Genomic DNA, 72,089 nt, shown 5'->3' with positions numbered 1-72,089 from the left:
ATCGCCCGATTAGTTGACAAATCAGTGCGCGAAAGTCAAAGTTTGCATTAGAATCGCCGCGCGCACACATATAAAAGTGGTTCAATAATTATTTGTCCTCACACATTGAAACAATTAAGTTTAGTGGAAGGGCGTTCATTTTTAGATTAGACAATCTCTACAATAAACAGCACAACCACAGAGCACAACCAACATCCGAGTAGGAGGAGGAGCGAGGCAGAATGAGTTAAAATAAAGATGATAGACACTAATATTTTCGAAGATAGATATTTGAATTTAAGAACGCAATATATTTTTGTTTACTTCAGTTCAGCCAATTGCCGTATATTTTAATACGGTAATTAAAATAGCTGCCGTATAAATCGTATTTTTAATGCCTATAAATACTTAAATGTGTGTTTTCTAAATAAAAAAAGGTTTCTTTTAATAGAAAGGATTTTAGGTTAAAGCAAAGAATTTTTTTAAAGATTTAGCGCCATATAAGACTGAAAATACACAAACTAGTGCTTTTTTGCTGTTGGTATACTGCCTTTTCGAAAATTGAATTGGCAACACTGAACATTATCGTCCGATAGCTCACGGGCTTATCGGTGTCGGCTCCGATATCCGATATCGGATCGGACAATGTGAAAGACAGGCACATATTTCATACATTTTACTTCCCTCCGATATCGGATATCGGCTATCGGCTTCCGATATCCGATATCGGATCGGATAATGTGAAAACGCTCTTAGGTGTAATCGCCCTATATGTTTTGATTCTGTTAAATCATTGATCACAGTGGTCCACGAGGAACTTTTCAGTATAAAATATAATTAAATGAGTTGTAATATTTAAATAATTTATTGCACTCCGTATTTTTATTTTTTAAATCATAATTTTCGAATTAAATTTGACACGAACGCACTTAGCGAACGCACCAAAGATTGCACACTGTACGCGGTTTTGACGTATGTCAACCTATCACACATGACATAATACATACCTATTTTTTAGGTTAATTTAAATTTTAAATATTAATTATTAATTAATATTTAATAGGTACACTGCCTAAAACACTCATTAGTACGTATGTAGGAATTTATTAGGTTTATATCATGACTATAAGAAGGATGGAAATATATTCATTTAAAAATTAATTCATTACATTACGAGACACGCTTGGTCGCTACTCGCGTCTCGCTATAACTTGACCATTGATAGGAACAAGATAGAAATAACCAGTAAACTAAGCCAGTAAATAACAAGTTACTAGCTGTGAATTGTGATGAGTGTGATGACGCAGACGTGATACGGTGAAACTGCACATTACGTACACGTAGCGTATGCCGTATATTGAGAATATAGCTTTATTTATTGCTAGATTTACGATTTAAATATATGATATAGTTTGTCGACTTTATATTAAATATGTCGTCCAAAACTGTAAAGAAGCCAAAAAACACAGAATTATCAGCTGTTGGAAAACTGTATCTTATCGCCTATAACAGTGTGCAAACTTTAGGGTGAGTAATTTTTTTAAAGAACCTATAATAATTGAGGTATTTATTTTAACAATATTATATAGCGTGTACTCTAATTTGAGTAACTAAATGAAAAATTGAACGTAATGAATTTAATAAATTATCATAATTAAAACACTGAAATGATAAGATTATTCATCTATTGATATCATGAACATAACAAGTGATTAAATATAGTGGAAATAAGTAAATAAAAATTTCCCTATGATTTAAAACTTTGATATTATGTTCAATTGTAAACATGTTATATTTCTTTTTAATCCACTGGGCCCACTAGGGTGTATTTGGCCAACCGCATAGGGAATATTTATGTATTATGCTTTCCTTAAAATTCAAAATTGAGAAAAATTCATAATTTTTCTAAATTTTGTTCTAAGTATAACATTTTAATATTCTATTCAAATACCTATGTTCAGTGTTTACAAAAATGGTGTAAAATTTGTTTTTAATTATTTTTAATTAATAATAAAATATGCAACTTAAAAATAATAATAAATCAAAAAGAACTCTATAAATAAATATACATTTTACCTGTTAAATAAATTCTCAAAGTAAGATGTAATATGTGATATACTTGCTTGATTTATAAATAAAATAAATCGTATATTTATCTAATTAATATGCCGTTAACCGCTCCAACCTTTGTATGACCTTGTTATTAGTTATAATCATTACATATATACATGCTGTAAACCAAAAAGTCTTAAGTTTTTTTAACATTTTTTTGTACTATGGTCGTCAAAACATGTTTTTTTAGAATATAAAAAAGTAGATAATGTTGTTAACAAATTGCTTTTATTAATTAGTGCTTATACCATGTAATGTGTTTGATATATATGTATTTTGCTTTTAATTTTACAGAAAGCAATAAACAAGTATGACAATATACTTAATCTTTTTTTTTTAAAGATATTGAAGGAAAATTTACAAAGCTATCCATTTTATTTATTTTATTTATCACACTTTACTATGCTACTATGTGCCGATTATTCAATGCTTGGATAAATCTTATTTGTCGAATAATGTATAAAACTACCATATTATAAACATATTCTAATTGCTCATATTTGACATAGTTTACGTGACATTTTAATATTATCGTGTTATACTTTATTGGACGGATAAGTTTTATCTAAGCATTGAAACATCGGCCCTAAGTATACTAAATGTAAAATATGTATATTTATATTATTACTTAAAACTAAAACTTATACTTAGCTAGACTAGCACACATTTTATCTGTATCTAGTATCTACTATGGTTAATATTTTCTGTTGTTACAGATGGTCATACATGTTATGGCAAACACTTGTCCACTTCCTGAACCGTGGAACCTTGGACACTTTTTGGGAAGAAATTAAATGGACAGTGTACATATTTCAAAATGCTGCAGTATTAGAAGTACGGACTTTATTTAATAATCCTATTATGTTATTTAATAATTAGCCTATTTTTTGACTGCGGAGAAAATCAATAAGGGCCTAAGAATAAGTTTACCAGATTTATCCACTCAGTGGTGTAGCATGCCTTAAGGTGGTCCCATATAAACATTTTAGGGGGCTATAAGGTTTATAAGACATCTATTAAATATTCTCATTGACATTATTTCTGGACGTAGATTATGATATACCCATTTTAGAGCCTTAGAGGGCCTTATAATTGACGTGGCTGATCCACTTTGTTAGATTTATTTATCATACTTGACAGTATATGACATATTTTTTTCAAAAAAGTATACATTTCTTAATTGATATGTGAATATGAACAGATATTATAAAAAAAATGTATGTTAGTCTGCCACACAGAATGTAAATTGAAGCATAGCATGCCCAAGTCAGGACCATGTATCTGTATGTTTATAACAATTAGTGTGGGTCATAGCAAGGTTAATCAAATGCATGAATAAATTGCAATTCCTTCCAAAATATTTCCATTTTTTTGTGGAGTCATTATATATAGATAATTAAATTCTGTACTTAATATGTAGTAAGTAGTACGGATGCAAAGTTCATGTTTGATGATAACTATCTGAACTTCCTTATTGCTACGCTCTATAACTGCATTACCTATTTTATGATAGTATTTATTTTAGTGATTATTAATATATTTTCCTCTACTGTACCAAAGGTTGTCTGGAAGAAATCGCTCTAAAGCGATAAGACCGCCATTTGTACTTAGTTTAAGCTATATTTCAATGTCTGTATTTCTTATTTATTCTCTTTAAGTGCAATAAAGGATTGATAAATAATGGCACTTTTCATAACTCCTAATATATTCCATAACATACAAGAAGATGGGCCCTTCAAACTACTTCTATAAAGTTTCAAATTATATTTAAACCCAGACGATAATAAGGTATTTTTTTCAGATCCTGCATGCAGCCGTAGGGTTGGTACCGTCAGGGGTATTTTTAGTTCTCATGCAAGTGTTCTCAAGGGTTTTCCTGGTGTGTGGTGGATTTATGATAGCACATGGACCCACGGTTAGCCCTGGACTCCCAGTATGCGTCTTTGCTTGGTCCATCACCGAAATAATCAGATACTCATACTATGCATTGAATATTATGAAAGTGGTGCCTGAAAATCTACTGTTTTTAAGGTGAGCTGTGGAACTAAGTTTGGAATTTAATTACTCCACAATCACGACATAGTATATAACAAAGTCGCTTTAAAATACGCATCAGATTTTGATAGGTTTTTTAATAGATATAATGGTTAAAAGAGGAAGGTTTTAGAATATATAACTTATTAGGTTTTTGACAAAGCGGACGAAGCCAGGCACATCAAGCCAGGAAATCTAATATAATATATTTCATAGTTAAGGTTTTTGAGACAATGGATTAGTAAAAACTCATTATATACCTAATAGTAATTTATAAATATACTACATAATATTATGTACTACTAAAAATACGATACAAAATAAAATTTATTGGCTGAAATTACCTATAGCGTAATAATGAGATGTCTACGTCCGCAAAGATTAGAAAATAATATAATGCTCAAATTACTAAAATAGATAATATCTCGTTATCGGACGGAGCCGAGAACAAAAGGTATACAATTAAATAAAAATATCTTGCACAAAACAAAACGACATTTATTTTCGTTATCGATGTAATTAAGGCGTCAGCCAGTTACCAGTTACCACACCTGCATAGAAGGTCAGCTTGTGGTGTCGCAGTTCATTTACTTACATTTTATTTTCAGATTTATATAAATATATTAAATCAGTGCAAAACCTTCGATTATCATTAAGTAGGTCGTAACATTAAAAATTTTAAGCATAAAAACATTGAGGTATTATTACTACGTATAGAGAGAACACCACGAACAAAATCGGGGCGCGCGTGGGGCGGCTAGTCATACACTTTGTAGATATTCTGCCTCTTATTACTTATAAATTAAAACAAAAAAAAAATGTTGTGTGGTTTTATGAAACCACGGTAAAAGTGAAACTGTTCGAACGGTTCCGAATACTGCTTTGTGTAGCGCATGTCGCGTGACGGTCGGCTGCCGAGTAGGTATACCTACTCGGCAGCCGCGATACACGCGACATGCGCTACACAGACCAAAAAGTTTGAGACGATGTAATAAAAGTTTCACTTTAAAAAAAATTGGTTTGAGACAATTGACTCTAACTCGTGATACAAATAGTGTAGTAGCGAAGTCCTCTCTAGTACGTAGTACATAGTTAGTAACTCAATGTATAATTTTTTTTTTCCACAGGTACTCAACCTTCCTGTTTCTCTATCCCATTGGTATAACAGGAGAGTTGCTATGCTGGTATCACACGCTTGACGAAGTCGTAGAGAAGCAAATCTTTACCATCTCTATGCCTAACACATGGAACTTTATATTCAACTATTATTACTTCCTGGTTATTTACATGCTGTCCTATATTCCGTTATTCCCTGTTCTTTTCGGACACATGTTGAAACAAAGGAAAAAGATGCTGTCTGGTGAACCCAAAAAATCGAAATAGTACTGTTATATTCAGTGAATTAGAGTATAATTTAACGGGTAGTCGGGTTTTATTTATTCTTATTATGAATTTTCTATTTAAAAATGCTTAATACAATGCGAATCTCTAAAGTATAATTTTCTTTAGACGGGCTTACTATGCTTATCATATTGATAAGTAGGAATATGAAGTTAATTCACCTATTTTGAGTTTCGTATATATAAGAAATTTATAGAAGCAATGCTGTTATTAGTTTTATATTTTTCTAGAAGATAAGTGGGTAGTGTGTCTATTTAACTTTTGTTTTTGCACAATTTTGATATTAATTAATGTTGACTAAGATTCATTATGTTTAAAAATCGCAATGATATCTGTCCGTACATCGTATTAAATTTATATTCCCATTTTGTAAATAACAACTGTTATGATTATTATTTATTACTATATTATGCTGAGGACATTTGAATGGGCTATGGTGAAATAAATAATTATTTTTATGACATATCATGTGTGCATTTCATTTATAAGTATCCTGAATTTTTACCATTCCCTTTCTATTTTAATTTTTAATTAACAATAAATACATATTACTATGTAACATATTAAATGGTATAATTACTTATATATTATATATCTGTACGAATTAAAATGTATGTACTTACGATCATAATATTATGCGGAATCTTATAGCACCTTATGGTCAGCAATATACGTTACAATGTTACATACGAACTTTACGTGGGATAAGTACCTAATATCATAGAGCTAACACGTAAGAGTAGGTAATAAAGCTCTGGAAATATCGAATAAAGAACGAAGTAACAAAAAAATTACGTGCATTGAAAAAAAAAAATAGCTTTTGTGTTTTATCAAATCTGTTGTTTTTATTACTTATTTAATTACAAAACGACTCGAGGTATCATTATTAAGGTAATAGGTACCTATTTCACATAATTCTCTTATCAAACGATTGAAGGATATTTGACTATCTAGTTCATCAATTGTTTGTGTTTAAGATAAACGTTTTAATTAATGATAATTTTTATACCTATACAAATCAAATAATTACGATTTTTATCGTCAATTAATAATCAGCCCTGTTTTGAATTGGCACCAGTGGTAACTGATAAAGTGTAAGATTTATCATTAATCAAGGGCTCGTATAAAGCAATCTATTATTGAAAAATAAGTTAATTCATTATTCAAGTGTACGTTGAAAGCATGAAGGGTACGAAGACAACAGCGTTGGTTTTGGCGGTGCTGCTTATTGCCGCCGAAGGCAATGTTGCCAAATATAATCCTGTGTGAGTACAATGTTCGATAGCATTATGTATTGCACGCCTCATAAGCGAAGCGTTGAGGTGGGTACTACTGTCACTTCGCGCAAAACATCTGATTTTTCAAACTTAAAATGTCTTTATGTATCATACATTGCACTTGTAAGATAATACATACACACACATATTAAGAAAAAACACTATTTTTAACGTTCATGATATTTTTGATGTCATTTTTGTTATTTAAACTAGTTAAAAAACAGTTTAAAAAAGTTCTGTCTTGGACGTCCGTGTGTCTGTATGTGCGGATCCTTTTTCTTGTTAACACGATAGCGACCGAAATACTTTACTAATCGAGTCTTTTTTTTTCTCTTACGCTTGAGTATGCTCAGGAATAGAACCCTTTCATTTTTCAGGGTCTGATTCGATGTGGTTTAATTGTTATAAATAAACAAAAATAATAATTAATAAATATTTATTTAAAAAAAATTATGAGGCGTGCACTTTTGGATTTTCCAAATTATTCTAGATATACACTTTGTAATTTATAAAGAAGAGTAGAATTTAGAACAATATTGCCAAAAATATTGTTTAAACGTCATACTATGTAATTATATTGAAGCTAAACAAAATCATATTGTATTTAGATTTTTTGGAATAAATTAATTTAATTCATTATTTATTTTGCATTTTAGGTATTTAGGTAGTTAGATAGTAGCTAGATTTTTTTATTCTCGATTCGAATATTATTTTGTTTAATGCAAAATCAATAAGTACCTATTTTTATGCCTATTATAGAGCAAAATTGTATTTTGATGATATTTCACCATCTCTTGGAAAGGACATAAGTCCAAAATGGAATCTGGGACAAACGGCAACAGTCAATGATTATGTGGACAATACCATCTCTATGCTTGTACCTTTCATGCAAGAAAATGGCTTGGATCCCATGTTTCTACCCGATATTGTTGAAGGTTTTGAAGTGGTAAGTTATTATTTTAGTGTGAAAATAAGTTTTTAAGGAATATCTTAACTTTAAACAGTTTATTTTAACATTTTAGCGTCTCTTGCTCATCACATATAGCGCATGGTTGAAGCTTCAAAATGGAAGTATGACTGGTCTCGTTAATGTCTCTCGATTTGAAGATCAGCTTGTAAATTACTTTGCTAAGATGTTGCGTGTTAAAGTCCAGCTTCAATTCAGCGATCTTGAGGTACGTGCAACAGAAAGACTGAGTATCAGTTTGTACTTTGGTACTACTATATTATTTGCTCTTATTTAGAAGTGGCGCTCGCACGGGCTTTGTTTAAAGTAACCTCAGGACAAAAAAAAAATAGAGAGGGATAATAGAGTAGGTATTTTAGTTTTATAAAAACAACTATTAGCCATTGAAATTCCTGTTAAAATTGGTCCAGATGTTTCAAAGATAAGCTGGATTTGTTCCGGTACAGACAGAATAATTTTAATTAATGTAGGTAAATTTTTGTGTTCGTTAGAGCATTATGACGCATTTGCATATATTATATAATATGTACATTTTATATAAAGTTGTTATTATGAAGTTACAACAAATCACGGTAATTAATTTTGTTTGTGCACACGTCACCACTCGCTTTAGACACCTTTAGCTCTACCATGGCTCTACCTCATCTACCTAGTTACGGTAAGAAATCTATGCCTATAATTGATGCCTTTTTTTCAGTTCAATTATGATTACCTTGTGAAGGTCATGAACATTGGTCCCACGGGACGAATTGTTGGTTCATTGGATCGCTTCAGAATAGTTGCCGATATCTTAATAGATTTCAATAATGATGAAATTCATTTACAACAGTTCTCGCTAACGGATGTCGGGTAAGTCAATATTTTCAACGAGTTAGGTAAGGTCGAGGGCAGACTGCTGAATACATTTCCATACATATAGCACAAGTCCATTTAATTATGCTAAGTATACACGATGATGAAGCTAAAACCACTTGGTCAAAACGGGCTGGATTTTATGGAAAATATTTAATGTTCTTAACTAAAACGAACGATATACCTACCTATACTGTCTATGAATCGAATTAGTAATAACATCTCCATATAATGCCTTAGAGCATTAAGTTGGTTTAATTCTCTAAGTATAATGCAGTTAATTCCAACTTCATTATGAAAATGAAGCGATATTGTATTGATACGATTAAGAGATTTGAAACGGACCTAATAGATAATTATCAACCTCCTAATTTACTATAGATAAAATATAAATAATAATGAATAGGAATATAGTTAATCTATACTTAATATTATAAAGCTGAAGAATTTATTTGTGTTTGTTTGAACGCGCTAATCTCGGGAACTACTAGTCCGATTTGAAAAATTCTTTCGGTGTTAGATAGCTCATTTATCGAGGAAGGTTAGGCTATATATCATCACGCTACGACCAACAGGACTCAGGAGTGGAGCTACGGGGATGAAACCGCGTGGAGCATAGGTTCAGTCTACAGGGCGAAATCCTTATAATCTTTACAGATTTATAACTTATTTTTATAATTAATATTTAATACAATATATTAATATTACAGACGCCTACGAGTAGCGCTACGTGGAAATGTTCTCACTGATTGGCTTGTCAACCCAGTTATTAGAGTCTTCACGACTCTCTTCAATGGTATCATCATGTGGACCGTTGAGCTAACAATACGTAATGTGGCTCAATCTGCAATCACAGAAATCAATTCTGCTATTCGCGAAGTTATCAACCAGATCGAGTCTTACAATTAGATGTAAAATGTGTTAACCAATAACATTCTATTATTAAAACTAATATCAGTAATGTCGTTTACTTTTAATACCTACTTATATTTACCCATTTCGGTGAGTTTAAAAAAAGATGATCTATTACTACATTTTAAATTCGTTTTTTATTTATATGTACCCATATATGTACCTGACTAAGTACCTATACCTGCTATGCGATTCAACTGAATGAGATCGATTCAGCGCCATCTAATGTCGTAGCTGTTAATTCAACAAATTAATAATCCAAGTAATTAAAGAATACTAATATTAGGTATGCTTATTAGATGTAAGAGTCAGGAAAAACAAAAAAAAAAACGGTTACTGAAATGCAAAAAGAATTTCTAAGTAGTTAACTACTTACCTAAAAGGCCATTTACAAACTTATTTTCCTTTCTTAGTCAAATCGCATACCTAACCCAATCCCACAGCCTAAACCCATTTTATTTTAAAGGCTGGTATCTTCCTACTAATCCTACTAATATTGTATTATAAATGCGAAAGTTTGTGAGGATGTGTGTGTGTGTTTGTTACTCTTTCACGCAAATACTACTAAACCGATTACAATGGAATTTAGCACACATAATATACAGTGGACGTCTTAAAAGGCTGGAACGGAACGGAACGGAATATTAAATATAGAGGGTAACTTGGATTAACACATAGAATAGGTTTTATCTCGGAAGTCCTGCGGGAACGGGAACTATGCGGGTTTTCATTTGAAAACGCAGGCGGAAATCTAGTTATTTATATTATCACATACCTGTTATGGCACAAGTTATACTCAATGCTTTACGTTACTCAATAAGAGTATGTAAGCCTTACACTATTGCAAGACAAGACAAAGGCATAATCCTTACACAGCCTTACATCGTAAGGCGATTATGCGTTCCACGTTGCCTACTTTGTCTAAACTTATGAATCAAAGCAAAATTCTGTCCAGCAATGCTGTACTTCGTCCCTCAAAAAACTTTAAATAAAAAGTAAACATAGCATAAAACAAAAAAATAAAAATACACTGTCATATTATAATCTCGCCCGTCTTAATTCTGCAAGTACTTACATATTATTTAAAACAAAATAATGATTGTTCATTCAAAGGGGTTTGGGTACTTTTGTACGGGCTAGTGGGGCAGTGGCGTCCGTCGGCCTTTCGCGGCCAGTGATGATGCTTGTATATTTTAAAAGATTATTGCTCTTATATTACACTAGCGGTCCACCCCGGCTTCGCCCGTGGTACATATTTCGCAATAAAAGGTAGCCTATGTTCTTTCTCAGGGTCTAAAGAATATCTGTGCCAAATTTCATCAAAATCGGTCCAGTACCTAGTTTATGCGTGAAAACCATACATACATACACACAAACCTTTCCTCTTTATAATATTAGTATAGATATTGCGTATACATATAAGCATTCATAAATGTACATCATTTTGATTAGAATTCTTAAATAAACAAAGGAGAAACCTAAAAGAAAAATCTTATAATAAATCATCTAGATTCTAGGTAAGTAAATGAATAATACAAAACCAAACCAACCAAATATTTCTATTCCTAATACATATCGAAATTTATGTCCGTAATAACTTTTGATGACAATTTATTGTTCTTTTAAAATATCCTAGTTTCATCCATTGGTCGCGAAAGTTTATCACGACGCCAACTTTATCCAAACCCCTTTCCAACTATTAAAATTCCGCGTGGAATACCTGTGGGAATACCGCTTGCTTTACCCCATACTCCATAGAGGATTATTGTATAGCTGACTTTACGAAATTATTAACTCTAACTTAAAAAGAATCTCAAGAAGTGAGGAAGAAAAGACGAGTTTCACACTTGACTGTGATACCTACATTCTTACATTATGAAAAAGTAACAGAGTCGTTTCTTATGCCTTTTTTGTTCTTCATAATATTATAGCGATGGTTCAAGGACAAGCTTCAAGTTTCTCAATAGTGCCAATCTCATGGATCTACAACGACGCTATTTATTTGCGTCGTTGTAGGACTGAGCAATATGTGCGAATTTTATTTAGTGCTGACCACAGTGCTGACATACGGTCACACATACGGTCCGCAGTCCGTACTTTGTCCTGCAAGATATATTCGCGCAGAAAATATAGTCAGCAGTCAGCACCTATAGTAATCCTAATTTATAATTCTAATTTAATTATATTGATAAATAACACGGTGCATTTATTTCCATAATATGCCAACATAAAACTGCCCCTTTTCGAACTGCCATGTACATGATACAAATTAATATGTTATCTTTGAAATCATAGACAATCTGTCATTGGAATTGGTAATTTCCACAGAGTAAATTGTCAATTGTGAAAGGTCAATGTCATATTATATTCTGACAGCTGCCATCTAAATTTGTGGGCACTGGGCACACGTGTGGAATTCAATGTTTAATTGAGTGTTTAATTTAATCGGTAAACATGGGAAAAGCGAAAAAATTAAAACCCTCACAAGTAGGTCAAAACATAGCCCTTGCTGATCAAATAGAAGCGACAAATTCAGTGAAATCGAAGAACAGAATCAAAGAAAAAAATAGACACGATGAGGACGAAGAAGTAAGTAATAATTATTGCCAAAACACAGTAGATTCAGTATAAATTCTTAAGGGAAAGTTAATTGGAAACAGTTTTTACATTATTTTATTTTTAATTTGTAGTTCGTCAACGCAGACTTGTCGAAAAAGATTTTGAAAGCCGCTCGGCGGCAACAGGCTGAATTTGGAACTGGCATTGCTTCATCTTCTACTAAAAATACACTTCCTCTGTCTATAAATGGTAATATTGTTACTCGAACACAATATCATACATTATTGTTAGCATGAACAATTATTTGTACTTATTAAAAAAATGATTTCCTTTAGATTCCAATTCTGACAATGATGACCAATCAGATCAGGACGATCTTGAACCAGACACATATTACGATAATATTGAAATCAATGAAGAAGATGAGGAGGCAATTAGAATGTTTATGTCAGCGAATCCTGAAAGGACAAGAACATTGGCTGATATTATCAAGGATAAAATAACCGACAAACATACTGAACTCCAAACACAATTCTCAGATGTAGAAACACTCAAGTTACAGAACATAGATCCGAGGTAATAAACATTTTAGTTAATACATACAAATTAAATACTTCTTCAAAGAGAATGTTTGAAATATTTAAAAATGATATTCTTTAGGATAAAAGCTATGTATCAAGGAGTAAGAGATGTCTTACAGAAGTACAGATCAGGAAAATTGCCAAAAGCATTTAAAATGATCCCTCATTTGCAAAATTGGGAGCAAATTCTATATCTCACTGAACCAACAACTTGGTCTGCAGCTGCTATGTATCAGGTATATCTAAATTACTTTCAGAGAATATAGAAAAATCTGTTTATTTCAATAATTGTTGTATTTTTTTGTTTTATTGTTAGTTTAAATAAATGTTTGTAACTAGTTATCTTACATCATTGAACTAAATTTAATGAAATTAAAATAATATAATAACTATAAACTATCATACTATCATACACATTGTATAACATTTCCAGGCTACAAGAATATTTGCATCAAATCTAAAGGAAAAGATGGCCCAAAGGTTTTACAATCTAGTACTGTTGCCAAGAGTGAGAGACGATTTGGCTGAATACAAAAGATTAAATTTCCATTTATATCAGGCTCTTAGGAAATCCCTCTTCAAACCTGGAGCTTTTATGAAGGGTATTCTATTACCCTTATTGGAAGTAAGTATATATGCTTAAGGTTTTTATTAATTCATAACAATTTAAAGTTTTTCATTTGTAGTGGCTTTTTATGTGAATTTTGTCAGAAAAACACTAAGATAAATAATAATACTCAAATATTTTTTTAGGAGATTTACTTCATGTTATAAAATGTATATTTGTCTTTAAGTACAATTCATTTCTTCCAGGCAGGTGACTGTACTTTGCGAGAAGCAATAATTGTAGGCTCAGTATTGGCCCGAAATTCTGTTCCTGTATTACATTCAAGTGCGGCTATGTTGAAAATAGCTGAAATGGACTACACTGGTGCTAGTTCAATATTCCTAAGAATTCTATTCGATAAGAAGTATGCTTTACCTTATCGGGTGGTTGATTCTGTAGTATTCCACTTCTTAAGGTTAGTTACTTCACTACTTACAGTAGAAGTTCAAATGACCATGATTTTAAAGTACAGTAAAAGTTCCTTATTCGCGCTTCCTTCATTCGCGGTTTCACTATTCGCGGATGGAAAAAATGCGACCTAAATCCTGTATTCGCGGCCTAAAATTCGTTATTGGCGGATCGAATCGGTACATCGGTACATACATACATATATATTTACCTAAATAAAAACCATTCGTTATCCTTAGTAAACGCTTGAACTACAACTACGAATTTATAATGTCGACAAAAAAAAATGAAAAACGAGTAGAAAGTGACAAGCCATTGCCTAAACCTGAAGATAATACCTAATTAAATGGTAATTAATAAATATGTTTGGTCAAAAACTTAAATTAAACTGGTTTCTTTATGTATTAGCTTTTTTATTTCGTCACCTAAGAACGTATTCCCTATAACCCCATACAAATTACCATTCCTTATTCACGGTTTCTCTATTCGCGGCACATTTACGGAACCTATTACCCGCGAATAAGGAACTTTTACTGTATTTCTCTTATTTAATGTATATTTTTATTGTATTTTTTATCTTTCAGATTTAACAATGATCACAGAACATTGCCTGTACTATGGCATCAAGCGTTATTGACATTTGTACAAAGATACAAGGCAGATATATCAACTGAGCAGCGTGATGCTCTCTTGGAATTGTTGAGGAAACAAGCACATCCTTCTATTACACCTGAGGTATGTATTATTTGAAAAAAAGTTTTATTTGTGCATAGGTACTGTACTAATTACTTGTAAGATGAGATGATATTTTATATTTATATTAAGTTAATAATTTTACAATTGTTTAATGTTTTGTCAGATTGTTCAAAAATCTTGATATTACTTATTTTATTGTTGCAGATAAGACGAGAACTCCATGCTGCCAAATGTAGGGATATTGAAGTCAATGAAGCTGTACCAAGTTGTATGGTGGTTGAATAAATTTTATGTTAAATAAATGCAAAATATATATTGTTGTACAATTTAAACTGACTTTTATTTACCTATGCGTTGAAATTGATAAGAATTTTTATTTAATTTGGGGGGTTAGTTATTGCCTTGCAGCAGTGTTAACCCCCAAATTAGTATTGTAATTTTTCATTATTATTATACAGGGTGTCACACTATTGGTATACTAAGCGCGAAGGGACTTATAGGTTTGCATACACTAATCATGAAAAAAATACTTAAAAAACAAAATTACGTCAAAAATTTTTTGCTAAATTTTTCCTGAAAATCCATGTTTTCTTCTCTGGCTTCGCGCAGCCGGCATATAACGCTTCTCTAATGTGAGCATTTTGTCTATGAAAACATAATCTTAAACGATAGCCCACGTGCTGGTGGCAAAGCTGGGCGGGTTGCTTGTTAGGGGTGTACACATAGAGTTTTAAGATTTCATCTATTTGAAAAAAAAATGTGTCTGGAATTTTTTAAGTATTTTTTACGTACTCAGCGTATGCAAAACTATAACCTCCTTTGAGCTTAGTATACCAACAGTGGGACACCCTGTATACACAAGTACATTTAATTCATAGCCTCTCTATTATGATCTTAGTTTTTCGTGTTAAAGAGTGTGAAAAGAATAAGGCATACATTCTGTAAAAAGTAATTTATTTTTTATTTTAATATAGTACCAAGAGGAATATCAACTTGACTAGTTATAAAATGTACAGGTGGTAGTACAGAATTCCTACATTCACATTTTCTACCTGACACAAAATCGAATGAACCAACTTTACAACCACAGTTACTGCAATGTAATTTTCCCTTTGTCCATTGTTCTTCCTCAACTTTATTCTTTATCCACTCCGGCAGTTTGTCTTCTAAGAGGTATATGAAGCTTTTCACGTCATAACTGTTGCAATTTCCATCTAAAATACATTCGGGACTAGGCGATGAAGTTTGCAGATCATCAACTAGCACATTCCTACATTTATAGCACTTTACAATACATTTCTTCGTTTCCATATTTGTTTATAGATATGCACATTATTGTTTTTTAAGTTTTCATATTATGATACTCTTCGGAAAGTTTTATTTGGAGGTTATTACGGTATTCTTCACATATGATAAAAACCAGTTTAAAATGCTTGATCTTCTTCACTGATCCTTTAATTCTTGTGACAATATGATTCTATTATTTATGTTGAAATACAAATTGAACAAGAATAATTTAATTCAAAACATATCGTATAAAGTTTGGGTTAGTCCAAAAAGTGTAAACAATATCATGCGTTCTATTATTCTATGAAATCTCGACATTTGACAATGATAATCAAAATACAACTGTCAATGTCAGCTTCAATTTTCAAACTACAGTCACAGAATACATAATAGTAGCTAAACGCTAGTATAAGCGGGAAACATGCAGACAAATATAATATTATCATTATAATATTGAATTATTATCTATTCCATTTTATAAGTATTAAGTATAAATATTATATTGCTTTAAAATGTATGAATTGTTCAATTTATTATGATCCAAAAAATAACAATCTGTCATAAAAATGAGATAAATTTTTGAAAGTTCAGCTGTTAGATTTCTGTGGATTTTATGGTAGGACCACAGAATACATAATAGTAGCTAAACGCTATGGTAGGACTTGACTCTTGATGCCTCCCTGAACTAGAGCTAGCTAGGGCACTGCTCCGCACCTAGCCCCTGGGTTGGTATGCCATTGGATCAACTATCGATGGAATTGAAAATGAAAATATCTAGTTTCATACATAATGAGATAGATATATCTTTAAATTTGACCGTAGCGATCAATGCAATTTAATTACAGTTTCCAAGTTCTGTTTCTGTTCTGTCAAGTTCAATTTTAGTCGGTTCGAATCACATAAGTATGCGGCAAGTGAATTTTCGTTTCGTTCGAGATTCATTTTGAATGCAGTGTAATTTTTTTAACAAAAATAAAGGAACATCACCTTTTTTTAATTTTCTACCGTCAGTATTCTACATTAGGAGCACTTTGTCTCGATGAGGCTTTCCTTATAGGTATTGCACCCTATTACATAATTTGAAAAAAGGACCTTGGCGGATTTGTATTAAAATCAACTTTGAAAAAGGAAAAAAAGAGTGTGTGTTCCGAACACCCTTATCAGAAGTGAAACTTCTTTGGTAAGATTCAAAACCAAAATCGTCGCCTTACTGCATAACGTGACGGTATTGCCAAGTTTCACTTACAATAATAAAGGATTAAAATATAATACCTACCTATGTGGTATAGAACAAAGTGCCTTTTCAGTTTGTCTGTTCCTATGAATGCTTAGATAACGATGAAATAGCTTTAAAACTACATAACGCATTTTGATGTAGGTAATTCAATTGCCAAAAGGTCTACTCATAATCAAAAATATATATTTGGACAAAGTGGGAATGTAAATAAAAGAAAAATTCGCATGTGCGTGATATTTTATTTTCACTGAATTTATTTAGGTATTCAACGAGAGTTTGCGCTGCTCAAAATTTCATTAACTATATAAGTAGGGCTAATGTGCTTTGTTTAATTACAAATGACGCATATTTTACATCATTTACCGTTCGTTCACTTTGTTAACAATAACGAACAATTTCCTATTATTATTGTTGTATAAAAATTACTTATAAAGCCGTCAATTTATTGCTTATAAAGCTGAATGAGTAAAATAAAACGTTCAATTGAATGCAATCGTTGTAATTAGTTACGACCTAGGGAAACTTACAAACACTAAATCTAAAACTGATTGCGAAGCAAGCGTCGATTTAGAAATCGTTTTTAAATGCCTTTAATGTTCTATTAAATTTTTCACAAGCTATAATTATGTAGAGCTATTATAGCAACGCTTTGTTGGTAAATGGTAACGTCTATCTACGATTAAGCGTACACTGTTCACAGTACCTACGCAGGTAAGGTATAATATATTTTTGAATGAAATAAATTTGCCAATAAAATATTTATGTAACTCTGCCACAGATCACGTAGCTACAATTCAGCAACGCACTTCAAGATGATTATGTAGGTATTTTGTAAAATGTTATGTTTTCTACATTGCGTTACCATAACAATCTCTACATTATAAAGCAAGCTCTATAAATCTAATGTTTTAACTATCTGAATGAGTATTAACAAATTCTGTTAAGATTTTATATAGGGACTAACTAATTAACAATGTGGGACTAATCATAAGAATATTACGTCTACTTTTGCCTCATATAAAGTGGACTTGAATTAAGACACTGCAAAACACGCAACATGCTTTAGATTAACATTTTGTGTAACAAAACGTACATGGCGCGTGTAGATAGGTAGTCAAGAAGAGAAATAAATTAAATACTAAAATATAATAATATATACATAGCTTCCAAGAATTCATACATTCTGTAAAACAATTAATACGAACAATATTAAGTTCATAGGAGGAAAAAAAAAACAAAATCTAACATTATGATGGGTGGTAAAAAATTTAACAAAAAACAAAAATTGTTGTACTATTATACCTTGTATATTAAATTTTTTACCAATGAGGATGTATGTTTATTGTTTACATTCTGAGGATACTTTTTACATTATTCAGTTGAATTTCTCTTTTAATGTAGAGGAATTTAAAATTCACAAAGAAAAGGTCTTTGATATACCTACATCGACTTAATATAACATATTATTTGTTTCTGATATATTTTAACAATACTAGTTAGGTAGGTATTAGATATTGTAATTCATCAAAAATTCAACAAAATGTGTACCTACTAATCGTCAGAATGTATGAATTAAGGACATATTAAGTGCGCTTATTTTCAGCTTAACATTATAAAATTTCGATCACAGACAAAATTACTAATTTTATTATAATTATTATGCACACTTAACTTTGCGCAATGTTTAAAATATAAAACACTAAATTTATCAATATACATAATACTCTAGAACAATGTAATTGTGAGATTACTGAATATTCAAGGCTCAAAATGCGAAGAGTTTTAGGTGACTAAAAATTTTGCATTCGAATTGGTTTGTGAACGAAAAAAATAATTGTGACATAAAATAGATGAATCCAATCAATTATTTTGTACTTCATTATTATCTCAACCATGTCCAATTTATAAATTTAGCGTTCGCTTTTAAAACATAATTATGTAAAAGTATTTTATTCATAAAATACACAAAGTTTAATAAAACAGCTTACATTAAATGATATGTAAAAATAATTAAAAAATAACATCAGTAACAACATATTTCATAAAATTCTGAAAGACAATGTTAATTCATGTAATATGCTTGAAAATATTAAAAGTAGATTATATCTACGAAACAATGTAGTTAATTATTAGCGTATAATACTTATTACAAATTATTCACAAATATACATACAAACGGTCTGTATCGTTTTGTACGTTGAGATTCTTAAACAAGTAATACAATATTATCATATACATACATATTTAAATAATATGAATATAATAAGTACGAACATTGAAGAAAATCATCTTAGCAGATGGTCATAAATCTTAAAAAAATGTGCTTTTCAATAAATTATTAGATAGGCTTTATCTATTTAATCTTAAGTATTTTATTCAATGTAACAATTATTCTATAATTTAATAATATTATACTACTAAAACAATAAATTAAAACACCCTGTGCTCATAAGCGCGAACGCAAGAGTTTGCGCATGATGGCTGATTGATGATTATGATCAACACATTCAAAAAGGAGTTAGTTATAAGAGTTTTGTAAAGCAAATAAATAATAATTGTAAAACTGTGAAGCATATTTTTGAATAAATTTAGGACAAATACATTATCTACTATCTATACATGACAGTGAAATGGTTAACATTTGCTTTATATTAAGTTTATATCAAAAATGACTTTTTCAATGAAATTCCTTATGATTAAACGAAAGGAAGGATTTATAAATACATCCCATAATCAAGCTGGAGGAAAAACATTTTTTTTCGGTTCATAGTTTGGTATTGTTTGTTAACAGACTGTCGATCTTATCTTCAATGCATTTTTTACTTATTATTGTGTATTAAAGCTTCATAAATGTCAAAAGAAAACTTTTTCTTATTGGATACTAAAGTATTTACTAGGATTATCGGTAAAGCTTTGTGGTAAAGTAATAAAAAATGCTATGTTGTAAAGCTTCTTGTAAGAAATATTTAAAACTATCGAACTTATTCAATGAATAAAATATACCAAGTGTGATTCGATACGATGTCTTTGACTTAATATGTATAAGATTCTTAATCAATAATTGCTACTACTATCAAAGCAAAACATGTATGGAGGTAATATATTATATCTATGTGCTTGGCGAACAATAATTTTATAGATTTTTACAGCGAAGCAGCGAATTGTAATTATTTTATGTAGTTTTGAGTCAAAGTGTAATACTACCTACATCTCACAATTGACCAACTTACAAAACTATAGCTACTTATATTATCTACAAGTAACGATGCGAACGAAGTTTTTATTGTAAGTAAAGTTAAAAAGTGCGGTGATTTTAATTCTAACTAAATTTTTAACCACTGCAATAACAATAATTAATATCCTAATGATTTGTTTCTACGCAAACTATTACAAAAAAAAAGGCACGGATATCAAAGGAGATTACAATGCATTTATGAGATGGTTCATTAATATTAGATATCTTATTAACGGTATTATGTAATGAAATATTCATGTATTTTTATAAAATATCTCCTACGATCAGTCGTTGACCCCAGTGTTCCATCCGTACCATATTTAGGTTATAGGTACAATTAATTATGATGAACTCTACAAACCGTTTTGCACAAGGCCGTCGAAGGCATATTTAGGCAAATTGTGTGTCTCTTATGTCCCACTCCAACAATACATTTAAGTAAATGGTATTGTAGAATAATTATTACGACTTCATATAAAAATGTATTGATCGACGTAGAAATAAATATCGAAATACCCATATACTGAGAAGGTACATTAATGATAAGGAATAAATTAATGTAAATTCAAATAAATATATACTATTTTAACCATAGTAAATATTTATTAAAAAATAGAAAAGAAAAACATGAATGATTTTGAGGTACATACCTATTAACGTAACCTAGAATAGTGAATAGTGATACCAAGAAAGCTCATTAAAAGTACATACATACTTTTATAATAATGGGTATGTATGCAATATGTGTATTAACCAACAACATAAACACACACACACGTAAGCATTTAAATATAGTATTTAAATGATGATACTTGCACTACGATATGATATATAATATTAGAGTCATATTATATTATTTAATGTCGTAGTCGCGATCTTATTTTAATTGAATGGTTGCCTTAACATTGCTTATAATGATATACATATTATTATTGGCGAAATGTCTTCTTAACTAGGATTACGCATAACCTCATAAGGATAAACTTTTGAGCCACATCTTAGCTTTTAAACATCATGAAACCATTTTTTCGCTTATATACATAACATTTAGTACAAATTTAAGTGGCCACCATCGTAACTTTCAATTTAAGTATTTAATCATTATTTATGCCTGATTATAAAATAATATCAATAAGTAAATGTTTCTCAGTCAAAGTTTGGGTACATAAAGTCGAAAATATTACAATTAAACGCCTATAATTTTATGCGATATTGAATTCAGCATGATATTTATATCTAATTATGTCAAGTTTCATAAACGCACTTCCACAAGGAGCATTTCAAATTTGACCAAAGTAGTGTTCGTTATTACCTAGCTACAATGTAAAGGCAAGGAGCAAGGACGGGTAGAAAGCGTTTATCGTTTACTCTCTTCTGGAAATACAGTTCACGGATTTACGTAGTGCCTCAGTCTTATACACTTATTTATTTCTGCACGGCTGAGATCTAAACTTAATAATAGACACTTAAATAAATTATTGTTATGATTAAAATTGTTTCAAAATAACGTAAAGATCAACTTAAACCGATTCGATTATTACTATTGCCTCGTATAAATAAATTTTAAGTGTATCAAATAACGTTATTGACACTCAAATTTATGTTAATTAATAAAAAAAAACACCCAATACGTTCACCGATGATTATTGCATTTCGAAACACTGTAATTTCACAGTAGTCTATGTTCTGTATTGTATTTAATTTATATTTTCGAGTCGAATATAACATTTAATTATAGCGCGGTTTTTTTCAGCGCACGTTATAGACCGTTCAATACGTCCGACTGTACACTCTCGACGACCGAATAAGGTACAAAATTGGTCCATGTCGCGTCATAGGAAGGTTCTCGCGTCGTCGCGGCGGACGTGTGTGATGCGTCGGCAGAAGTGGAAGCGCGCGCGGGCGGCCGCGGCGGGTCGCGTGCCGGGCGGAGGGGGGGGCGCGGGCGGCTCGGGAGCGGCCGGCGAGCCGCCCGCCAGCGAGCCGCACGAGGCGGACTCTGCGAGCGAGCGCGTCGATGGCCGGGAGCGAGGAGCGCTCGTCTCGCCTGCCTCACACTACCTGCACCGCAAACAGAACTGTCAGATATCGTACCAAATGGGTATAGTACGATTCAAACTTAATGGCGGCTCGGAATCGGCATCGTACGATCCGATGCGCAGGGACGTTAAGGGGGCGCATAAAGCAAAATAACCAATCTTCTATTAGATGATACGTGTAATATGCAAGACCAAATCTAAAAAATAAAATATATATCAAACTAGATGATATGTTCAACGATTCTGTTTAATCAAAAACATAAAATATTAAAATTTAAAATTTAAAATTTAAAAAAAAAAACCGGCCAAGTGCGAGTCGGACTCGTGCACCGAGGGTTCCGTACAAACCTGCAAGGTTTTTTATGGTTTTCGTAATTTTTCCTTTATCTATGCTATAAGACGTTGCTTCGTACCAAATTTCAAGATTCTGAGTTCACGGGAAGCACCCTGTAGGTTTTGATTCCCTTGCAAGTGTCACAACCACCATCAACCACTTTTATCGTCACAAAATCAAATGTTTATCTCGAGAAAAAAAGAGCGCCAAAAGTGGTTTATCGCAGATAAAACCAAAACTAAAAGTAATTACACAAAATGCTCTGACAAATATCTTGCAAATGTTTTAATATAATTGTTTATGAAAAAAAAATCATAATAAGTATTACCATGTCAAGTAGAAAATGTAAAAGTGTGAAAATTAGAGCTAACTTGGTGATTTTTTTTATCGAGTAAATTTTAATATTTTATGTTTTTGATTAAACGGAATCGTTGAACATATCATCTAGTTTGATATATATTTTATTTTTTAGATTTGGTCTTGCATATTACACGTATCATCTAATAGAAGATTGGTTATTTTGCTTTATGCGCCCCCTTAAGGGACCTGTAAGCACCCGCACTCGCACCTGCACCTAACTTTCGAGCCACCATTAAGTTTGAATCGTACTATACATGATGTTAAAGAGCGTGTGTGTCTAGCACACGTGTCAGAAGTGAAACTTCTTTAGCAAGATTGAAAGATACGAATATCGTCACCTTTCGCCATGACGTGACGGTATTGCCATGACGCTACCTTGAAATTTACTCTCAACCGCACCTTTAAAAGTTCCACTTCAAAAAGCCAGAGATATGATTGAGGGATAAACAAGGAGCTTTTGAAAGAGCTTTTTGGTGTTTGATTTCTCTTATTTATTTATTATCGCTTCATTCATACTTTTTGTATAACTAATTAATTTATTATTATTTACCTGTAGAAGGAATGCGAGTGCGGTGGAGGCGGCAGAACCGGCGGCACAGGTGCGTGCGGCTCTGAGGCGGACCTTTGTACTCCCGGCGTGCGGTCGGCGCGCTCGCCTCTCGGTCGTGCGCCACGCTCACGGTCTCCGTTCCAGTTCCACTCCCATTGGTTCTACAGACAGTATCAATTGCATATGTTAATGTGTCATGTGGAAATATTTTTAATAAGTGTAGGAACTTGTATATTTTTTATAAAAGTATCTATAAATGTTTATTAGACTTTTTGTTGAAAAATAAATTATTCATTGTACACTGTACACATATTATAAAATATATAAGTTATCCTTTTTTTAATTTATTAACGAATTAAAAAAGAGAGACAGAGAGACATAGGATTACGCACATCATTATTCTGAGGTACCGACAGAGATGCTTTAGGTAACGGTTGCGATGGAGTATGAGCTGGAGCTGCGTTATGGTGGGGCATCTCACGGGCTTGCAACAACTGCAAGATTCTTCGCACATCCGCAGTTAATCCATTTTCTAATACAGCTACTCGGCGGCTTAATTCTTCTAGCCTTGTTAATATTGTCGTCACAGAAGCTGCAGTTGCAGCTGCTCCCACGTTTTGGTACTGTGGTGAAACAGTATCCTGTAAATTTATGATATTGATTAAAATATTTATTTAATTATGAAAATAATAGTAGCATTACGAAAAGTACGACATACCTGCACTCCTGAATTTTGAGTTCTTTCACCGTTCAGTACAAGAGCAGTTGGACGTCCAGTCATATGTAAATTGACAGCCGAATGGGGTGCAGATCTAGATGATGGAGTTCTTCCAACAGATTGAGTCGCAGAAGGCGCGAGGATATCATCGCAGGAGACGTGGACGGGAGCTGGCGCTGGAGGACTCGGCGATGCGTTCGTATAGTACGAACTAGGATTTGTGCTGAGGCTTGACACGGGAAGAGTTGTGCTGTGTGCGGGCGTGCTAACTGCGGGCTCGCCGGCAGCAGCTGAAGTTAGCGGGGAAGTATCATTTAAGGGACCCACAGATGACTGCCGCCGGACTGCTGCTCGACCTCTATACGTTTGTGGCGTAGATTGCGCTGGAATTGAGTACATTGAGTGAGTTGATTGTGTTTATATAAAAGCCATTGCAAGTTTTCAAAGCTGCAATATTTATAACAATTACATAGTCGTCGGGACCATTGCATTTGAATCTCTTGTTTTGTGGTAACTTTTTTAAACTGATGGTTTGTTTATGTTTAAAACATGCACTATAAAGTTGATTAAATACTTACAGTATTTGTTGTGTAGCGGCTGGTGCGTTTTATGATGATAGAGGTCTGGGAAGCTCCGTTTAAAGTGCGCAAGCATGCCTGCACACAAGGGCCGCGCTCAGAGCAGGGCGGTGAGGAAAATACGGATACTTATTTATTTCGAATCAAAGTTAACTGAACTCAGACAATGACTACCATATTATCCTCATCGCCAGTAATCATTCAGGAAAATTGGGAATAAGCATTCCACATGCTGCGTTAAGTAAATAAGATTGTAGATCTTTAATATAACCCTACATTAAATCACTGATGTGAAGCTTTTATTTCCTGCTTATGATTCATTTTAAACTAAGTATTTTTCATCAGCCCATTATTTTTCTTTTGCTTTCTCAAGCAAAATTATTAATGCAGGTATTAATGAATATCTGTATCACTTTAACGTAGAAAATATTTCTTAACTCTACATTATTAAATAGAATTAAAACAAAACGAAAAATAAAAAATAACATAAAACGAAAGAATCAAAGGAGTATTAAGGGAATTTTGCACATTGTTCCATCCAGACTCTATGTGCATCTACTCTAATGAGAAATAAAAAGAATGCTTATCACTAACCACGCTTAAATTGTTTGTTCCATGCGTGACTGAATATTGTATGGTATATTTTTGGTAATCTTAAGCGTAGTTAATATTTGGATTAGAATAAAGATAGGAATCAAAACTGTTTATTTATACATTCCCAAGTATTTGTCTAAGAAAGACGTTCTTACCTGTTATAGAGTTGAGCGTGGTGGAGCGTTGCTTACTAAAATTAAAGTTAAGAGGAGTGACATCTTGTCCAGCCTTATCAGTAGAAAATTCTAAGATACCTCGACTTGGTGTAGATTCTGTATCCTCATCGCTGCATTGTGAATCCTAATGATAAAAAAAAAATTAAAGATTGTAAAGGATATTATGTCAAGGGAATGGTCGAAATAGTTTTATTTATATAACGAGTACATAGGGTGAATATTTATATTATGAGGCATTTCCTCGCAGTTTTAAGAATAGAAAAATTCTTCGACAAAAACTTTCATCCTCTATTACAACCCTTTAGAGGTCGAGTTTTGAAGAAAACCCATTCTGAAAAAGATTTTTTATAGTCTGGGTTCTCTAATTAAATATTACCTTATCAGCAAATGTTTCAGCTTGAGGCCTGCGATTAGTTCGCGCGTAGGCTTCTCTTAACAATCGAGCTTCATTAGCATTTTCATAACGCATCCGACGCCTTGGCTCTAATCCACCAAGTTCTTCCTAAAAGTCAATATGTACATGAATATGTATGTTCATCGGTTACTACTTAACGTGTTCTTTTTATCTTTGATTAAATTCCCAAGCTTAGATGTGACATAAAATAATTACTTGATAAAAAAATCCTTATCTTGTGATTAATGTGTGAAAATTTCATGAAACAAAATGAGATTTAGGAGAGTGCTTTTAGGAGTGTATTTCAGAAAGTGTTTACGAGTTAATTTTTAAATATCAGTTAAGGAAAAATTATTCGTGGAAAAATACTCTAAAGATAACAAAATATGTATTATTAGATATTATGTAGAGGAAATTTTTTAAAATTCAAAATTATTATTCTTACATCACGCATGTTGTATGTGATTTCCAGGTTATTCATGAAGGTGCTCCGGAACTCGGGATAATATTCGAGGACATCGAGTAGATCGTCTCTATGTACTCTATGCAGGTCGCAGTATGTTAGTGCTCTCACTCGACAGTTGCTTCTGCCGACTGTGTTATGGGTACAGGGGTTTTCGCCAAATATATCGTCCTTACCTGTAGGAGTTAACAATAAATGTAATTTTTATATTGATCCTCTGGCATTTTGTAACTTTCTAAATGTTATGCAATAAGGATAAAATATTTATCGTAAATTTCAAATAAAAAAGATAAGAACAAATCTTAGCAACATCCTTACAAATCGTTTCGGAATAATACAATTATTATTGGAATAATACAGTAAATGATAAATCTTATAATTATGGGAGATTTTAACAAATAAAAAGGAATCAATTTAAATACTAAGTGATTAAGAACGTACCTAAGATAGCCATAACAATATCATCTTTTAAAATTTCTATCGAACCACGAGAGATGAAATATAGCGAGGAAAGCACATCACCGCGGTGGACAAGGGTCTCCCCGGGAGGGGCATGCGTAGTCATAAACCTTAAAGATAGAGCCCTGAAACAATTCATTGTTTTATTAGGAAACAGAAAATTTTTAAAATAGTCATTAGTAAATGTTTAAAGGAATAATTAATGCTATCAATGTTTTTGCATATCGCATGTAAAAAGATACCGTTTATTTCTGGTAGAATTGTAGCATACATAAAAAATACGTTAATTCTGAGTTTTCATTCAATTGTTCGAGCATTTTAAGAAAATACTATGTGATGAAATAAAATAAAACAAGTAAGAAAATATTACCTTAAGCATCCCGGACTAGCACCTTCAAAAGCAGCACAGCTAGCTAATAAATTGCGATTTAAATGTAAGCAGATATCCGCTTGTAAACATTCAGGAAATCTCCTTAAAACTCTAGAAGTATCGATGCCATTTGTGTAGCTCCACGCGTGTTGGAAATATTCTTCTAATCTTTGGCGGAGAGGGTTGGTTATCTAAAATGATAATACATGTTTAAACAGGTCAATCCTTGTCGTTATTAATAAGGATTTGATAGGTAGGTACTTCTTTAACCTATTCTAAGACCGAAGTACTATTAAGACAACTTAACCTATTTGCTCGTAAAATCGATTATGTAGAGTGGATGGAATCGTCTATGGAACAAATTTGCCTACCTCTAGATAGAAATAATCAATTTTGAATTAAACTGCTTATGACTATACGAATAATTAAAATGTTATTGTATTTGCATAACTTTACTGTAAAAAATGGTATGTACCTACTAAGTATAGGAAAAGTATAATACCTGATGAAAACGAATGAATTCCCGAACTCTCAATATTTGTGTATGGTATCTCGCCGTTCCCGAATACAGTCTTTGTATAATCGCCGATACATTTCCGAAAATACTAGCGTACATTAGTGCTGTTGGAAAAATTCGTGTTTTTATATAGAGTTCAAATGAGAAGAATGAAAGAGTGCGTGCAAATATTAAACTTCTATCAAGACTGTTTTAAAATCGTCAAAAATAATCTAATTCATATAAACGTACAACATTCCTTTCCTTTTTGTTTAACTTAGGGATTTTATGTTTGGGAAAAATTATTTATTTCTTGACTGAAATTTGAAAATTGAGAAACAGTTTTAGTTCACTTACATCCAACAAGCATGACGAATATCGTAAATCCTTTTTCCATATCTGTATTCGGTGCCACATTGCCAAAACCAACACTCGTCAGGGAAGTGCACGTAAAATATAAAGCTGTTATGTACCGGGATCTACAAAAGAGATGATTATTATTTCAATAGTCGTCGCAAATTTGAATTGAAAATTTGATATAAAATATTTCATTGCCTGATGACTTAAAGACACAAAATGTTCATTACACGCACGCACGTTGCATTGTTATTCTTGTTCATCATGGTTTTTTCAGCTAGTTTAATGAAGAAGGACGAAGTCATTGAAAGAATTTTATTATAAATATCTATTATAATAAAAAATGTTTCTTACCTCATAGAGGGGCCAGTCGAGTTATCATAGGAAGCCTGTACATCATTCGCAAGGGCGTCTAGCCAGCCGATGGGAGCTTGAAGTTGAGGTCTCTCCCAGTTTCCGATAGCGTACCTTAAATGAAAGCCGTCATTACATACCAAATAAAATTTATTTACAAACAACATATCAAGAAAGCACTCACCAGAGACATGCCAACCAGTGGGCGATAAGAACAAACGTGGCCATAAGGAGGAGGAGGACGGCTGTGCCATATTCGGAATATCTATCTATTTTCCTTGCGACTCGCACTAAGCGCAACAGTCGCGCTGTTTTTAGTAAACCAATGAGCGTAGTTGTCTGCAAAATTAAAAAGCATATTGAAGAAGCCACTCGAAACAAGCAATATCATTATAGCTGCAAAACGAACTCAAGCATTGTTCGCAGAAAACTAGTGAGCGTCAATGGGCCTAGCAGCGAGCCCCTTTAATCAAGCAGTAAAACTCTATTATCATCGAGCATTATATTATCTTTACTCAGCCATACGGGGGATTGCAGTTTATAAGGTAAGCGAATACTCCAAACTGATATAATCTGGCATCATTTAATGCAGTGCAAGTAATTGCATAAATTCTAATGTTATACCAGTATAATTACGGGGTTATATTTTGTCTATGTTTCGTTACAATCTAATCTAAATATGTTACTCAATGTAGGTCGAATCTATAGCACTTATCACCAAACTTATATCTAATTTTATATATAGTTACGTTTGTGCACATTTCATTTATACGTCTGTATACTTCTTATGAATAGGATGTGTAAATGCGACATAACTAGTTATGATAGTACGTGAGATATTAGTTTCTTCGACTATCGTATACGTAGAGAATTTTACGTTACTTCTCTATAGATACATGGGACCAATTCTAGCTAGACGATTTTACTTTTGGGGGTCTATTATGGACAAACAAATAAAAAATATATTGAGAGTATACTTACTGCAATTCGGAAATATCTGCCAATGGTATTTACATTTATTTAAAAATATGTTTATTAAAATGTAAAAATTAAAAATAATGCATAAGATTTTAAAATGATTCTTCTTTTAATAGAACAATAATTATAAACTTAAATATTTGTATTTTAAAATTTATAATAATTATAGACTATGGCAGATTAAGTTATTCATTATACATTCTTTTTTATGTAAAGTATGTAGTTTATTTGTGTTTTTGGATTTATTATTGAACTTTTAAATAGACCAAGGTTAGGGTCAATAAAATGTTAATTTATAAAAGTATTTTTATTTCAAAGAGCAAGTTTTAAATAAGTATACTCTTAGAAACAAAGAATGAAAAAAAAAAATAATTTCACACAAAATTATTAAAAAAATAATTAATTTGATACAAAAATATCCAATACAAAAAAATTGAATGTGAAAAAATATATAATGAATGAATAATTAAATTATTTTTAGATGTAAGGTGGGTGCTATAATGTTTTTGAAATATCTCGTGCTTTGTTATGTCGTGAAAGGCAACTTTTGATTTGTACAAAATATTATAGTCTGGGAAGTGTGAGCGTATCGGCTACCAAGCTTTGTGCATTCCGTGATTTGCACTTTTACTATGAAATGCTTAAGCTATTTAATATATTTGCTGTAACTACCAAAATCTCGTTGCATACCAAAGCATTATTTTTCTATCGTAATCATTATTCTCAAAACAATGTCCTTTAGTTATCTATACAATTGTAACAGCATGTAAACTTATCATTCTGTTAATATTTACTTTATATACAAGTAAAAAATATTCATGCTAAAATGAAGATGTAATGTGAAGGACCTAAAGGTCACCTTGGCATTAGTTGCGATTGTTAGATCGACAGTCCTGAAAAACACACGACTATCGGTATTTTTATTTGAGAATTTTATCGCTCTATAACTGTTATTGTCGGTACAATCGATATGGAATCGATATTTGTAAAGCAACTACGCTATTTCATACAGTCATAACATTCCTTTATGTTACTGTCAGTATAGGACTCCTCAGTGGCTAAGCTCGTGAATTGCGAGTGAGCGTTCAGAATATTCAGCGCAGTGTAAAATTTAAAACAACCATACGCTTTGCTTAAAGGAAGCGTCCTTATCTTCCATTAACGCATTCATTGGTGGATTTAGAACGGCTATTGGAAAGTAATTCAAATACAATAACTAAAATGTAATAAAAATAGTGGCAGCAACATAAAAATACTTCACAAAGATGGTATACCTCATCACTTTCCAGCCCCTGCTGTAACAAGAAATGGTAATACAAATTCAGTACGCACCCACCTTGGGTCCTCATTATACCGACTTTATTACAAAAATAACAAAGAAAAACAAAATCATTTAAATATATCAAAAGAGTATGTAATCGGTTTATGATAAGATGGAAGCACTTTAATAGGTACATTTTTATTGAGGTAATAGAGACTGATAATAATGGGACCGAGCTATATTTAAAGTAAAATTTTTATTAGATTTCATATTGCTTAAGGCTAAAAATATTGGGCTTTTTTGTGATCGGCATAAATGATGATTAAATTGAATAGTGTTCGAATATTATTCAAGAGTGTCAGATGCAATAAATGCATTCCACTACAGCACGTGTGGGGCTAGATCATCCAAAGCTTCATTTGTCCGAAAGAAAACTGTTTCTACAGATATAACCTAAGGTTTCGATTTTTGTAGAAATGGAACATGACCCTTAATTCTGAATTCTATCCTACGAATATTAAAATAAAAGGGGTTTGTAAATAAATATATAAATAAAACTAAACGAAAGCTAGAAATAAATATAAAATGTCGTTTCATCATATTTTAGAAATGAATTTGGACTAGCATTTGTATTAATGTTTTCGGACAATTGATAACCTTGAAGCTATTTTCGTCTAAAAATCAGGCATTTATTTAACTGACTAGAACTAGTATAAGTTGTGTGTAATCTTGTGAAATGAGAAAGATGAGTGAGTGGTATGCGAGGTAAAAGCGTCTCACTTCATCGGTATCGGTGCCGAAGAGAAGTAGGTCGAAGGGGATAGCGGCTACCAGGTCAATGATAAACCATCCGCGTAAGTAATGCATAGCGATCTTGGCAGGATCCGACTCCACTTCGTCGGCGGCATTTACGTATGTAGTCCGAAAGTTTATTAGAATGTCGATAATAAACGTCACATCCACTGAAATTGTACAAAGTGACATAAGTAATAAAGTTAAGCTATAAAAAAGCAATAAATTATTCAAAAACTTTACCTATCATATCAATAATAACAATGGGGTCCTGGCCGAACGCGCGGGATCTCTTGTCGAAGTCGGGCTCATTTAGTTGAAATGCAGCTACGTAAGGTGTAAATATTGCGGTATAAATCACTAATATTAGGATCAACCAATCCCAAGCGGCCTGCAACAATTTTCCGTTTTCATTCATGGCGATATGAAATGGTTCAAATTTTCAGTAGAAAGAAATTTAAAATTCTGCTGAATAGTTAATGTTACATAGCTAATGAGGTCTTTTGGAATTCATAATTGCTATGAAAATAATGGCGTGTTAACCGTTAATACGGCTTGCGCTTTTGCGTGTGGAATATGAGAGAGGCCATTGCGACAAACATTTTTTATATCCACAAATTATAAACTTTCGTGAGTAGGACACACAAAAATATCATGTCCAAGTTATCATAAGAGGGCGAATATTTTCGTTCTATGCAAATTTTTATAGAAAAAGTAATTAATTACATGAAATATCCTTAAAACGACAAGCCTATTATTTTATCACAGATTAGAAAAAAAAAATACAACCCAATTATATCATTCCACAAGAATTCACTTGTTGTTGGAAATATACACAAAGACGCAGTGTATTGTCGCAATGTCAATGAATCAAGATAATCCAAGCTATTGATGTTTCGAGAATGCTCAGGAATATCAATAGTTTCTGGATAGGGCGCTTTATAAATATTTATTTCGATACGACGTGTTTTTAGCGCTAAAACCGGATTTATATTTTTATATATTAAAAGCGAAAAATATAGACCAGTAGAGTCCACTTCTAGGCACTCAAACTTGGCACATGTAGGTTATTTATGTTATTTTTATCTATTCAAGTAAAATACGTATATGGATACAATATAAGTATTTTATTTTAATGATACATATATATATACTATTAATGATTTAACGTTAAAGAAATTCAATACGCTATATAATAATTTAGGTCATGATAAAACTGTATGTACTGAGTTGATAAACAACCGTGCCTGCTGTGAAATGTTTAATGATCATTCCTATTTATATTTATGATATAATTCGTAACAACGTGACGTACCTTATAAGGAGAATGGTGGAGGATAGTGCAAGGGTGGGAAGGCTGGGTGGTTCCCTTGTGGCCGCCCGTCGCGCCCAGAGACAGGACCTGCAGACAAAGAGTACATACTTCCATAATACATATAATATTTATAGTAACATTAAGCGGTTCTAAAGGTTTCGTGCCATTCAAGTGTTCTTCAAGCTATTGGATCTTTATCCACTTTTTATTTTTGTCTTCAATTAGTCGTAGTGTTTCTATACAGGTATGTGGAACACACCCTTGATTCGGTCAAATAAAAATTAATATGAGTAAAATTAATAATCTCAATTAATTAATTTACACACACATTTCGTATGTGACACAAAAAAATATGTATATTTCTTCCAATAACATTTATCAAATATACAAGATTTCTTAATACAAGACTAGAAAGTTAAATTTCTACGAGATTCAATAAAATTATTTGTTCAATACAACTTTAGGGAAATTTTACTATATTACCTAAATATTTCACTAACAATTCTTAAAATATAAAAATAAATTTATTTTTGGTGGATAACTACTAATCTTAACTGTTAAACCTTCTTACATGCTTACATTTTGGTATAACAAACATGCTATTGCATAGTCAGGAATACTACAAAATTGAGACTGGTCCCCTCAATTCTATGGAAAGATTTTTGTCTACCTGATTGATACCTACAGAGATTTCTTGATGTAAGGCGTGTATATGTGTGTCATTGGATAACTTATAATCTTGTTTTGTTTTTATAAACCACTACACATTCAGGTCTGTCTAAGTTTGATACCAAAATTCAACAATGGTCCATTTATTGGTCGGTAGGCGCTGCAAGCTAGCTGATAGCTATATATACGCAATATACTCGTGTAAATGTATATCGATGTTTTGACACAAAAATAAAATAAAATGAATCATGATGTAACAACAAAACAATAAGGACAATCATGCGTTTCCACAAACATATTTTCGTGTTAACTTGCAGGTTGTGAAATAAATAACGCACCTTCATAGAAATCTTTTTGTAATGAGTGGCAGCTTGATCGAATTGATGGTGTCATGCTCTGGTAAAATATTATTCATTACCTCATTTCAACATACAGTTTAAACTCCTGTAATTGCAAAGTATAAAAACGTTAAACTTTTCTAAGAGTACCTAAGTAAAGAAAATGCATTAAATACACCCCATGGTACTTTGTACAAACAACTTTACTAAACATGCTGTTATGTAGGTCTGTGAACTGTCTAATAGTGAAAGCGACACAATGTCGCATCAACCACAAAGTACAACATTCGCACTATTTTGCTACAGTGGCAATGTGAGAATGTGATCGATCCATATCGTGAATGTCGTACGGCCTCGACAGCTCTAGGCTTACGTTGCAGCGGATATTTCAAATAAAATTCGCGTTTCTATAAATATCTTTTAAAATTTTTGGCGTTGCATGTTAACACGAATTATAATTATTTCTCTGTACTCGTTTCGTCAAGTCATTTCTCCCGGCAAGTGTGAATTGATGTGAAAACAATTTAAAACGATGTGGCCTAAAGTGAAGCCTGCCCTTTAAACTCGGCTAGGAGGGATGGGATCATCATAATTCTTCGCGGTTAGCAGCAAAATAAATAACATCGACACAAAACATAAAGCTGAAGCTTCTTTAAGAGGATATATCGTTCGATATCTGTTCGGTTCGTAACAAAATATAGACACGATTTAAAATAAACGGGTAATTCATAGATACGAGAATTACCTCCTTGCCGATGGCGGGCAACCCGTTGAGGCCATTACAGGGCGGTTCGAGGCGTACGACGCTCTTGCGGGAGCCGCGGAAACTGGTGTCGCGCACACGCACCGAGGAGCGCCAAGTGGAGGGCGGCGGGTCGTCGCGGGAGCTGCGCGCGGAGGCGGCGCGCCGCGAGGTGGTGAGCGCGGCGCCCGCGCCGGCGCCCGGCGGCGTCACGATCAGGGGCACGTCGGGCGGGCGCTCCTCCATGCCGCTGCCGCGCCAACGCTCTCACCGGGACCGGTGCTCACATGCCAGCGCCGCCCTCTCGTGCGCCGACGCCGTCTCCAGCAGCGCGATTGCCGGGTATTGCATAGAGGCGCGATTACCTCCACTGGTCCGTCTGATCCCGATACGGATTTTTTTTGATTTGTTCATATACTTTTGAATTTAATCAATTCTATGAGGTGATGTATCGATTTATGTACTATGGTATGGTTTTCGAAAGAAGCCTTAATCCTCTACTCTTTTCCGGTGGAAGTTCTAAAACGTGCGAATGGAAGTAAAATAATAATTCCTAATGAAAAACTATTTAACAATGAAATGGAATGTTAGTGTAGGTTTACTTTCGAATGCAACAGGTAATTTTCGAGATTGAATGATGGTTGCTGATTGGGGTCTATAGTGACTCTATACATCTATAACTGTAAGCATACTGTAGGAGCTGAAAGGGGGAAACGAGGCCGTGCCTTATTCAACACTGTGTCAACGGGTAGCTGCCCCCTATTCATCGTGCTTTACGCTTGTTTAACTTCAATACTTCAATGTAGTTAGATGTATATTTACTAGATTTCTGATAATATCCTATCATAAATACTAATGTACATAACAAGAATACTTAAACGTCAATTATTTAGAACACATAAATAACATTATTGTTGTATGTTCAAATTAAGTTTGTTTTGTAATTATCAATATCAATATAAGATCAATATCCAAAAAAAATTAGATATAAACGATGCGTCAAACTTCATTGTTTTCATTTAATTACGATAATTTATTCCATACAAGCTTTTAATAATATATAATCATAAAGTTATAAACACATGACGTGATAATTTAAGCAAATATCCACAAGGCTGATATAGATTATATTTAAGATTAACAAAAAAACACTTGTTCACATTATAGTGTAGAATAATATGAAATACACCGCATTAAACTCACTGTGTAGGTATGCAATAAAGGCTCGTTAACATCTGATGACTTGCGATTAATCAATAAACGAAGTTATTGATACATAATTTATATCACGTTAATAACAGTGGACGCTTTGTTAGTTCAAAAATTAATAAAGACGTGTATAGTATACTTAAATTTGGGCTGCAGTAATGAATAGCGTCTTTAGTGCGAAAGGAACGGAAATACATGAGTAGTTTGTACATAGAGCTACGCGCAATCTTACGTAATCTAAGCTGCGTCTGAAGACTTTATGTAATACAAAACTTTACGTCTCAAATCTTAATCCACATACCGCCCTCTCGCTATGTTTACTTGAAAGCGAATGGTGACAATAAAGTGAAACGATATAACAAATAGACTAATCGCTAACAATATTAACTAAATACACTTTAAACCTAGTACCAACTATAAAACTACGAGATTGATAACATTAAATTAATCTAGCATCTATTAAGTATTCTAAACTACTGAGATCTAGTGTGTGATGGCAGCGCGGATGGTGTACGTATTGTTCTAAGAAGTCTTTGTCTTGTAAACTCTTGTTGACATTGTTTTAGACAGTAAAGTAAGAGAGCGTCTTCAATCTCTCGTCCAAGTCTCTATTCCGTAATGAGACGTTTTTAAGATTATGGGTAACTCGGTTATTTCTCTTTCATTACAAAATTACACTAATAAATAAATATATTCATAATTATAGTTCCAAATGTTAAATTGGACTGGTTTGCCGAAACATTTAAGATTTAGCCATGAAAAATTCGTAAATAGTGTTGATAACAAATATTTAGAGATATGTATTTGATTTTCTGTTCCTATAAATCAGTATGCATAAAATGTATGAAAGCTCTTGGTGGCGCTTTAAATGATTATTTTTCTTAAAGTTGCTAGAAGCAGTTAGCCTACGAATGGATAGTAAGATATTAAAATTAAAACTACTTTTTTTACAAGATAGAATATAACGTAGACAAAGGAAACCATACCATGGTAGTCATAACTCCAAGCATGGATCGCGTTTTTTCACAAAAATAGCAAATAAACGCAAAATTAGATTAAGGAAATAAAATTTGCAAAAGCTCGCAAAAGAAATAACGTTAAAAAAACACCTCTAAAATATCGACGCACTCTTCACAGTATGAACTAAGCACAGGACGGCACCAATATTATTTTAATATTTACAATTTCACAAGCTGCAACCGACCGTTTTCGGTTTATAAAATCGTAAAGCTTTAACCGTACGAGGAGCTTTATCACAGCGCAACAAAATCTGAAAATATAACCATAGAACGATGATAACAGTTTTTACTTTTTAATGCGTCGATCGATTAAGCAAGCACTCGACTCGTTTATATTACTTTTGCACATTATATCGTAAATTTTTAGCTTAATTCGGTATTTCTGTCATGGAATAGACAAGGTATAAATCGCGTCGTCGTTCGCAAGAGGCGAGGCTCCAGGAACGGTATTTAAATAACAATTCGATGGCAGTGTAAGAGGCGGCAGGGTCCGCAGCGTGGTCGCCGGACATAAACTCGATCGGAATGCGCGGCGCACGCAAGAGGTCGCTGTGCGCGCGCTGCGCCGCCCTCCGGCGGGCGCCCCAGCCGCCCAGTCGCCGACGGCCGCCGACGGCACACGAACGCAGGCGTGACCTCGCACAACCCCCACCGACATCCAATATTTCAGCTGAAAAGCATTGTCACCATGCCACGCTCCTGAATACTACGTGGGTCACGTGCCTGTCTTTGTATTTTCCTAATGTACAATAGAACCGTTGTACAGTATACTAATATTGATTTAAATTTCGTTCGTTATGCATTTCAGGGACATAATAATATGTTCATATTCTATTTCTAACATATAAACAGACTCTTATCGAAGTGTTCGAAAGGTCGATGTTAAACCCGGTAGAATTTTTTCATGTAGTCATGTCATGAGTAATAAAATTTTATCTGAATATATTATAATTATGAAATAGTTATTAATTCACTATAGTCCTGCTGCCAATTCTCTATATACCCTATTAGTTAATATAATTGTCGTAATTATTTCAAGTATTCAATTAGACTTTTTAATACGTTTGGAAAGGCTCTGTTATTGTGTCGATTTTTATATTATTTTGTTCAGGATTTTAACAAAGGATTTATTTGTAAAACAAAATGCATCATTTCAAAATTAATAATTATAGATGCACCCAAAATACATACTAACTATAATATGATATCAAACACAATTAATTGCTAATTATTTAGGATACATGAATCATAAGCAATAATTCGATACATTCGTAAAAACGTATTGATTGACGAACATAAATTTCAAATATCAACAAGACACTCCGATTACATAAGTCCACATACGACTTTAAGTATGCTTTTAATGAGATCCGCACTGCCACTTCCAAGTAAGAGTTTAATGGAAGTTACATAAGCTGCAGTGCAATTATCTAGATTTCCATCGTTTGGGCGTGTAGAGCCCTTGACCTATCGCGTGTAACCGATTCAGCAGCCCTATGCGACTAGTTAACTATGCTGGCCGTTATGCTAAGACGTGCCTGTTGGTAGATATAACACTTTCACTTGTGAGAATCAATTGACGTTATTCAATGTTTTTAGCGGAGCCATAGTAGCATGTGTAACTTATATTACATGAATGGATGAATAACGCTCCAATATTTATTCATAATATGACTTAAATATACGATTAATATACATATAGACGTGTTTGGAATACCTTATTGTGGAAATTGTGATATTTTTACATACGAATTGATCAATAATGAAAAGAATTGTCAAAGAAACTTGTTCATGTTATTATTGATTTTGGATGTTATGTAAGGTTGTTTTGGTTTGATTTTTTGACTAATATTGGAGAATGGTTACTAGATTTAATGTAATTTCGTAAAGAGTATTTTATTCTATGCTCGTTGTTACCTATTAACGTATGCATAAATTGTATTTATTATCTTAAATTATATGTTAGTTATATACATATCGTTTGGTTAATCTATACTATATATTATGTACTATAATAATATTATAAAGAGGAAATGTTTGTATGTATGTATGGTTTTCACGCATAAACTTCTGGACCGATTTTGATGAAATTTGGCACAGATAATCTTTAGACCCTGAGATAGAACATAGGCTACCTTTTATTGCGAAGTACCACGGGCGAAGCCGGGGCGCTAGTACTACATAAATACGGAATAAATAAATGCGGTGAATAATATGGTATTTTTCTATCGAATACGTTTCGTTATATTATTTTAATATTTCGTAATAACAGATTAGTGATAGTAATTTACGAAATATTAAGATAGAAAAAGAATAGATGCTTACAGCGAAAAATGATAATACTATTTTTATCAGACGATAAATATTGACAAACAATTCATTTAATTAATGATAATTCCTATATCGAGGGATTTATTTCCGAAAGAAAATGTACATATATACATCTATACCAATAATAAAATTAAAGTGTCTGTTTGTAATATTGAAATAACCGCTTTTTATTAAATGTATAATCTGGATATATAACCCTGCACATATACGAAAAAAATGCTCAGGCATAGCACCATAAACCGTTTGTAATATAGGCCAACGACGACGACGACGACATATTATACGAAAATAGTAATTTTTACAATTTCTGTCTGTCTGTTTGTCCCGGCTAATCTTTGGAACGGCTCTACGGATTTTGACGTGACTTTCACTGACAAATAGGTGATATAATAAGGAGTAACTTAGGCTTCTTTTATTCTGATATTTCATAAAGATAAACATTCGAACATAAGGACGGATAGGAAAAACTAATTTACGCGGGTGAAACCGCGGGACGCAGCTAATAGATAGATAATATAAACTGCCGCAAAAAAAATAACAATTTGTTAAGTTTAGACTCATTAACCTTTGTTTTAAAAATGTAAATTACTTTCAAAAAGTAATGATTGCTTGTCGAAAACGGCAAGGCCAATTAATGTGAAATACTTGCAAATTATGCTGTTTTATAGAAATTACAATTTGTCATTTATAACTAACGTGTATAACGGATAAAAATATAGCTACCTGTGTCATTAAAAGTATCTGTTTTCATTGTTCTTTCATAGTATTTTTCTATACTTTGCTTGTCTAATGTACTTTAACAAAACCAAGAAACAAAACACGTATGTGACGTATACGAAAATCTGTTTCCTATAATATTAACTAAACAATTAAAGTTATTTATTATATAAACAAGAAAGATTTCAGCATTCGAATATATTAGATTTTAGACAAGTGATTGCTTTAAATAATCGTTATTTATTTGATATTTTTTTTTCGTATAGGTCAAAAAATACATTAATATATATTTTTTAATCATTCTGTACGGTACAAAGAAGTATTAATATATAAAATTTAATATTCTTGGCATAGAATTATCGAATAAAACTTTCCATTTTTCAATGAAGCAATAAACTAATGGATGTACGAGATTCGAGCGGAAAATGATATCACCAGTTTTGTGGGAGTCTTCAAGTTGGCGCAGTATTTACGTAGCATGGCCATTGATGTAGAGCTTATTCTCTTTGCCGTAGTCGCTACGCCCTATAATGAGATACGTTCCACGGACCAACAATGCTACGAGAAGGCTACGAGTTATTCAACTGTCAGGCTCTACGTATTTTGTCGCTAAGAAAGTGCTCGTGTTCATAATATATTCAAGACACAACATGTAAAGACGTTAATTTTTTTTTATACAAGGCAACCTTTTTACAATCGTTTTTATATCAACGATAACGGTGACTCGCTTAATAATAATTTACAACACAATCACCGTGACTGGCAAACTAGTTAAATATTACGAATTATAAAACTGATAAAATTATAATACCATTATACCTTTAGCGTTATCATAACTACTAATCAATACTTGATTATCCCTACAAATAAAATATCTATAATCTAGGGTCGTTTGTAACCTTGGCGGTGGTGATATTTAATTGGATCCAGTTATTATTTATTCACGTATCAATTATTATTAAATTCTAATTATAATGCATCACAAATTATATCGTCTACGTAACAAATAATATATGTGTGAACTTTTTAAAGGGGAGACACTTTTTTCTAAAACACAGGTAACCTGACAGACCAATATTGTGAAATAAACAATATGTTAAATGACAAATAAACATTATCTAATTTTTTTGCCTGAAATATGTAAATTTAGCTACAAAGTCAAATCAACACAGAAACTGAATAACAATAACAATTTCAGCAAAAAGCAAGTTTTATTGTAAAATTTGTATTACACTTATTACTGCACGTTTTATCTAAAATGAACTAACACGAGGGAACCCTGCTTCGCGGAGGCTAGAACGGAATGTTAATAAGTTCTTTTCTAATTAAAATTATAAAAGTTGTTGTTAGGATAAATAGGTTGTAATTTATATTTCGTCTTTTTAGCAATAAACGCCTGCTTTATCATTTCGGGTAATAGCCCTGACTTGCCCTTCATTAGTTAGCTTAGTAAAGAGGTAATTAAAAGGGAAAGAGAAGCAATTAGTGCCTTTTCCAGAGAGTTTTCCTTTATGCGGAAATCTTACTCCACAAAACTTTCAAAACTTCATTGTTTTTAATAAAATTATACTTTTGGATAAGTATTTATAAGTATACTAGCGGTCCACCCCGGCTTCTTCCGTGGTACCTACATGTTTAAAAACTATCCTATCTCTCAAGTTGGATCGAACTGCAGATGGTGTGCGAATTTTATTATAATCGATTTAGTGGTTTAGGAGTCCATTGAGGACAAACATTGTGACACGAGATTTATATATATTAAGATTTATAATTAGCAAACATAATTTATTAAGCTATACACCCCATCTAATATGGAATATATAATGTGAGTTTCCACGCATGTTTTTTCATGTTTTATAACTGATAAAATAATTAAAAACTCATATGTGCAATTAGACATGACTTTTAATTAATAGTTATCATTTGCTCATCACGATTACTAATGACGTTATTCATACAGTGGAATTTCACACCGATAGAGGCCTGACATATAATATCAATTTTATGCAATAATAAATTAACAAATTGGTGATTAGATAGATATTGACCCACCCTCTTTTTACATTATCTAAATCTTTTATGGAAAGTACTGTATAGTCTATAGGAACGTTAAACTCAAACTCAAAAACCTATTTATTCCATTAGACTTCTTCTAAAAGCACTTTTGAATCGTCAACAGTTTTAACATTTACTACCGTTTCGGAAAGCAGTATTGATATTGATATATAGAAAACCTTTTTTTATACTTACTTTTTTCTTAAAGCGTGGATATGCAAGAATACCTTACATGTATTGATTTCCATGGGATATTTTTATTTAAAAAAAACAGACGATTTTCACTTTTAAATTAGGTACTCTTGGGTCGTAATAAATTAAATATTGAAAACAATCTTGTATAAATTACTAATCAGTTTTCAGCTTTACATCAGAAGAAATAGAAGTCGCGTGAAGAATGTGTTAATCATATTAAATACAATGCAAATCAAAGTACAAACAGAACTTTTAATAAACGTAGCTTCACTACTTAGTTCAAATCTTCAAATCAACTGGATCAACTGATCCGAAAATATTTGTCTTTTGTTTTTGTAGCATGCAGCATATCTGATGGATGTCGGCATGGAATCTGACATTATACTTATACAGTAGCAATAATAAAACACAAACGGTCGAATGTTCATAAATCATACCTACAAAATACTTCGCATTTATGTTCACGTTTAAAATCCTTGTTAGCTACTAGGTATCTCGTCTCTATTTTACATCTTATGGAAAAAAACAATTATTTGACTGTAATTAAGGTAAGTATACTCTTTGTTGAACCTACGATACTCGACATCAATGCAATATAACATTGATATTTTTCTAAATAATTTATACTTGAAAATACTCCTATTAATGTATTTCCCACAAGAATAATTAGTCCCTACTGACGCAAAACTAATAACATAGTAAGAATAGAAGAATTATTATATAAAAAATAGTTAGCTTATGCTAAAATACATGATAAATTGTCGAACACTTACCACTTTCTCCTCAATGACGTCATTATTGTTGTTATTGCTCCCATATTTTAAGGCACCGTTTTCCATGACCAACACTAACAGCCAGGATATAATTACTTTTACTTTTTACACTGAGATATTCCGAATATAACTATATATTTATAATTAAATAACGATTATACAGTGATAAGTGATAATTTTCTATGTATATTTACTATTTTACTCTATCATTTTATTCACTCTAAGGTTTGTTCACTTTTTCTTCACACAAAGATTTAAAATGCATCGGTTTGAGATGTGAGAAAAGTTTCGCGAAACTTTCTTATCTAAACTTTTATCTGGATACATGCGCTTGAAGCTTATTTCGCGCGAAATCTCGATTCTTTCAAGTTTCAATTTTTAAGATGATATTTTTATTATTTAACAGTTTTGTTGTTTATTATAAGGACACATTAAATTACATTTAATCTTTTCAATAATTTCAAGGAGAGGTTATATATACAATTAAAAAATGAATGGTAAGCGGGAAATGGAAAGCTCATATATCCCAATACAATGTAGGCCAATTTTTACGAGAAATATTATTACGTGTTTACGGGCCGATAATATTGATACAATCAATCAATCACATATCGCCGGTTGCTAAGTAACTTTTTGACGTAAACACACCTCTTCGTCCTTTGATACGCACTTTTAATAATCCAATGTTCTGAACACAAACATACTTCGATAATAATTTAGGCTTACAATCTAGCCAACTTAAAACATTAATTAAAGTTGTATAAACATGAAATAACGTTTGGTTTGAAGGCACTGCATGGGTAATAACGCGTGATATAGGTTAATATGCATTGTTATAAGATTAATAAGTTATAATGAGTTTGTTAAGGTTTAGGCGCATTCCCGGGGCGGGCAGGCGGTTGGCGGGTCGCGTCATACTGCGGCGGCCGACTGGTACGCCGCCGCACTCCGCTATTCAGCACTGAACACCATCGTAGTACGCACCATCGCGTATATTGATAGGCCTTGGACTATATTTCCACCTTAAGACGGCACTACGTCAATAAGGTTTTGGATATTAAGGAAATAAGAGCGCTTATACAGCCTATACACTTATTTACTTCTTTGTTGATTTTATACGTTGCCTTAGAAATTACATTTGTATAATTTAGTTTAAATTGATTTAACCTATGTTAATGTTACTTCTAATAAACATCTTTACATATCTACAAATAATTTCTATAAGATGGCTCGATCTCGTGGATTCGAATATATACCGCATTTTGGAATTTAAAATTCGAATAATAGATTAGAATCCTATTTTTTTTTTAAATTCTCTCTCTTTTTTTAAACAAATGTTAGATCTGTCAGATTGCACCATACCTACTTTCGTCAAAAACAAATGACTCAATTTGTAATAAGGACAACCACAGGATTGAGGAAAATATTAATATTTAATTTCACTATTATCAAATAATATAATAAGTAATTCAAATAATATTTTTTTTACATTGTGCTGTTTTTTACTTGGTCATTCCAGTGCAAATTAATTTGATAATAAATGCATCATTTTATATTTAAATTGAATTTCTTTTTATTTAACATAATATATTTTGTCTCATTTTTCAAATTTTTTGAAACTGACAACACTTAAAAAAAAGATAAGGCATCTTACAAAAATAGTTTTCCGCCTTTTTTAAAAGATAAAGAGATAAATAAAGGATTGAAAAATAGAAAAAACGAAACAATGGGATAGGTGAGGAAAATAATTCGTACAGCAGTTCCTCTACGCATTCTACAAACGTGTTTTGTTTTTTCCACAGTAGCATTTTAGATACTACTATTTACGGCAACCATCCGAGAGGACGGCCCCGGTAAGAATTTTTTAGCTATACCTACGGCCATTTTCATTTTAATGAATGTAATAAACACGTAATTTTGAAAACTCAAAAGCCTTTTTAAGTTTCAGGTCTTATTCAAGGCAGATTAATCGTCAAACTTCAGAGAGATTTAGTTGATAAACAAAATTCGAAATGTAAATTTTCAATATTAACATATTATGAATAATGATTATTATGGTACGTATGAGTTTTTTTATAGTTCTATTGTTATAATGTTTTTTAAGATACGGTTCAAGTATCACATAATATTATATTGTTGAGTCCTTATGTTAGGTATAGAATATTGTGGTATTCTATACCTAACATAAGGAAAGGCTTGACCTCGCCTCACCAAAAATTAAAATTGAACTCTTATAGGAGGTAGGATGGATAAATGTTTTGGAAAATAATGATGTTTCTGAGTTAACAAACAAACAACAAAAAAACTAAATCTTGAGCTACACAAAACAATACTGCGCCACTGCGGCTTAAAAAAAGTTACAAAAAATATATTGTGAAACAGTGTTAAACATACTTAAACAGAGCCAGTGTAAATTCACAACAACCACAAACATGACATCTCTTTTATTTTTTAATCCTCGCTCGTGGGTTATTTCGACGTAAGGTTTTGTCCATTTGTGAATGAGTTTTAAGTAGAGGAAGTATCGTGATGTGTAAACTGAATTCATCAATTAATTTTTTAATCATATTGAGTTAATTATTATTTATGTTTGATAATAACTAATTCTTTACTCGAATTTCTCCCTTCCGATTCGTCTTAGCTTGATGACATGAATATAGGTAGCCTATAATATAGCCTTCCTCGATAAATTAGCTATACACTGAAATCATCAAACTCGTTCTCCTATAGTTTCTGAGATTAGTGCGTTCAACCAAACAAACTTTTCAGCTTTATAATATTGTATTATAGATTTAACTTTTTATTATTTGATCACTATCATTTAAATTCCGTAACTTGTGTAGGTACTTTGATTCACATACTACTTTAAAAAAATGAAAAATGATAAAGGTCACTTTACGAATTTACGATATAAAGTGTAATAAAATAATACGTTACCTTTTATCATATTGTATTATAAAATACCAGGGCTATAATTAAAGTCAAGCTACGATAATTATTAGTCTACCTCCTGAAGGTCTTATCTGTAAATTATATTTCTTTATGATAGCTCACATTGATGTCATTTCACAATTACATAAGACTACGTAACTATAAAGTATTTAAACATTATTATCTACAAGGACCACATCCACAGGCTTAAGCATACACCAAAATGTCTATATAAATTCAACCTGTCCTTGTAAATAATTTGGATTTCATATCCTATTGTAGGTACTTACCTACTGTTCAATTAAAATTATTATATTATATTTCTACAATTACACATTTTATTGAAGCATGTGTTTTATCTATGAACCATACATTTAAGAAACTCTCGCTACTATATCAATAACAATATGATTCACATTTATAAGCAATAAGAAAATTCCTCGTTAATCGCATCACCTGCTATGATAAACATCAATAATTGTGATACCGTTTCCATAAATTATCGCACATTTTATGTCTCATGTACCTTTAGTGCAATAATTGTATGGATATTCGATAAAAAACATCACGGTCACGTCACTTACGTAGCTTCGATATCAGTTATTAGAGATTAATACATCGCATGAAGCTATTTAACATTAATGTCATTAAAGTAGAGCGCGTACGGCAGAAAAACTTAAATGTTATCTACCTGTATATTCGAAGTGGCGTACTGTGCGCGCTCCGACGTGCACTAGTGAAAATTATTTATTGTTTAGTGACAGACTAAAATTACACAGTGACAATGGTTAAATTAAAAAATAGCAGTAGTAAAAATAAAAATGAAGATGAGTGGAAAAAAAGTAAAGAGACTGCGCCTCCGCAAAAAAGTGTCCCAGGACTTGTTTCGCGTATGCTTTATGCGTGGATGTTCCCTTTATTCGTGAACGGGAACCGGAGAGACCTCGAGGAGTATGATTTAGTGCCAACTAAAAGTATTTATGACTCTAAGATTACGGGTGATGCTTTAGAAAAGTAAGTTCTGATTTATAACTTTTAACAATATGGATAAATATTTAAATTAATTTTAAAACCTATACATACGGTTACCATACTTTATAGTGGGAATTTAGCGGTATGTTTTTTATTAATTTGAATTTAAAAAAGTCGGCGAACATTATCATATTGGAAAACAGTGACGTTGCAGTCTCGTAGCAAATGCTACGGGCCCCACGAAAGTTAAAATTATTAATCTTTAACAGATTTCTATATAATAGCTTTAGCTTAGTACCACCTAAACAGATTCGAACCTAATCCAACATTAAATAAATTTTAAATTTACCTTTTTGTATACACTTATTTAATATTTTGATATGAACGGAGTTAATTTGTTTTATATTTTTACTTTTTTTTAGATCGATATTGTTTAGCAATTGTTTTTTTTTATGATATATTTAATTACAACATAAACATGTTAAACCGTTATACCTTTTGAAAAGTATCAATGCTATTGTGATGACTTAAGCCTCTACGAGTACTTACATAACAAAAGAATTGGTTTTTCATAAAAATAAATAACGTGGTACTTACTCTAACCAAACCTAAATATAAATATAATATTTCATTCGTGATAATTGAAGATGGAATTAAATGAAGAATACCACAGGACTGTCTAGCTCGTATCGAACTACTCACAATTTTAAAATCAAATATAACGTGGTATATAGAATAGACAATAGTTATGAATAAATAAACAAAAATTCAGAAATAAACAGAAATTAAACACAATTAAATAGAGGCTCTATCTTTAATGTACCTAACAAAAAAGAAAGTTTATTCGTAGAAAGAAGTGTACCTAAGCAACAAAACTAGCAAGGTTCCAAAAAATTGATGTTTCGTCAAATCTTCAATCAGTGGAGGAAAATATACCTATGGGAATCAGCATTTTATTTTTAAAAACCTATACAACAACCTTTTACAGGTTGTATAGGTTTTTAAAAAATTTACAGTTCAACCACATCTATCAATTCGATTATGGCCTATGCAGTATGAAGTTATGCACTCTAAGGTCATAGGTACATAATCCACGATCTTGACTACCACGATTGTACTCTCAATGCGCCTAAAGAAATATCACTTCAAAAAGAATAATATAGGTAGCTTGTATGCCATGAGATCATATTTAATCGTCTCTCATAAGAGCTTGTTTAACCTTATCTTTCTTATATGTAATTGTTTTTTTTTTAATTTTATGTTGCTTCATTTTTGATACGGATTTGATTAGATAATAATTTAGATATGTTATATGTATGATACCGTTACATGAAAAGAAATTATTGTAAATGATAATAATATAGTTCAATAATCGATATTTATTAATTAATCTTTTGATCCATATTACTAACTTTATTTCGTTATGTTCCTAAGTCTGAATATTATTTTTGTACCGACTCAAATTTTAATATATAGATATTTTTTGCAAACTGACCAATGATGCATCTTTAAGGGAATATTTTTTGCAACACATTTCATTGTCCATGATCGGTCTTAAGCTGGCCATACACGCTAGGGTGTACCTGACAGGTTTGCCTGTGCAGTTACGCCTGTCAGGTAAAGTTGAGTTGAGAAGAGGACATACACGCAGCGGTAAACCTGCACAAACTCTCATTTGAAACCATGCCCTCGGCCGCGGCGCTTGATATCGACGCAGTAGCTTTAATTGATTTTATACTAGCGACCCGCCCCGGCTTCGCACGGGTGCAATGCTGATACTAAATACACTACAGAAAAACTGTGAACGTTGTATATAAAAACATAGCGGCCCGCTCCGGCTTCGCACGGGTATAAAATATATAGCCGGGCGGCCGGCCGGTATCGCCGCAAACGGTACGTCCTGCAATTTTTAAATCTGTAATATCTTCGAAAATATTCTCTTAAATCATACGGTGTAAAGGGCCATATAGATCTATATTAAATGAACAATGTATTCAAGGTATTTAATTGGTTAAGGATTAATGCTGTATTGGTTAAAATCGCTTCGAAAATTAGCTATTATTTGTCGTAAAAAGTAAATGACAAAAAAATGTTATTGTGGGTTATCCATAAGAGATAGACATATACCATCGCGGACTTTTCTGTAGACCTTTTCAATGTGTATAATACTTAGTACATTATTTTGATAAAACTCGTAGGGTTCAGCCTGCGTTTGCAATATAAGCGCAAACAATGTAATTTTTTACGACATCACATTAGAAACCTCAAAAATAACAGTACTTCTCCACTATTTAATGGATGTTGTTATACATATAAACCTTCCTCTTGAATCACTCTATGTATTAAAAAAACCGCATCAAAATCCGTTGCGTAGTTTCAAAGATTTAAGCGTACAAAGGGACATAGGGACAGTGAAAGCGACTTTGTTTTATACTATGTAGTGATTATTGAAGAAAAAGTAGCTTTTTACTTACATGGGTAGCTTTTAGTCTCCCTCGTTTTAATGCGCATACAAAAAAAAACTATAACATTTAAAAACTTTATATTATATAATCTCAATTTGAAGTCAACGCTCTTCACATTTAATGATCTCATTTTAATGTTTTTATTTATTCCAATTTCAACCAAGTATGAAAGAAAAGTGACATATTGAGGAAACATAAATTTATGGTAAATTCAAAGAAAACATTATAATCGTTTTTTGTTCTGAAATACGTTCATGTAAATATCCAACATTTACAAATTCTAAACAAGAATGTTCTGTCAAATAAATATTAATCAAGAATTTTACGGACGTTCACGACACGTTTTCGATCCTTTGAAAACTCGTTTCATTTAAACGTTTGACATCAAATTCACAATACGAATCGTGTAATACTTAATTGTACATACTTTCATCAAGAACTTAATAAGTATTTTTCGAACAAACAATTTATTATGAATAAAATGTTAACTCAATGTTATTTCAGGACAATGACATTGATAATCTGGAATTTTTTGCAAAAGAGATTACTATGCATATTACATTTACATATGTACATAATTATATACATTAAGTGTTTATCAGTGATAATTGAAATAAATATTACGTATTTTAAGCTAATATATTATTTTGTATTAACGAGTCATTTATATCTGAAATTAAATGAAAATTGCATGCCAAATATAGCAGTAACATTTTGTACCCGAAATAAATGTGTGAAAACTGAAAAGCTCACTTTTATAATATAAATGAAATCACCAGTGTCCTTAATTTTAATGTATTTATGTAGTTTGTGTTTAAGGTTTATTTATGATACAGAATTGTATAGGCTAGATAAACATTTTGCCTTGTATGCGCTTCAGCCATAAATATGTGTCATCCCATGGGCCTTGCTTTTGATGCAGTCTGAAAGCAAGACATTTAGTACTATTTTCAGTTTTTGTAATACTTTCCACTGTTTTATGATTACAGCAGTCCAAAAGCTACGTACGGAACAATTAATGACGCGCCCTCTTGTCTTTATTTATAGATTGTAGAGTTGAGAAAAAATATAATAGGCAGGCAACTAGGCTATCATTTTTTGGGTACTTACGGTAATTACGATCTAAAATATAACAAGATGATTATTTATTTCTTCAGTTGTGTAGAAAATAGCATTGTCATCTTTTTCGCAATGTTTTTGTTACGTTAAAATATCTTTAACAAATGCGCCGTTAGTGTCATGAACATGCACCTTGGGTAAAGAGACATAGCTTGTATTCTTATGACATTTTCATCTTATAAATGTGTCCCTTCTGTTAAGATAGCACTTTAACGTATACTCGTGTTGTTTCTAATTTCAGATTTTTTGCCATTTTAATTAAAACCCATTAATGTTTTATAAAATGTAAAAATCGCTGCAATGTAAATATTCATATTCACACTATATTACAAAAGCAATAACTGATTTTTTTATTGTAGGACTTTGCCTAGGGGTTGGATACAAAAGTTTACATGTACGGTATTTAGTATAATATTGCATTATCATCAACTTAAATCTATTTGAATTTGTTACAGAAATTGGCTTATAGAAGAGGGAATAGCAAAAGCAGCGGGAAGAGAACCTTCTCTGTCAAGAGTTTTATTTAAAACATTCATCTGGTCATATATACCTGGTGGTATTCTTCAATTGATTTACACAAGTTTAAGGTAAAGTATTGTATAAAATTGGTTTTTTATTTTCAATTTTTCAAAAAATCAACGTTACGTTTGTAATGCATCTCCATAAACAATCACTTTTATTTGATTCATTGTGCATGTGTTTGAACTGTTAACGTATAATAACATATTGATATATATACCTACATGAATGGGTATTATTCTTGCCCTGCATCAAGTGAGATATATCTATTGATGTTATAGAATGATTGGATTAGGTTACAGAATGTTTTTCGTTTAACAGGACAGTCACACCTCTCTTATTCTCTGAGTTGTTAAGTTACTGGTCTGTGAACACCACTATGACAACTGCAGTGGCTTCATATTATGCTGCAGCTATGATAGTAGCTAATTTACTTGCGGCTTTTTGTAATCACCACGGAAACTACTACTGTCAACAATTTGGAATGAAACTTCGAGTAGCAGTCAGTACGCTTATGTTCAGAAAGGTAATAAATTATGGGTATCATTTAAGCTGTCACCAATTTAATTAGTTTTGTGTTTCTTAAATAATAGGGTTTGTCCTCAAAATAGTAGATCTGTCACCAAAATGTAATCACCAAACAATGCAAAATCAGTTCCACAATAAATCACCTAAAATCCTGAGATATAAGGTCTAGTACCAAATAAATGTTTTTGTGTGTTTATAATAGGTGTATCCTAATAAGTATTTAAGCAAACTAATTTAAAGAGATCACCAATAAATCATATTATGTTACTAGAAAATTGCATTAAGTTCAAATAAAAAATTAGGGTTGTCATCATCGTTTCAACCAAAAGATTCTGCTACTTAAGCTGCTACTTAACTAGACTCCCAAGGTTCAAAATTTCCACTGGTAGTATAAATTATATTTAAATAATTTTTTTAGCAGAGTAGTAAATAAAACAATTAAAGTCAAAATAATCAATATTTATTGTTTAAAATAATTACCACTGAACAATCAGCGCTGGTTTAAAATAGCTGGCTTATGGCTAGCAGAATAGTAGATAAAACACTTAATTAAAGTTAAAATAATCAATATTTATTCTTAAAAATGATAACCACTGAATAATCATTTGGTCATCATTGGTCAATTTTTAAAGCGCGCCAATTTGTCTCTGCCCCTTTGATCATTTTTTCATTAAAATTATAAATTGATGTATTAAATTGGTAACGAATACTATTAATTTAATATCTGAACGAAATAAATGTTACTACTGTATTGGTGACAAAATATCAAATAAAAAGGAGTCGCAGTCAGGGATCAATAATCGATTTATTTGGTGACAGATCTACCATTCTGAGCACAGAGCTATTATTTAAGTAACAAAACTGTTATTATAAGAACGAAGTTTATATTCATGTAATGCAATATAATTTTATTGGTTATCGATCTCTTATTTTACACATATATTAACATTAATTTGATAATTCATACCTGGGCACAATTTTTGTTTATCTGAGAACGCAAATATTTCGTGGTGATAGATCTATTTATTAGGTGATACAACTTGATGACAAATATAAATTTTGGTGATAGAAAATATAGTTCCCATAAATTATTTCAATGTATTAATATTTACTTGTTACGGATGAACCCACAAGTGTTCAACCACAAAAAGAAAGTCATGTCGAGTCTCACAGACACCTTTATAATATTTAGCCACTTTTAAGCGGTACCGTATATCTTCTGACGAAACTCAATTTGTGAGACATCGTGGTCAATCAATGTATACGCATTCTTGTTAATTAAAATTCTTATAAGTTTACACGCAATATTAATAAGTAACGCATCATGCCAATTAATTATAGAACACAATAATTACTGCCACTGTTTTCCATATTTAGATAATGCGCATGAACAATGGCGCGCTGGGCGAAACAACAGCTGGAAAGGTAGTGAACATATTGTCCAACGATCTCCAGAGATTCGATTTAGCATTCTTGTTTCTGAACTACGTGTGGATCATACCGATACAGTTGGTAGCTGTTTGTTATTTGGGCTATGTGCAGGCGGGATACGCGGCCCTCATCGGTGTCGCGGCGCTGATGGTATTAGCCCTTCCTGTCCAAGGTAAGTGTTTATTGATCAACGATAACGCGGACTAGCGATCTGTATGCGTATAACGCGATAAAAGAATTAGTATTTTTTAAGCTATTTGATATTTGGAAAATATTTAAAAACGTATATATGTACTTATATCAGATACAAAATATTATGGAAATACAAATTTCGAAGTATCGAATGAATAATGTGCAATAAATGGCGACGGAATACTGTGTTAAATTAATTATCTCGGTTTGATATTATATTCAAAATCTTTTATGCTTTTCTATATACTGTGCTTTTAGTAAGGATTTTTTAAATCTTCTTTTGCATTATAGGGGGACTTGGTAGGCTCATGGGCAAAGTACGTTTCCGTACAGCCGGTAAAACAGACGATCGTATCAAAGTAATGAGTGAAGTTATCAACGGTATACAGGTTTGTTATAATTATACGATAACTATGCATTACAATTTAAAAATAACACCGTTAATATGATATTTTAGTATTTGGTAAAAAATAATACGCTTCATTGCTTTACTGAATCTACGGAACTTTTTTAAACTGCCCAAACTTAGGCAATCTCTCTTGTGCAGGTGCTATTTGTCCGTGAATTATGCAGGCGATTAAAAATGTATATGTACCTATTTCACATATTAATATCCATTAAAATACACATTTTTCACATGATATAATAATTATGAATCCTTTTAGGTTATAAAAATGTACGCATGGGAGATCCCCTTCCAGAAAATGATAGCACAAAAGCGTATAGAAGAATTGCACGAAGTTAAAAATGCTACGATTCTCAGGTCAATCTTCCTTAGTTTTATGATGTTCACCGAACGAGCAGCGCTTTTCCTTGCAGTCCTCACGTATATTCTACTTGGAAATCCACTCACTGCAAATGTTGTAAGTATAACTACTCAAATAATTAAAATTGAAAATTAAATTTTAGAAGGGAAGCTTTTTTAAGCGCATTGAGAGTAAAATTTCAAAGTCGCATCATGGCAATACCGTCACGTCATTGAGTACATTATTTTATAGCATGAACACATTGGACATTAGATGACTCGGTCACTAAACTATTGCAATTTTATTATTTTGTATATTAATTAACATACCTACCTAAATCAAAGTATATTTGACTTTAGGTAATTAATTATTTCAAACAAGACTGAGTGTTTTTCTTCATTCTCTTAACAATTCAAAAATACTTTGATTCTTTGGAAATAAGACATAGACTCAATGATATACGGATTAATTGTTGTTATCTTATTTATTTTCTTACAACATACAAGGTTTTATTTCTATTGTGTACATAATCTACCTTAATTTTCTTTTTTTTCCAATACATTGGCTGCTCGGGTTGCTTGGAAGATATTGCTTGAAGCAATAAAGCCGCCCTTTGCATCAAATGTCCTGTCTGTGTGTGTGAAATTTGTATTTGTGTTGTATGCAATAAAGATTATAAATAAATAAATAAAATAAATAAGGTTTGGAACAATATAATAATACAGTAATATATGTATAATGTATATTATTGCTCTACCTTTATTATTATAAATGCTTATTATTGACGATCGATGGTTAAAAAATCCGATAATTACTTCTGAATTCATTATATCACAATAAAATTATGTTCTTTTGATTGAATGACAGTGAAAAAATAGCTTATCTAAAATTGTAACATATAACATATAATATATAATTATAAACCTAATAAAAATCATAAAAATGTATAAAAAAACATTGAGTAAATAAGTGCTAAAACCCAGTGAGTAATAAAATAGCTTGATAAATTTTGAATGGGCAATATACTTTACATTTTCGTATATTGATACTTAACTTACAAAAAAATTCATGAATTACCTAGTTTTTTATTTCTACTGGTGAACGATAATGAAAACGATTATCGTCTGTTCAAGTTTAAAATAAATATACTTATGTAGGTAATATTATATATCCATAAGTTACGCAATATTTTGAGATAATTTTATATAAGCATTGGGTATTGATGATAGGAAGTTAGTAGGTAAATAAATTTATTTTCTTTAAAAAAATTCAAACGAAAGCCGCAAATGACAAGGATGGACATTTCATTCAGGATATTTCCTTTTGTTTCAGATTTATCCCTTGCAACAGTTCATGTCATCGGCTAACTTTAACATAACTATGGTACTGCCAATGATTTTGTCATTTACGGCTGAGCTTTTAGTTTCCTTTAGAAGAGTACAAGACTTCATGATATTGGGTAAGTAATAATCACTTGTTATTTGGTTGTCGCGAGCGTGGAATCTGCAGGTTTCAATCACCTGTCATAAAAAAGACTAGGAATTAATGGCAGAATGGAAGGCTAGGTTAGGAAGGGAACAGTAGTGTGATAATAAAAATTGTTCAAAAATGGATTTAAACACGTCTGCACCATATCCTGTATAATAAAACGGGACATCAGTTTTTACTTGTTACAGTAGTATATGTTATCGACCCCTCCAAATTTATCAAAACGTAAAAAAGTGTAGAATGTAAATTACTTTTCAATTCAATTCTCCAAAATTACTGTTTAGATAAAAAGTAATAAGAATTTAAATTTTAAAATTTTACACGTACTTATTATTAATAACATGTCGTAATTAATATTTTTGGTTTTATGGCATTCAAATGCTTTATAAATAAAAAATTCGATCACGAGGCGGGAATCGTGATCGAATTTTTTCTATTCTTTATAAATTTATAACATGTCGTAATTCACAGACAAGTCCTACGAAGGCTAGGGAAGAATGTATTGAATTTTTTTCTTTTATATCATTGGATTTGTACACTATATTTAATGAAGATAATATAACGATAATTATGCAATTAGGATTTCATGAACTTACGAACTTACATTTAGAATACTTGCGATGTTCCTGGAACCGGTTCATTTAGCTAAGTAATGGAATAAATTAAAGAGTTATTTCCAGCCATAGAGCGGCTCGACCGTCGTAGGCTATGTCATATGAATGTATTGAATACTTACTATTTAAATTAATATTTCTAATATAATACGCAATACCAAAACGGAAAATTATTGTATTAATTCCTTATAATTGTTGCAAATTTTAATAACAAAATACATACAAGTACTGATAATATTGTTTCCTTTGTTTATGCACACATGTTTTATACTTTTATATATTTTTTAACTAGGTAGGGTTATGAAATTAGTCATTGAAGACACAATCAATACATACGCTTTCAGTATTTTTCTGATTAAGAAAATTTATAAACTTTGATATAAATAATTAATAAATTGATTGTAAAATGGATTAGGTATATTATGATAAATGAAACCATTATCTATTCACGTATATCTTAACCTAGTTTTGACTCGTAAATATTACTATCAATGAGACCAGGGAAATAATTAGGTCCTCGTGAAAAATAATTAAAATTACGGCCTTGGTACGAAGGCTGCCCAACAGCGACGCGGAACTTTATATAAAATTGTATGTATTTCAAATTGAAATAAAATTTGTGTTCAAAATTAAAAGTTTTTTTTTTATTTGTAAAACAATGAGTAGCTGCTTTAATTGGTTAAGACGCACGTCATCTAATTTACATGAATTCTAATCAGATAAATAAGAATGTATTAGCTCGTGTTATAACATGTACATATTGTATGTTATTTCGTAATATTTATGACGCATGAAAGAATAATGTTTTCTTTTTAATCTTTTATTACGATATGCAGGAGACGTCGCCATAAAGTATGAGTTCCTTGCCAAGACTATGCTTTTATTTACAGAGGATCGCCCAGACTTAAGTTCGGGATCTTCTTTGGCGCCAATATCCAACATATTCCGCAAAGTAAACACTAGCTTTAAACAACCAAAATCCGTGGAGGTGCGGCCTATTTCTTACATGCCCAAGTCAGAAATGTCATTCACTAATGGTGAGTCAGGAATGTTCATATAATGCTTATTTTAGTTAATGAGAAAGCCAAGCGTGCTTCCCGTCATAATGAGGAACGCACACCACCCATAATAAGTGGCCGAAGGAATGCCGAAGTATGCTTGACTTTCAGGGCAATCTGTTTATCTAAGAGCTAAATAAGCTTTTGTAATTATTTTTATTTTTCTATTTATAACAGGTATCGCCCCACACAGAAGGTTACGTAGAAGTATTTCCCACCCAGGGGGAGACTCTATTGTTGAGGTCCGCGATGTATCGGCCAGTTGGACTGGAGACCCCAACTTCTTGGCCCTTAAAAACATTTCTTTCAGAATCAGAAAAGGGAAACTGTGTGCTATCATTGGAGCCGTTGGTTCTGGAAAGGTAAATTACTATTTGTGTATAAGTATATTATATACAATTTGTCAATATCATTTGAAAATAATTCCACTGTTATTTATACTGTTATTAATAAATGATAAACTTCATATGCTTTGACTAAATAAATAAGGTCGAATAAAGTAAATAAACAAAATTACAATCAATATAATCCCGCAATGATTAAAATGAAATTGCGTATTATAATTTCCAATAACAATTTACATAGCAATCCGATATTATACCAGTGTGCAATATTCAGATGATGTTACGTAAGTTGAAATGAAAAGTTTACTGGAGTGCGAGCTTCAATTTGTAAGCTAGGTATTCCCATTTCTACATTTGATGCTTAATGCATGAATTAAATAAAAATGGTAATGATTTAATGTTTATGAACTCTTGAACTAGTTACTAATGTTTTACTTTAAATTATTTAAAGTTTGTAGACAAATAGAAAATGATTAGGAAACCAGTAAATAAAAAAAAGACGGGTTGCACTCCGGGAGTGCCGGCAGAAGTGAAAACTTGATTATTAACGTTGTACATGTTTGATATTTTGGTATCCGTCTTACGCTTTTTCGATCAGGTCACGTGTCCTGACGCAAGTTTAAGATTTTATACCCATTACAGAAAAAGTGCTCAACGCCGCTAAAGAAGTTTTCACTTCAAAAATAAAAATAATCCAAGAACGATCAATTAGGCTTTCAAGGCTCTCAATTTAGTGTGACGTAACACAGCCTTCAATCAGGGACGATCAAGACGCCTCTAGCGATACGTACAGCAGATGAACATATATACATAATACATGTGTATATATTATTCATATAGCTTATATTATATAATGAGAATAAACCCACGTTTCATAACAAGAACATGAAACAAACAAAGTCTACAGCAGTAGACTTGTTTGTTTACAAATTTTCTTCGAGCTATTTATATAACGATAAGATAAAACTCGATACTTACATTACTTCTGTAATAAGCACTTAGTTACAGAAAGCAATTGAGTTGCTGACATTTTGAAGTACAACCTTCATTTTTTATGTATCGATTAGAGGGCTGACCTTTCAACTTTTTTACAGTCGTCTATTTTGCAACTGCTACTAAAGGAATTGCCGGCAGCCACTGGCACGGTTTCAGTGTTCGGGAATATATCGTACGCTTGCCAAGAGGCGTGGTTGTTCCCGAGTACTGTGAGAGAAAATATTCTCTTCGGTTTGCCCTACGAGCCGGAAAAATATAAGAGGGTACGTATTGTGCTCAGACAATAGGGCCACGTTTTAGCGTTCACTTACGCGTATCACAGAAACTAGCTTTATTGTGTAACGACGTTATTTCTTCACAGTGCATCATATATCCCGAGCTGCTGCAGACATTTCTCATTTCAACATTAAAATTGGATGCTACATTCAATTTGTCTTATTATTTTTATTAAATTGTTGTAGAGATACATTCCTACATTCGAATGTACCTTAGGTTGTATCATTCAAAATTGATGTGTCATGTAGTGCTTACATGTTTAAGAATATGTTTGCATTTTTATCACACTTTTATTTTCATACAATGGTATTATAATATAACATCCTTATATCGAAAAACACCGTAACATTACATAAGCAAGCTGCATCCACTAATTCGTGAAGCGATGTTCATTACAATACATTGCTTGAAGGTATGCAGGAAATGCGCTCTAGAGAAGGACTTCAAGCAGTTCCCGTTCGGCGACCAGACGCTGGTGGGCGAGCGCGGGGTGTCCCTCTCGGGGGGACAACGGGCCAGAATCAATTTGGCACGCGCCGTCTATAGAGAAGTAATTCATTTTTTTATTCACAAAAACAAAAGTAGGTATCCAATTTAGTTCCCCTTGAACGTTTTCATCTATTTTCCCGTTTACGTAACGCGGTTATGAAAAATATTTGCTCGAAAGCAATCTTCGATTCGACGCACTTTGTACGTAATAATGTATAGCTTATCGTCCGCCTGAATAACTGAAACTGGTTAGACAACTAATTACCTGTCTCGTGGAATATTTTAATGATTTTAATTGCAGTTACTTTTTAGTGTGTATTTAGTTATATTTTTTGTTTTATAGGCTGATATATACTTGTTGGACGATCCATTATCTGCAGTGGATGCAAATGTTGGTCGACAATTGTTCGAAGGATGCATCAATGACTACCTGCAAGGGCGGACAAGGATCTTGGTCACCCATCAGATACATTTCCTTAAAGCTGCTGATTATATAATCGTGCTGAATGAGGTTTGTGTTACAATTCTGAACTACAATCATTTATCAAAATGTACCCTAAATATCTATGTAGGCCATGCTTTAATACGAGCAGATGTCAGATATAACGGCTGGCGACAATCGGCGACTACTACTATAGGCACATATACATATTCATGAATCATAATCGAAAATAGGGTAGATAGTTGTGCATTTAATTAATATTCTATAAAATATAAAACAATATTAGATACTAATGCATTTATGACGTATGTATTATATTATACGTAGTACAGAAAAGGTACTGTAATAGTACAGATGATACAATACTCAATTACAATATCAATATGTTTGAAAAGAGATACATGAAAACCGCAGCGGGCAACCACGTAATTGTTGGACGAACAGTGCAGTCTGTTATTGTACTATAATTGCACATACTACACGTATTATAACACTTCAGTTCATTTATTTGTAATTTTTAATTAATTTTATCATGTATTGACGCCTTATTTTCGATTACTTTTTAATTATAGTAGGTATGTTATCTTCGTTGTCTATCGATTGTTGAACTTATTTTCATTAAAATAAATTTCCTTAAAAATATATGCTTGAATATAGTGATACGTTTGGTATCATTGGAAGAATAAATAAAATAAATCTGTCGTATAGAGGCCAACTAAACTTTTATGTATATAATTATTAAATAATCTGGATTTGAACTTAAAAAAAAACATAAATAATTATAATGTCAAATCTAAATTAAAATTGCATTTTGTAAACAATCTGTATATTGTATAATGTGGTATAATAATTGTCTTTAACTTGTCGCGAGCACACGAGCGCGCTGTGCATCGTATTTGTCGTGGATGGATTGCTTTGCATGCCGGACAAATCTTTGTGGTTTTTGGCATGTTGAATTATGTTAAAAGTATTTGTTATTGATAAATAAATAATAAAAAAAAAAATGTAAAAGCTAATCTGCATGCAAGGCCAGTTCAATCTATACTGCTATTGCCACCTTTTCGTGCATCACAAAAGTTTTATTGTAAACGGCTCTACTTGGAACAACGAAAAGCTTTTTAAACGCTAGGTTTATTACACGTAACAACCTCGTCATTACATAAGTTCAATTATCGTTCCAACCGATCCGGAATAGATCTCTTCTCTCTCTATCTCAGTTGATTGGATAGATTTTTTATTAAATATAATAGGAAAAAACATAAAAAATATGAAATTCTTGTGACGCTTTGATGTTAACAGGAAACTGTTAATAAATGCATCACGAAAAGTGTGTAAATTTTCGATGGGCCCTGGAGGGGAGAGGTGCTTGAAATACTGATTAGAGAGAATTTGATGAATGAGATAATAATTTTATAAATTTTTAGTTAGTTCGATTCCCGATCGAATCAAGTGAATTTTCGAAAAGCATCTATTTATTAAAAAAAAAATATCTCCAGTATTTCAAGTACTTTCCCTCCAGGACCCATCGAAACTTTCCACACTGTATAAAAACGAGGGTGGTAAAAGTAGGTGGCAGAATATATCAGATTTAATTTATTTTATTCACTTCGACGCAATTATAGAAATATGTATTTTGGATTGAATACGAATTTTATTCGATAGGGTGGGGGTGGTAAAATTTGTATGAAATGCTATATTGGATAAGTCCGTAAGCGAAGCCGCGGGCTCTGAAAGAATATCGCGTGTACAAATAAAACTCATTACAGTCGATGCATTTAATTACTAGGTATATTGTCTCTTAGTAATTATTTTAATAGCATGGTCGTTGAAGATTATTTTTAACTACAGGGTGGTATTGAGAATATGGGAACGTTCGATGAGCTTGCAACCTCTGGAAAGGAGTTCGCTATGATGTTAACTAACTTACAAGAAACTAAGACTGATGAATCCGCAACTGCAAATGTAAGTTAAATTTTTTCTTCAACAATAGTAATCGTATTTAATGGAAACCTAATTGTTCTGTGTAACATCGAATTATCAAGTACCGAGTAAAGAATATAAAAATGTATGAAACATTTTTGTATGCTCTATACTTATGTTTTGTTATTTTCTTCTAAAACCAAACAACGTTTCGGAATAAAACCACAGTTTAATATTCTAATCATTAATATAAACCTTTTTGACCTACTTAAAAAGGAAGTTCTTACATTCTCAATAATATTTTTCAACCTACATAAAAAGGTTCTCAATTTTTTATACTACAATATAGAAAGGAGACGAAAACGAAAAGGTTCTCCTAAGAAGCGTATCCAGTAATGACAGTGAGATGGATTTACAAGAGTTCGAAGCGCAGAAGATGCAAGCAGAAGAGAAGCAGTCGGGTAACTTGCGGTGGGAAGTGATTAGCGCGTACTTTAGAGCCGGCGGGAGCATCTGCTTTATTCTCTTTACTATGACGCTCATTATGCTGGCCACTACTGCGGCTGCTGGGTTTGATTATTGGCTCAGTTTTTGGTACGTATTTTTTTATAGGAATAACATGCTCTATTTACTCATTATAATTTTTAGTTGGATATGTGTTTGTCCTGAAAGTTTGATGTTTTTTTCGGTTAGGAATTGTATGGATGGAAGAAAAAATTGCTACACTGCTGTTGTGAATAAAACAGCATTAGATTTTTTTTTTATGAAAACCGTTTTCAGTTTGTTGAATAACATATTCTTTTTAAATTTAAATTTATATTGTTTAGTTTAAGATCAAATAAAATATTTATTAGAAATGTAAGAGTTATGTGTAGAGAAAATTATGTAAATTTCATTAATAATATATTTTTACAGGTCAAATCAAATGGCCAATTACGAGGAAGAGATGCAAGGAGAAGAAATAGGTAAAGTTTAATAAACTTAATACTAATCATAATAATCCGTCTAACTAAACATTTTACAGTTATTTATCAATGAAGAAATAATCTTATCTTCAACAATTACAATGCCAATGATAAATCATGATACTATTTTCATTACACATTTCTTTGGATTTCAAAACATATTTAATTTATATAAATAACTACTTTTTTATATAAAAATAGATAGCTGAAGGAATAAAGCTTTTTGCTCGTTATAATGTTGCACATGCATAATTTGTGTTTTCTATAATATGTAAATATTTTTAACCAAAAATTAAAAACCGACTTCAAATTATTAGAACGAAACTAAATTTAAATGAGACCACTAAATAGCAGGCACCACATTCATATAAGAAAGGGAATTATCAAAATCTGTTCACCCAGTCAATAGTTAAAAAACCTAAAAAAAAATACAATCTAATCGAGAACCTCCTCCATTTTTGAAGTCGGTTAGAAAGAATATTGAATTACATAATTTAATATTCTTTGATATAATCTTTTTTAGATCCCGGTCTAAACGTCCAAGTGGGTCCGTTCACAACAGGCGAATATCTCATAATACAAGGCAGTATAGTGATAGCGTGTATCTTCCTCGCGAACATTCGAGTCATTCCCTTCGCGGCGCTTTGCGCTAACGCTTCTAGAACGCTCCACGATTTCATGTTCTCTACCATGATTAAGGGTGTTATGCGCTTCTTTGATACCAGTTCTTCAGGTAATTTTTAGATTTATATAAGTATTTACTTTAATAAGTCTTCTATTATAAACAAATTAATGAGACCTTTACATTACCCTTCCTAGTGCATAATGCATTCCTTTTCCTGTCGTCAATCCTTTCCTTACCCCTTAAAAGCGGGCAAAAAATAAATAAAAATAAAAAATTGGTATGATATAAATATTAGATCTAATAACTACTACTGAAAAAACTTAAAATTTTCATCAATTTAAAGCTATTTTATTTTAGATTTATTTTATGTTTTTTCCCAGAGACAAGTGACTGGCACAATAAATGCATTATTATGAAATCTTGTAAAACTACTAAAACAACATTTTTTAGCTTACTCAAGAGCTTACTCTAAATGCCGTATACAAGTATATTATGACATTTCTGGCAGCGAACCATGTTCCATAGTTTTTATCAATAGTTTTAAATACTTTTGGCAGCGCATTGCGGTTGCCGCGCCTTTTCAAACCAAAACTTTCATGTTTATTACTTTAGGTTAAGAGTCGTAAAAGTCATAAAAAAGGGAGAAGTATGATTGAAAATATCTGTTACTAAAATAAACACCGTTTGTTTGTTATTAAAATAAGGAATAAAGAATTACAGGCGAGACTGCTAGGCGCTTGCCTAGAATAAAAAAGAATAAAAAATTACATATAATTTTCTTTCAGGTCGTATTTTAAATCGTTTCACAAAGGACATGGGTGCGTTGGACGAAATATTGCCCCGTTCTCTGCTCGACGTGTTGCAGATTTACAGCACTTTGATATTCATTCTGATATTAAACGCAGTAGCTTTGTACTGGACTTTAGTGCCTTCGGCTGTGTTACTCGTTTTGTTCTTCATATTCGTGAAATTATATTTGAAGACTGCGCAGGGTGTGAAACGTCTGGAAGCTACTAGTAAGTATTGTGCAGTTTAATAATACTATCTAGATTATTTGTGTTATTCTTGACAGTGTGGAGTGTATATTTAATATTTTTTTCATCTTATCTTGTAAAAGGCCAGTGCCCTACAAGGTAGGGCAATTTCAATAGTTGTAATTTTTTTTCTTTACTTACTTCTTTTTAATAATCAAAACCTAACTACTTGATAATAGAACTAAACTAAGGTATGGTTTTTCAGCGAAAAGTCCAGTATTTTCAATGGTGACGTCATCTCTAAGTGGAATTGCTACTATACGGTCATCTAATGCCCAAAACAGACTTATAGATAATTTCGATAGGCACCAGGTTTGTGAATATATCCAATGTTGTACTATTTTTTTTTTTAATTATTGGTGCCGCTGAAAATACTTCAAACAGTCTATAAAATAATTAACGGAAAATAATATAGCTATCTTGATCCCTACTGCATGCGTTTTATCGATATGATCAAAGTGATTAAATAAAACAACAACAATGTAAAATGATATAAAGTAGATAATACACATGATAATTTTCTGTCATAATCTCATTCGTCAGTTACTTTAATCATTCAATAAACACAATGAGTGATATCAATTTGCGTCTTCATCATTACGAAACATCATTTATAGATAACGCAAATATTTTTATAGACTAAAATAACTGTAGAACTTTAAATAAAAAAGTAGTCTTTAATAATAGCTTCGAAGCTATACATGATGTACGAAAACTCTGCACTTTATCTAAAAGCTACGTTCATAGAGGTTAGCATCAAGATTGCGCAGCCTTGGATCACAAAGTCACTGTAGACCTCAAATGATCCCTGTTTATTGTGATTCCGATAGTTTACATTATGTTATTTTATGTTACCCATTTGAAATTAAAGAAAATAAAGAAAACACTATTAAAAAATAGGTAATTCTTTTGTCTATGAGGGAATTAATAGGGGTTTAATTAATAGCTTCCTTTCAAACAACTAATTTAAGCTTCTTATCTAAGATAATCTTTGCTAAGATTTTGTTCTAAGAATCTAAATTATATAATCACAAAATCCAAAGAGCCTTAGAAGTTTAAGCGAAAAACACGTATAATCAAATTGATTACTTAATTGGACAATATTATTTATATAATCATATTTACAGGATCTCCATACATCTGCCTGGAACTGTTATTTGGCTGGAGGCAGCACGTTTGGTTTTTATTTGGACGCCATGTGCCAAATATACCTTACGGTTATTATTTTCGTCTTCCTGTATCTTGATTTTGGTAAGAAAACATATTTCCAATTATAACATGTTTTTACCTTTATAGCATTTTCAGTAATATTTTTAGAACATCTTCTATCAATAATAAATATGATATCAGATAAAATTGGACCGATGATCAAAGAGAATAAAATATCAAAACCACAATTTGTCCCTTGGTTTGTTATGTTTTTCATTTACAAATTGTAAACCAATTCTAATAACATGAAGACACAAAGATATGAAAGATAGGCATTTTATCTCAGAAATAAAACATTACGTGGTTAAGGCGATGTAAATTGTATTGGAAAGCGGTTATCGTCTATGATGTAAAGTGCAGTGGGTGGAAAGCTACGGCAAAATAAAATGTGTCTTTACCGCTTAGTAATACGTAATTACTTCATGAGTGCAATATTTAAGGTTCTATTAATTTCTTCTGGGATATCCTCGATTAAATAGTCACTATTAAATATAAATTCGCCTTATTTAATGGCATCTTATCCAATGTTAGCATAATATTAATCGGGGGTACATAGACATTTATTTCTCAAAAAGGTATTTGTCGCAGCTAACAGGTTTAACAAAAATCGGCTGTTTTGATAACTAAGCCTAAGCTCATGATGTCTTCAGTTTGTTCTCAAAAAGATTCATGTCGTAGTTGTTAAACCAGCCATCTCATCAATAGCCAAGCCTCTTTATTGTTACCTATAAATAATATTTTCTAGTCAACTGGTTAACCAGCCATTTCATCAATAGCCGAGTCTCTTTATTGAACCTGTAAATATTCTATTCTTCATAATACACGACTTACTGTTAAATAATTTGCAGGTGGTATAATAGCAGTGGGTAGCGTGGGTCTAGCCGTCACACAGAGTAACATGTTGACGGCCATGTTGCAACATGGCGCCCGAATGTTGGTGGAGTTCATCGCACAGTTGACCAGTGTGGAAAGAGTGCTGGAATACACGCGTATTGATACTGAACCTAATCTGTTTGAAGGACGTAAGTAACTAATACTAAGAAATATAAATAATTTATTTAGTAAGCGTAGGACGTTATGGACACACTTTCCACATTATCTTTGACTAGCTGTGCTTCGCGGTTTCACCCCATGGCTCCGATCCCGTTGGTCTTAGAGTGATGATATATGTATATAGCCTTCCTCGATAAATGGGCTATCCTACACCAAAAGAAAATTTTTCAAATCGGACCAGTAATTCCCGAGATTAGCGCATAATAAACTCGTCAGTTTTATAATATTAGTATGGATTTAGATATTATGTTAAAGTAAAGTAGTCATCCTGTATTTGAAGGTTATAGGTATGTTCATATTGGAATGGGTAGATGTAAGTTTAATACATATAATAACCAGAAAATATTTATACAAGTAGATCGACTTCTCACTCCAAACAAAAATTCAACCGAAAACAATAATTATGTAATTTAACCCAATTTTTGTGTTATTAGTTACTAACTACTCAGAATGCCAAAATATATAGCTTAACGAATGAAAACCAAACGTGTGCGATTCTTTCCATTTTTATCAAAAAAATCATAATCTAGAAGCTTCCCCAAGCCCGTATACAAGTCACAAAGGTAACCAAAAATAGTATGCGCGACATCAGACCGCCATTATAATTCTAGTGCTACTTTACTTCAAAGCTTCTGTGTTTAAGTCAGTAAGCCCGTAATTACCAAGAAACTGGAAAGTTAGGGCATTTCACACTGGAACAAATTGTTCTTCATCTCGGATTGAGTTACGTTTTTAGCGAATTGTTTGAACTTAATAATATAATAAGGTTCTTTGTAAACTTTTCGTAGTTTTAAACGAATATTGTTTTCTAATTGACTGATCGGTTATAAGGTTAGTTGGTAGCGACCCTCCTTCGAAGCCTTGGAAGAGGTCTTGGGTTCGATTCCCATCCAGAGTAAATATTTGTGTGATGAACATAGATGTTTGCTCTGTCTGGGTGAATTATCTAAATTTAAGTGTACTTATATTTAAAATTATGTGTATGTTAATCAGCCATTTGGTTTTCATAACACAAGCGTAAAGCTTAGTATGGGATCAGATCGTGCCGTGTCATGAAATATTTATTTATTTATTTTAATTATTTTTCTAAATATTTGACCATAGTATAGATGCGGTCTTTTGAAAGTAATTTTCTTTTACCTTTGCAGAAAGGGATGTATCTCCCACATGGCCTTCAGAAGGCAGGGTTGTGTTCCAAAATGTTAACTTGAGGTATGCTCCTGACGAGCCGCCGATTCTGAAAAATCTGAACATTGTTATTGAGAGTGGATGGAAGGTAACACTGCTAATATAATTAATATTTTCTTAATATGTAATTAGAATTATTAACCTATTTAATATGGATTATACATTGATGTAAAGATTATAAAAGTTTTCTTATTTAGTTAAGGTTCTTACTATCGGCAGCTTTTTTTTGAAGATTTTTACAGCGTGTAGTAGCTGGTATCGCGCATGCCTGTCTATATTTTAAAATGATGTTTTTTTACAAAGATTTTTATTTCATTTCGCTAAAGTTGATATATCCATCAAAATTTATTTAAAGATTTTCCATAGGGTTGGGGTACCTACATATAATTATATTATTTATTTTTTGTCTAGGTCGGTATTGTTGGAAGAACAGGTGCGGGAAAGTCTTCGCTCATATCCGCTCTCTTCAGGTTTGCGTACATCGACGGAAATATTACCATTGATGATATCGACACCTCATTAGTGGCACGACAGGTATTAATATTCTATAAAATATAATTAATATTACATATTGAATTATTTAAGCAATATTATTTTCTTGAATTTTGAGTTATCTGGTTAGATCTATTCTAGTTAATTCAATAAGTAGATATGAATAAAAAAAGAGTGTGTGTGCCGAGCAGACGTGTCAGAAATGAAACTTCTTTGGCAGGATTCAATGATTCCAAAATCGTCTTACTCCATGACGTGACGGTATTGTTATGACGCGACCTTGAAATTTCACACTTAACGCGCCTAAAGAAGTTTCACTTCAAAAGGCTTTCGAATACATCGTCTCTAACTTTTTTTTAACAAATAAATGTATTTCAGAATCTTCGGGCGAAAATTTCGATAATTCCTCAAGAACCAGTGCTGTTCTCAGCTACGATCCGATACAATTTGGATCCCTTCAATATCTACAGTGATAATGATATTTGGAGAGCTCTTGAACAGGTCAGTTATTAATTATACCACAGACTAATAATAATATACTACGTATACAAATTATACTAATAGACTACAGGCCCATGTTGAAAAAATTATGGGTCATTGTTACCACCAGGTGACCTATCTAGAACGATAGAAGAGCATAAAATAATAAGTACTTGTAAGCTATCCAACTGAGTGCAGATGAGAATTCGAAAGTACAGGTAGAGATTTTTTCCCCTTGTCTCCATGATTTTTGTACGGCGTTGCGGAATAATTGATTAAAAGCAGTATTGAAATAGTATGACCCAGATGCCGTACAAAATGAAATGACCAAATTTACCCCGGCAATTGTCGGAATATAAAAATAAATTCCGACTTTGTGGACCACCATTTTTGTACGGCATCTGTGTCATACTATTTCCATCTCCCTGGTGGTTCAAATCAATCAAATGGCCGATAATTTTTTCAACATGGGCATAGTCTATAAAGCATTTTGTCGAAAATAGTATGTAATTAAAAAAAACTTAAATTAAACTGTGTTAGCGTTTTAATAAACACCTATGTAAAAGTAATTGTACGGATTGAACAGAAATAACGAAGCAATTAAGTAAATTACAATAAAATGAAGCATCTCCATTTAAAATATTCATATTATATCACGTACATCAGCGCACATACTTTACAAATAAAATTACTGTTTTCTTATTTTATAAGAATTTTTCAAATTTTTATTATATTGTTATTGTTTTATCGTAATTGTATTTTCTGTTATTTGTTTGTGATTGTTCTGTCTCGTGGAGTCAAATAAATGTTTCTTTCAATTCGGTAGAGCAATTACCGATTATTATTCATATTATTTGACTGGACTGACCACTTGGCTTGGTTGGTAATGAGTAATGACCCTTCCTTCCAACTTCCAAGTCAGATGTAGTGAGTTCGATTCCCATTCGGCAAATATTTGTGTGATGAACGTAGATGTTTGCTCTGTATCAGGGTGTTAATTATCTATATAAATATTTCTGTATGTATATGTATGTTTATCTGCGATCTGGTTTCCATAACACAAGCGAAAGCTTAGTATTGGATCAGATCAGATCGTGCCGTGTGTGAAAATTTTCCTAAAATATTTATTTAATTTTAAAAGAATTTTTCAAAGTCGATTGTATTGTATGTTTTATTATAATTGTATATAAAAAAATAAAATAGTTTTTTCATGTTAAAATGTTTGATTTATGTTTGTTCTCTCTTGTGAAGACAAATAAATGTTTCTTTCAAGTCGGTAGAGCACTTTTCTAGTCCATTCATAACATACAAAAATAAAAATCTTTCTTAATAAATACTTAATATAAGTGTAAATTAATACAAGATTCGTTAACAGGTGGACATGAAATCAAGTGTTCCATCATTAGACTTCAAGGTAACAGAAGGTGGAGCGAACTTCTCCGTGGGTCAGAGACAGCTCATGTGTTTAGCGCGAGCTGTGCTCAGGTCTAACAAACTGCTCATCATGGATGAGGCCACTGCTAATGTTGATCCTCAGTAAGTTGTTGAAAATTTGGTTTTGTGTGACTGCAGAGAACATGTGCTTAAAGTAAAAAATGTATGTATTCAACTAATGTAGCTGATGAATAGCTTATGGCAGGATGTGTAATATTTGTATAAATCAAATGTTCATTATTATTTTTGTAAAAGATTTCATTCTGGAAATCAATAATATTGTCAAAAAATGTTATCACTTATCAGACGTGTTACTTATATGTTAGGTAAATCCTTAGTTTATATATCCTAAGTATATTTAAACTTAATTCTGGAGAAACATGATCAGACTCTGCTTAAAGCTTTGCCACCGTTCAAATATTATCTCCCCATAAAAATTATATCGTATTACAATACCAATTAACAAGCAATAAAAACTCCGTTACACATTAGGATTGCGTACCTATAAAGGCATTACGCATATACATACGGTAGCCTGGAAGAGATCGCTACCTAGCGATAAGGCCGCCGTTTGTACATATCTTTCTCTATTTTATGTTCTTTCTGTATTTGTACTTTCTTATGTGTGTGCAATAATATAAAATAAAATAAATAAATAAATAATAATAAGGCTATAATATTGCATCTTAAAACTCTTTACTTTTAACACATTAATATAAATTAATTAATATTCATCTTCCAGGACGGATAACTTCATCCAACAAACCATTCGCAAACAGTTCGCCTCTTGTACCGTGCTAACAATCGCTCACCGTCTCAACACCATCATGGACTCCGACCGAGTGCTGGTGATGAGCGCTGGTGAAGTGGCCGAATTTGATCACCCTTACATCCTCCTATCCAACCCTAACAGCCATTTCACAAGCATGGTGAAGGAAACCGGTGATAAAAGTAGCGGAGCGTTATTCGAAATCGCCAAAGCTTCGTACTTCGAAAAGAATCCGAACGAAAACGCTAGATGATTGTCGCTACACGTCCCGGTGCATTTACATCAAACGAACATAGAGTTAGAGCATTCGTTCGCGATCTTTTAGTGTAAACGAAATTATGCAGAGTTGTTGAATAAATGAATGAATACTCTTTATTGTTCATACACAGAAATACAGTTTGTTACATGGTTGAGATAGCTTCTAATAAATATGTACAAAGAGCGGCTTTATCTTCGTGAACAATTTCTTCAAAGCAACTCAATGAAGACAGATATAGTGAGCAAGAGTAGAGTAAGAAAAGGAAAGAAGAAACATAAATTAGTATTTTACATAAAGAAGGAAACAAAAGTGTTCCGTATTAGAACTGCATAGAAATTTTCGAATGCACTAAGAACAACTATAGAATGCTCTACGCCTGTTAACACTAAAACAATTTGCCATAGTGGCGTTGGAATTCTCTCGTTCGATGTAAACGCGCCGTTACATGGCAATACTGTGATTTCTGTGTTCTTAACTCGTACTGGAAAACCTTAATGGGAACAATTAGTATCGAATGTATTAAATGTTAGTGTAAGTTAAGTCATCCACGAGCTCCTACTTGATTGCCACCGAAAAAACCTAGGTTAATTTTCATATTTCTATTTCACTACGAATTAAGGAATAAAATAATAAATTCATATAAGGACAAAGTATTTCATTATACAATGATATAGGTCTACCAGAATCTGATGGCATATTTATATTTAAGAAATAAAAGATTTTTATGTGGCAACTTATTTGACAACTATCAAATTTGATGTCAAATTATTTGTCTTTTTTGCAGTTGATGAATAATTTTTAGGATTTTGTCTAAAAAATCTTCGAAAATGTCGAAAAAGCCGTTGCGATCACAAGCAAGAGGTGTTGTTTATAATGTGTATAGAAAAACATTCGATGAAGAAGGGTCAAACACATCACAATTTTCAATTTTGAAGATTTTATTGGTAAATTGGACTTACCCGTTTTGATACTATAAATTAAAAAATATTATATTATGTAGGTAACTATAATATTGTTTGTTGATTAGAATATAATTTTATGAAAACTTATTACAGGAGTTTCTAATACGGCTATTCGTCAAGTCCAAGCTGTCCAAGTCAATTTTATAATGTGTGTCTGTTAATACTTACGACAATAAACATAATTTTATTTTATTTTATAAAAAATTATAAGCAGTTTTGATTTACATTATCGTTATATCGATATTTTCACATGGCATACTAGTAATGAATATACAAATATAGGTATGTGTAAATAATAATATGTATTAC

At 32.0% G+C, this 72,089-nt stretch overlaps 5 protein-coding genes across 6 annotated transcripts; 4 read left to right on the top strand and 1 right to left on the bottom strand.

Annotated features, from left to right (window-relative positions):
- The first annotated feature begins 1,240 nt into the window (after nucleotides 1-1,240).
- Nucleotides 1,241-5,994, top strand: Hacd1 (3-hydroxyacyl-CoA dehydratase 1). The gene is made up of 4 exons (XM_090119903.1): nucleotides 1,241-1,506; nucleotides 2,808-2,925; nucleotides 3,893-4,122; nucleotides 5,253-5,994. Exons 1-4 carry the CDS (start codon nucleotides 1,412-1,414, stop codon nucleotides 5,506-5,508), a joined length of 699 nt encoding a protein of 232 aa, XP_089976029.1. The 5' UTR covers nucleotides 1,241-1,411; the 3' UTR covers nucleotides 5,509-5,994.
- A 609-nt stretch (nucleotides 5,995-6,603) lies between these two features.
- LOC149909793 (uncharacterized) lies at nucleotides 6,604-9,583 on the top strand. Its single transcript, XM_090118135.1, has 5 exons — nucleotides 6,604-6,791; nucleotides 7,563-7,749; nucleotides 7,826-7,978; nucleotides 8,468-8,619; nucleotides 9,333-9,583. Exons 1-5 carry the CDS (start codon nucleotides 6,709-6,711, stop codon nucleotides 9,529-9,531), a joined length of 774 nt encoding a protein of 257 aa, XP_089974261.1. The 5' UTR covers nucleotides 6,604-6,708; the 3' UTR covers nucleotides 9,532-9,583.
- Nucleotides 9,584-11,909: 2,326 nt separating this feature from the next.
- bys (Bystin) lies at nucleotides 11,910-14,717 on the top strand. The gene is made up of 8 exons (XM_090119897.1): nucleotides 11,910-12,123; nucleotides 12,225-12,342; nucleotides 12,429-12,669; nucleotides 12,754-12,910; nucleotides 13,108-13,299; nucleotides 13,488-13,696; nucleotides 14,274-14,424; nucleotides 14,590-14,717. The coding sequence occupies exons 1-8, from the start codon at nucleotides 11,989-11,991 to the stop codon at nucleotides 14,668-14,670; spliced, it is 1,284 nt and encodes a 427-aa protein (XP_089976023.1). The 5' UTR covers nucleotides 11,910-11,988; the 3' UTR covers nucleotides 14,671-14,717.
- Nucleotides 14,718-23,423: 8,706 nt separating this feature from the next.
- LOC149909791 (potassium voltage-gated channel unc-103-like) lies at nucleotides 23,424-34,727 on the bottom strand. Of its 2 annotated transcripts, none has more exons than XM_090119894.1 (18): nucleotides 34,485-34,727; nucleotides 32,733-32,819; nucleotides 31,661-31,808; nucleotides 31,406-31,587; nucleotides 30,639-30,659; nucleotides 28,571-28,725; nucleotides 28,387-28,500; nucleotides 28,033-28,154; nucleotides 27,682-27,800; nucleotides 27,180-27,370; nucleotides 26,792-26,934; nucleotides 26,333-26,526; nucleotides 25,870-25,995; nucleotides 25,473-25,617; nucleotides 24,724-24,801; nucleotides 24,146-24,528; nucleotides 23,820-24,068; nucleotides 23,424-23,588 (listed from the first exon to the last, which is right to left on the bottom strand). In XM_090119894.1, exons 1-18 carry the CDS (start codon nucleotides 34,725-34,727, stop codon nucleotides 23,424-23,426), a joined length of 2,865 nt encoding a protein of 954 aa, XP_089976020.1. The 2 variants fall into 2 exon arrangements, with proteins under 2 accessions (XP_089976020.1, XP_089976021.1); XM_090119895.1 differs by having other exon boundaries at nucleotides 24,152-24,528.
- An 11,665-nt stretch (nucleotides 34,728-46,392) lies between these two features.
- On the top strand, nucleotides 46,393-71,483 carry LOC149909790 (ATP-binding cassette sub-family C member 4-like). The gene is made up of 25 exons (XM_090119893.1): nucleotides 46,393-46,725; nucleotides 50,723-50,854; nucleotides 51,108-51,312; nucleotides 52,692-52,917; nucleotides 53,229-53,326; nucleotides 53,603-53,800; nucleotides 55,016-55,142; nucleotides 56,676-56,822; nucleotides 57,021-57,205; nucleotides 58,282-58,446; nucleotides 58,872-59,009; nucleotides 59,292-59,459; nucleotides 61,239-61,352; nucleotides 61,660-61,904; nucleotides 62,226-62,275; nucleotides 62,799-63,008; nucleotides 63,686-63,916; nucleotides 64,140-64,246; nucleotides 65,062-65,185; nucleotides 65,992-66,165; nucleotides 67,345-67,472; nucleotides 67,796-67,918; nucleotides 68,255-68,377; nucleotides 69,732-69,892; nucleotides 70,533-71,483. Exons 1-25 carry the CDS (start codon nucleotides 46,496-46,498, stop codon nucleotides 70,810-70,812), a joined length of 4,089 nt encoding a protein of 1,362 aa, XP_089976019.1. The 5' UTR covers nucleotides 46,393-46,495; the 3' UTR covers nucleotides 70,813-71,483.
- Nucleotides 71,484-72,089: the final 606 nt, after the last annotated feature.

This window comes from Colias eurytheme, chromosome 3 (genome assembly GCF_061535395.1).
Source record: "Colias eurytheme isolate Ceu_HAF_F1 chromosome 3, ilColEury1 Martin Lab GWU primary, whole genome shotgun sequence".
NCBI lineage: Eukaryota > Metazoa > Arthropoda > Insecta > Lepidoptera > Pieridae > Colias > Colias eurytheme.
Note: the sequence above shows the minus strand (reverse complement) of the source record. Positions and strands in the feature narration are given on the sequence as shown.

Excerpts from the sequence above, each read along its gene's own strand:
- Hacd1 (XM_090119903.1), top strand. The coding sequence starts at position 1,412 with ATGTCGTCCAAAACTGTAAAGAAGCCAAAAAACACAGAATTATCAGCT. Across the intron at positions 2,926-3,892 it reads AAAATGCTGCAGTATTAGAA|ATCCTGCATGCAGCCGTAGG; the intron begins GTACGGACTTTA and ends TATTTTTTTCAG. Across the intron at positions 4,123-5,252 it reads GAAAATCTACTGTTTTTAAG|GTACTCAACCTTCCTGTTTC; the intron begins GTGAGCTGTGGA and ends TTTTTTCCACAG.
- LOC149909793 (XM_090118135.1), top strand. The coding sequence starts at position 6,709 with ATGAAGGGTACGAAGACAACAGCGTTGGTTTTGGCGGTGCTGCTTATT. Across the intron at positions 6,792-7,562 it reads GTTGCCAAATATAATCCTGT|AGCAAAATTGTATTTTGATG; the intron begins GTGAGTACAATG and ends TGCCTATTATAG. Across the intron at positions 7,750-7,825 it reads TTGTTGAAGGTTTTGAAGTG|CGTCTCTTGCTCATCACATA; the intron begins GTAAGTTATTAT and ends TTAACATTTTAG.
- bys (XM_090119897.1), top strand. The coding sequence starts at position 11,989 with ATGGGAAAAGCGAAAAAATTAAAACCCTCACAAGTAGGTCAAAACATA. Across the intron at positions 12,124-12,224 it reads GACACGATGAGGACGAAGAA|TTCGTCAACGCAGACTTGTC; the intron begins GTAAGTAATAAT and ends TTTAATTTGTAG. Across the intron at positions 12,670-12,753 it reads TTACAGAACATAGATCCGAG|GATAAAAGCTATGTATCAAG; the intron begins GTAATAAACATT and ends GATATTCTTTAG.
- LOC149909791 (XM_090119894.1), bottom strand. The coding sequence starts at position 34,727 with ATGGAGGAGCGCCCGCCCGACGTGCCCCTGATCGTGACGCCGCCGGGC. Across the intron at positions 28,726-30,638 it reads AGGGGCTGGAAAGTGATGAG|ACAACTACGCTCATTGGTTT; the intron begins GTATACCATCTT and ends TTAATTTTGCAG. Across the intron at positions 27,801-28,032 it reads ATTCGTCATGCTTGTTGGAT|CACTAATGTACGCTAGTATT; the intron begins GTAAGTGAACTA and ends TTTTTCCAACAG.
- LOC149909790 (XM_090119893.1), top strand. The coding sequence starts at position 46,496 with ATGGTTAAATTAAAAAATAGCAGTAGTAAAAATAAAAATGAAGATGAG. Across the intron at positions 50,855-51,107 it reads TTGATTTACACAAGTTTAAG|GACAGTCACACCTCTCTTAT; the intron begins GTAAAGTATTGT and ends TTCGTTTAACAG. Across the intron at positions 67,473-67,795 it reads TTATTGAGAGTGGATGGAAG|GTCGGTATTGTTGGAAGAAC; the intron begins GTAACACTGCTA and ends TTTTTTGTCTAG.